This window comes from Ruditapes philippinarum, unplaced genomic scaffold (genome assembly GCF_026571515.1).
Source record: "Ruditapes philippinarum isolate M1 unplaced genomic scaffold, ASM2657151v2 ctg1584_1_1_1_1, whole genome shotgun sequence".
Lineage (NCBI taxonomy): Eukaryota > Metazoa > Mollusca > Bivalvia > Venerida > Veneridae > Ruditapes > Ruditapes philippinarum.
In genome coordinates, this window is record NW_026864517.1 from 104,539 (window position 1) to 176,627 (window position 72,089).

At 33.3% G+C, this 72,089-nt stretch overlaps 6 protein-coding genes across 6 annotated transcripts in view; 1 reads left to right on the top strand and 5 right to left on the bottom strand.

The window, feature by feature from the left end:
• The window catches only part of LOC132725878 (myeloid differentiation primary response protein MyD88-like), an 11,999-nt gene extending 10,976 nt beyond the window's left edge, over positions 1 to 1,023 (bottom strand). Inside the window, exon 1 of the mRNA XM_060711068.1 lies at positions 735 to 1,023. Coding sequence (XP_060567051.1) covers positions 735 to 945 — 211 coding nt within the window. The 5' untranslated portion in view covers positions 946 to 1,023. The remainder of the gene's footprint in view (positions 1 to 734) is intronic.
• Positions 1,024 to 5,696: 4,673 nt separating this feature from the next.
• On the top strand, positions 5,697 to 14,191 carry LOC132725871 (cytochrome P450 2C42-like). The gene is made up of 6 exons (XM_060711058.1): positions 5,697 to 6,306; positions 7,077 to 7,289; positions 8,486 to 8,627; positions 11,889 to 12,154; positions 12,598 to 12,728; positions 13,109 to 14,191. Exons 1-6 carry the CDS (start codon positions 5,752 to 5,754, stop codon positions 13,320 to 13,322), a joined length of 1,521 nt encoding a protein of 506 aa, XP_060567041.1. The 5' UTR covers positions 5,697 to 5,751; the 3' UTR covers positions 13,323 to 14,191.
• Positions 14,192 to 19,268: 5,077 nt separating this feature from the next.
• Positions 19,269 to 27,768, bottom strand: LOC132725881 (GATA zinc finger domain-containing protein 14-like). The gene is made up of 4 exons (XM_060711073.1): positions 27,188 to 27,768; positions 25,273 to 25,403; positions 23,461 to 23,542; positions 19,269 to 22,917 (listed from the first exon to the last, which is right to left on the bottom strand). The coding sequence occupies exons 1-4, from the start codon at positions 27,276 to 27,278 to the stop codon at positions 19,520 to 19,522; spliced, it is 3,702 nt and encodes a 1,233-aa protein (XP_060567056.1). The 5' UTR covers positions 27,279 to 27,768; the 3' UTR covers positions 19,269 to 19,519.
• Positions 27,769 to 32,224: 4,456 nt separating this feature from the next.
• Positions 32,225 to 34,214, bottom strand: LOC132725876 (uncharacterized). The gene is made up of 2 exons (XM_060711066.1): positions 34,067 to 34,214; positions 32,225 to 33,713 (listed from the first exon to the last, which is right to left on the bottom strand). The coding sequence occupies exon 2, from the start codon at positions 33,686 to 33,688 to the stop codon at positions 32,339 to 32,341; it is 1,350 nt and encodes a 449-aa protein (XP_060567049.1). The 5' UTR covers positions 33,689 to 33,713; positions 34,067 to 34,214; the 3' UTR covers positions 32,225 to 32,338.
• Positions 34,215 to 38,036: 3,822 nt separating this feature from the next.
• On the bottom strand, positions 38,037 to 40,173 carry LOC132725870 (uncharacterized). Its single transcript, XM_060711057.1, has 2 exons — positions 40,081 to 40,173; positions 38,037 to 39,525 (listed from the first exon to the last, which is right to left on the bottom strand). The coding sequence occupies exon 2, from the start codon at positions 39,498 to 39,500 to the stop codon at positions 38,151 to 38,153; it is 1,350 nt and encodes a 449-aa protein (XP_060567040.1). The 5' UTR covers positions 39,501 to 39,525; positions 40,081 to 40,173; the 3' UTR covers positions 38,037 to 38,150.
• Positions 40,174 to 52,277: 12,104 nt separating this feature from the next.
• LOC132725867 (uncharacterized) overlaps positions 52,278 to 72,089 on the bottom strand; it is a 36,296-nt gene continuing 16,484 nt past the window's right edge. The window contains exons 14-31 of the mRNA XM_060711052.1: positions 71,509 to 71,721; positions 71,139 to 71,277; positions 70,382 to 70,548; positions 69,395 to 69,723; positions 68,869 to 69,087; positions 68,028 to 68,338; positions 67,570 to 67,690; positions 67,153 to 67,347; positions 66,175 to 66,871; positions 63,859 to 64,076; positions 63,446 to 63,613; positions 62,832 to 63,206; positions 62,125 to 62,231; positions 61,583 to 61,729; positions 61,052 to 61,218; positions 58,276 to 58,466; positions 57,691 to 57,898; positions 52,278 to 55,365 (exon numbers count right to left, since the gene is read on the bottom strand). Coding sequence (XP_060567035.1) covers positions 53,681 to 55,365; positions 57,691 to 57,898; positions 58,276 to 58,466; positions 61,052 to 61,218; positions 61,583 to 61,729; positions 62,125 to 62,231; positions 62,832 to 63,206; positions 63,446 to 63,613; positions 63,859 to 64,076; positions 66,175 to 66,871; positions 67,153 to 67,347; positions 67,570 to 67,690; positions 68,028 to 68,338; positions 68,869 to 69,087; positions 69,395 to 69,723; positions 70,382 to 70,548; positions 71,139 to 71,277; positions 71,509 to 71,721 — 5,657 coding nt within the window. The 3' untranslated portion in view covers positions 52,278 to 53,680. The remainder of the gene's footprint in view (positions 55,366 to 57,690; positions 57,899 to 58,275; positions 58,467 to 61,051; positions 61,219 to 61,582; positions 61,730 to 62,124; positions 62,232 to 62,831; positions 63,207 to 63,445; positions 63,614 to 63,858; positions 64,077 to 66,174; positions 66,872 to 67,152; positions 67,348 to 67,569; positions 67,691 to 68,027; positions 68,339 to 68,868; positions 69,088 to 69,394; positions 69,724 to 70,381; positions 70,549 to 71,138; positions 71,278 to 71,508; positions 71,722 to 72,089) is intronic.

Below are 72,089 nucleotides of genomic sequence, written 5' to 3' on the forward strand. Positions count from 1 at the left end.
GATTGACGTGATAATGGTGGATCCCGTTGACTGACGTGATAATGGTTGATGATCCCGTTGATTGACGTGATAATTGTGGATCGCATTGATAAATTCACGTGATAATGGTGGATCCCGGTGAGAGACGTGATAATGGTGGATCCCGTTGATTGACGTGAAAATTGTGGATCCTGTTGATTGACGTGTTAATGGTGGATCCAGTTGACTGACGCGATAATGGTGCATCGCATTGAAAGACTATGGTGATAATGATGGATCCCGTTTACTGATGTAACAATGATGGATCCCGGTGACAAACGTGATTATGGTGGATCCCGTTGACAGCCGTGATAATGGTGGATCCCTTTGACTGACGTGATAATGGTGGATCGCGTTGACAGACGTGATAATGGTCGATCGCGTTGACTAACGTGAAAAACAACAACAACAACAACAAAAGATACTCTGCAAAACTGGTGATCTTCGTGATAATTTCCTGCCTATCAAAACTCCACACCGTTGTTAAATAGCCGATAAACACCGCTCAAAGCGAAATTATTTCTTAAACACTCACTCAAAATTGTTATTTTATATAACTTCAGAAAAAAACCCACCTCGTGTTGCGTTACAACGAAATACTAATTCTTATCATTTTATGTTGCTTAAAAGCATGAATTTTTCTTTTGATTTTAAAGTTTACTTACAGTACATTAATTACTTTTTCTTTGATTTAAACACACATATGTTTTGTTTACCTGTATAATCATCACACACGTGTCTCCGGGATCCGTCACCCAGCTCTACAAGTTTTCCGTTATTCTTTAATTTGTCTGATAAAATCCTACGTGAGGCGACATTTAATGCATCTACCGGTGTCCGTTCAAATAACATTTCTATATCATCTGTGCTCATTTTAGAACATGCCATTGTTATTAGTCCACATGTATGGCTACCTTTTGCTTTCATTGAATGTCAACCAAAATTTCATAATGAACTAAATTGGTAAACCAAAGATCATTTCTGACCAGGAAGTGAAAAAACACACCCACACATCTCATTCAAATTTTCAAATTTATAAAATAATTAATTGGTTTGATAATGTTGACCCGAATAAAGTTTTTGTGTTCAATGATAACTGTACACGTGGACATATATTCCAGCTATTTAAACCAAGTGTGAATAAAACACTAAAGAAAAATTCATTTCCTATTAGATGCATTGACCAGTGGAATCATTTATATGAAAACATTGTTCTCAGTGAAAGGGTTTTGACATTTAAAACTTTACTCGACCGGAGCTGCCAAGTAAAAGATTTAATACAAGTGACATTTACTGAAGTTATCTTGATAATACTGTATAGGAGGAGCTTACATGCCATCTTGGCTTAAATGCTCAGAAGACGCATATCGTCCACAACTTTCTAACGTACATTTTGCGGCAAAAAGCCATAGTCCTGCCGCATAACGTCCATATTTTTAAGTTTATATAATTTTCGTTAATTTTGACCAGTTATTATCAGGTGTTATTGTGTGTTATTTTAGCTCACCTGAGTATGTGGCTGTCTATCTGTCCGTCCAAATTAAGCTTGTTACCACTCTAGCATCCACATACCCTAAGCAATATGTCCAGAGTTATCTGCCCTTGAATTACAATATCTGTTATATATCAAATTGTTACCACTCTAACGCTTTCATTTCTTCTTCAATCTTGGCAATTTTCATATTATGGGTCATACTTTGTCAAATTTCCTTTTAAAATCCTTATACATGACTTGGCGGCTTAAAGCCACAATCCGACAAAAGCTCTCACGCACGCTCAAGTATGACAATGCGACTAAAAGCCACAATCCGACAAAAGCTCTCACGCACGCTTAAGTATGAAAATGCGACTAAAAGCCACAATCCGACAAAAGCTCTCACGCACGCTTAAGTATGACAATGCGGCTAAAAGCCACAATCCGACAAAAGCTCTCACGCACGCTTAAGTATGACAATGCGACTAAAAGCCACAATCCGACAAAAGCTCTCACGCACGCTTAAGTATGACAATGCGACTAAAAGTCACAATCCGACTAAAGCTCTCACGCACGCTTAAGTATGACAATGCGACTAAAAGCCACAATCCGACTAAAGCTCTCACGCACGCTTAAGGTAGTACACCCCTAATGGGCATAATAAGGAATTGTAATATCATCAATATGAAGAATGTTTTCCTTTTGCTCATTGTTCAGAAATAAATAATGACATTTAGATAACAAATTAAACAAGCAAAATGAGTGTTTTTAAACGAAATGTTTTTAATATGTATTAAAATGTAACCCTACCCCACCCACTTTTAACACTAATTTGACCATTTCCCTATGTAAAAAGCCTTATTTAAAATATCCCTAAAATTTTCCAAAATGAGGGGCTATTTTCAAAGTTTGCCTAAATTTTCTTTAATGTATATTGGTTGGTCTTGCAAAATATAAAATACTTTTACCGTTTAGTTTTTATTTTATTAAACTTTGAAAATATCTGGTACCATATTTGCTATCAAATTTGGCATTATTTAGTAAATAAATACCTACAATAATTATATAATTAAAATAAAACACTTTTTTCTTCCATAGGGGGTCTGAGAGATTAATAAAAAATGTTAAAAAGAAAAAAAAGAAAGAAAAAAAATTGCCCCTTCTGGGGTTTGAACCCACGCCCCCTCAGTTTCAATACACTTTACAGTGATTTTAGCCTATTTGAATACTCTTCAAAGTGGAGACAGTGCATTAGGGGTGTACTACCTTAAGTATGACAATGCGACTAAATGCCACAATCCGACAAAAGCTCTCACGCACGCCTAAGTATGACAATGCGACTAAAAGCAACAAACCGACAAAAGCTCTCTTGCTCAAATACTAAACGACTAAAGCCCAACCCCGACAATAGCTCTGTCGATCAAATATGACTAGGCGACTAAAAGCCCACAATCCAACAAAAGATCTCTCCCTCAAATATGACTAGACGGCTTAAAGCCCGCAACCCAAACAATAGCTTTGTCTGTCTGTCTGTCTGTCTGTCTGTCTCTCTCTCTCTCGCGGCTAAAAGCACCCCATCCTCACTCCCCCCCGCGTTAAAAGCTTTCTTGCTCAATTATGACTAGGCGACTTAAAGGCCCCATCTCCATGACAATATAGCTCTCTCGCTCAAATATGACTACGCTGTCAAAAGCCCCCATCCATCTCCTTAAAAATAAATGGTAGAGCCTCAACCAAACCTCCATTGTCAACAAGAACACATTCCCACTTCTTGATGCATATTATATGAAAAGCTTTTGTCAAAGAAAAGCTTAATTTTAGTAATTTATGTCATTCACTCGGTCCAAGATTGCATTTATTTTACTCTCATTGCAAACAAACAAAAAGTCTTTTTTTATTGTCTTTCATTGTGCACAAGCAAGAAGTTTTCGATTGCTCCAATTTGTCCCTCATCGCGCACAAGCAAATAAATAGTATTCCCTTTATGTTCTACATTTTATATATAAACTGACATTTTTCATAGAGCTACAAAACATAGGTAGACCCATTTTAGATAACAATACTTATCTTATTTCAAACAGTTATGATAAAACAGATATAAAATGATGAGAAAAGTAGGGGTCATGTATCTTCTAAGGAAAATTTCTAGCGTCACACTTGTTACTCTAAAATCACTTATAAATCACACTGCAGTGACTTGCTTGCAATTTTTCTACTAAAATATCAAAGCATATCCATGATGAAATTTAAACAGAAAACAACTTAAATTTAGACGTCTATTGTCATTCAGAGAGAAAAAATGGTGTCCAATTAACCTGTCTGCCATTACGCGACAAGGACAGATGTATTCCGCAATGGTTCCATACCCTAGTCAGGCCTTTGAGAAGCACAGACACGAAGCGATGCGCGATATTTTACCGAGAGACACGGAAGCACGATTTTATACCGTGAAATCTCGAGGGAAGGGATACTTCGACATTGCGATATCTCGTGTTAAAATATAGTGCCCCCCTTCGTGTCTTGTCGGAATGTCGCGTTTGGCCCGATTCTGTGAAGCCCGATATTCCATAAATATGGCATTACCCGGATTCTTTTAAGAACTCATGCAAGGTGTAAATTCTTTTTCAATTGCGGATTTGAAAGCAGCAATTCTCGGAAAGTGGCGATATATTTTTTTTATATATATATTTCTGATGAAAACAAAATACGTGTGGGATGGTCTTCTCATTTTCTTCCTAAGATCATTTAGGGGTCTCCGTGGCCGAGTGATTAAAAAAACCCACTTGCCTCTAACCGCTGTAGGTTCGACACACATTCATGGCGTCGAAATATCCATGCGAGGAATCCCGTCTAGGGTCCAGATGCAGAATACCTATCCGCGTGCGCACGTAAAAATTACCGCGTGCGCACGCTTAGAACGTAACAGCTATCGCGTGCGCACGTAATAGCTATCGCTTGCGCACGTAATAAACCTTATGTCCCTTTTATGCCACCGTAGATACTACATTTTTCTTGCTTAGAATATTTTTAAATCATTTTTAAAACTTTCAGAATCGCATCGGAAAGAAACGTGTCACAATTAATAACGATAAAAATGAACTCGCTGCATATGTTATGATAAAAAATTTCATTGTGACATGCAGAACAGGGATATTCTTTAAGGTAATATATGACTCATATGCAGAGGCAGGAAGTTTTTTGATTGACCGGAAGTGACCTAAAAACGGTATTTTAAATACAGAAAACACAGAAAAATGGTTGGAAGCCGATATACGGACGGACATAATTATTACAATTTTAGAATTTTATGGAAGAATGTGAGACAAATGTGTTTCGAGTTTCCTTTCTAGTTTGTATCAAACACATCTGTCTCTTTTCCAATTTGCCACAAATATTAATGTTTACGAGCACACACCTCGTGAACAAATGTGATCCTACATTGCTCTATCGCTACTTATGCGTGTCGCCGTAATAAAGTGTCAACAAAAGTATCGTGTTGTTTAATTATATATGCTTTGTCAACTCTGCATCAAAACCCGAAAATAGAAGAATGCAATACCATGCACGTTTGATTTTCTTATTTGTTTCCCACGACCCCGGATCATGTGCATTCCCGAGCCCGGGTCCTGACATTGTCCTGTACCATCACTTGATACTGGAAATACTCCGGAGAAAAGAGTTCCGTAATATAATAAAAGAAGGTATATCCTAACGGCAGAAAAGCAAACGGTCTTTTTTTTAAATCAAAAAGGTCGAAATATATGAACGCTTTAAAGCGACATTTTGATTTCTTCCAATAATTGCATGTTTTTGAAGAAAGATTTTGGAATATTAGTACGACAGTAGATTTTTCTGTTATATTTTGGAGGCAAACGGCTTTAAGAACCTTGCTACCTGTCATAAACACAATATAAACAAGGAATCCCCTTCGATATTCTTCTTGTTATTGATAAACCATACATGTACATGTATAGTGTCCTTATTTACAAAAAACATGCCGTACATTAAAAACGTGAGTCCGATAATTACCGACAAAAGGTCATTGAATATTCAAATGTCTCCTGAAGGTCAATCTTGCCAAACAATAGCAATACTTAGTATATCTAAACCTCGGTATCAAATTGCTTTTGATAATCTAACTGACCCTTACGATATTCTAGGTCAAATACATCTTCATGTACACTCAAATGGTTATTCTTATAGCCATTTTATCGCAGTATATTATGCATAGATAACTAGAGTTTTAACCGTGTATCAAAATGGATGCATTAGTATATGTAGGTCTTACATTACTTATTCTTGTTTATTTGTTTAAAACTAAGAAACCGAAAGGAAAACCCATTCCTGGACCATCGGGATGGCCTTTAGTTGGTAGTGCTTTCGAAATAACCGAACAAAATATGCCGCAAAAATGTTTCGAATATGCAAAAGAGTTTGGACCTATTGTTCAGTTAAAACTATTTAATACCAACGTAGTTTTACTTAATTCTGTTGACATGCTTCAAAAGGCGATGAATGGGGACACTTACAAGCAATTCTTCAACGACAGACCTGGTTTCTTTTACGGTGAACATTTCCTCTTTGGAAGCCAAGGAGTGATTGTCTATAAAGAGGGGTTTGGAGGTGTACATAGTGAACTCCGGAAGACACTCACCAGGGGTTTACACGTTTATGGAGATGGAATAAAACATTTTGAGGATATGGTAGCAAAAGAACTTCAAAATCTCATGAAAAAAATTGAAGATATGGACAACGAAGAATTCGATTTCATGGACACAATTAAACCCTCACTTTCAAATTTGTTATCAATTTTGGTGAGTTAACTTCTCAATATAAATACAAAACAAAACAAATAAACATATTAAAATGAATATAGCAAATGCTGAAAGTTATGATATTGATACAAAACATACATGTATTAAGGATATTGTCCTACATTACTTAAAATATTGACATAATGATATTTATCAATTGAACCCTGGGTAAACTGGTAACTATAACATATTAACATGATTATAATAACAAAAAAGTACATGTATAAACTTTTATTCAAGACTTGGCTTGTGAACCTTCTTTCATTGGCAAGTGTATGTAAATTTGTCAATGTGATGAAAGACAAATGTCTGAAGTGTCCTATGGACACATTTCTATTTTCTATTTATTTTTTGTGCGATGTATAACTGTAAATAATATAAGCATCATAGATAGATAAATCACAGTGAATATGTTATTGTCAAACAGTTTGTATACATATATACAGCATAAACTTAATCCATTTTCCATATCATTTGTAGAAAGGTATAAAATGGCTAATACTGTACAGAATCTTATGAAACATGATGATAACGTGCTATATAACCAGCGATATATGAAACATGATGATAACGTGCTATATAACCAGCGATATATCATATAACAATGCACTGACAACTGTTCACCTAATTCGTATTCTTAATAACGTATAGAAATTATATTGCAATTAAAGCACTGAGTAAGCATACGTACAATAATAAATCTTGAAATCTTCTATTTGAATATTTGATAAAGTTTGTTTCACTCCACGATCATTCCTTCATTATTACAGCTTATTGGAGAATCCCTGGAAGAATCCGATGCTGATATTGGCCTGTTTTGGGAATTCGACAAATCTTTGGTATTTATGTACAGTCCAAAGGCGGATGCAGTATATTCAACATTTCCATTTGTGCGGTATCTCCCAGGGATATACAAGGAGCAGTATAATAAAATAGTAGTCACCAGACGTAGAATTATTGAGAGATATTACACCAAAGTCAAGGTAAATATCATGTACATTAAAATATATTACACCAGAGTCAATGTGAATATCATGTACATTAAAGTATATTACACCAGAGTAAATGTAAATATCATGTACATTAAAAACATATTACACCAGAATCAATGAAAATACGATGTACAATAAAATATATTACACCAGTCGATGTAAATATCATGTACATTAAAACATATAACACCAGAGTCAATGTAAATATCATGTACATTAAAGTATATTACACCAGAGTCAATGTGAATATCATGTACATTAAAGTATATTACACCAGAGTCAATGTAAATATCATGTACATTAAAAATATATAACACCAGTCAATGTAAATATCATGTACATTAAAATATATTACACCAGAGTCAATGTAAATATCATGTACATTAAAATATATTACACCAGAGTCAATGTAAATACGATGTACATTAAAATATATTACACCAGAGTCAATGTAAATACGATGTACATTAAAATATATTACACCAGAGTCAATGTAAAAACGATGTACATTAAAATATATTACACCAGAGTCAATGTAAATACCATGTACATTAAAATATATTACACCAGAGTCAATGTAAATTTCATGTACATTAAAATATATAACACCAGAGTCAATGTAAATACGATGTACATTAAAAATATATTACACCAGAGTCAATGAAAATATCATGTACATTGAAAATACATTACACCAGAGTCAATGTAAATACAACGCGCATTGAATATGTATTACACCAGGGTTAATGCAAAAACGATGTACATTAAAATATATTATTTAAGTTGCTTACATAGTATAATACAAAAATAATTCGATAACATGTGCATGTGATAAACATTAGTTAATAAGATATAGAAAACTTTTAATTGAATCATCGTCACACCCGAACCAACCCCTAAGAATGGATTTAAAAATGCAGACGATTTATTATTTATTAACCGTTTAAAATATGTTTCCCATTATCAAAAAGATCTCTAGATAAACATCACTTTTTGGAGCGAGTTCCATACCTTTTAACTTTAGTGTTTTAGCCATACATGAAGAAAAAACTTATTTTTTTAGCAGGGTACTGTAATGGTACTCTTATATTTGAGCTTTTATTTCAATAGAATTACAGAAGTAAATTGAAACACTACACGTAGAACTCATTACCATATGTCACACGCTAACCTAATTCCTATTTTAGGACACACACGAACCAGGAAACACGTGCGGTCTTATTCATTTCCTTCTAGAAGAAAGAAATAAAGAGCTTAACAATGGAAGCGATAAGATTGTTCTTACTGAAGAAAGGATTATATCTATCGTGCTAGAAATGGTTGCTGCAGGTAATGATTACAATTATATCTATCGTGCTAGAAATGGTTGCTGCAGGTAATGATTACAATTATATCTATCGTGCTAGAAATGGTTGCTGCAGGTAATGATTACAATTATATCTATCGTGCTAGAAATGGTTGCTGCAGGTAATGATTACAATTATATCTATCGTGCTAGAAATGGTTGCTGCAGGTAATGATTACAATTATATCTATCGTGCTAGAAATGGTTGCTTGCTGCAGGGTAATGATTACAATTATATCTATCGTGCTAGAAATGGTTGCTGCAGGTTATGATTACAATTATATCTATCGAGCTAGAAATGGTTGTTGCAGGTTATGATTACAATTATATCTATCGTGCTAGAAATGGTTGCTGCAGGTAATGATTACAATTATATCTATCGTGCTAGAAATGGTTGCTGCAGGTAATGATTACAATTTTATCGATCGTGCTAGAAATGGTTGCTGCAGGTAATGATTACAATTATATCTATCGTGCTAGAAATGGTTGCTGCAGGTAATAATTACAATTATATCTATCGTTCTAGAAATGGTTGCTGCAGGTAATGATTACAATTATATCTATCGTGCTAGAAATGGTTGCTGCAGGTAATGATTACAATTATATATATCGTGCTAGAAATAGTTGCTGCAGGTAATGATTACAATTATATCTATCGTGCTAGAAATGGTTGCTGCAGGTAATGATTACAATTATATCTATCGTACTAGAAATGGTTGCTGCAGGTAATGATTACAATTATATCTATCGTACTCGAAATGGTTGCTGCAGGTAATAATTACAATTATATCTATCGTGCTAGAAATGGTTGCTGCAGGTAATGATTACAATTATATCTATCGTACTAGAAATGGTTGCTGCAGGTAATGATTACAGTTATATCTATCGTGCTAGAAATGGTTGCTGCAGGTTATGATTACAATTATATCTATCGTGCTAGAAATGGTTGCTGCAGGTAATGATTACAATTATATCTATCGTGCTAGAAATGGTTGCTGCAGGTAATGATTACAATTATATCTATCGTACTAGAAATGGTTGCTGCAGGTAATGATTACAGTTATATCTATCGTGCTAGAAATGGTTGCGGCAGGTAATGATTACAATTATATCTATCGAGCTAGAAATGGTAGCTTAGAAATGGTTGCTGCAGGTAATGATTACAATTATATCTATCGTGCTAGTAATGGTTGCTGCAGGTAATGATAACAATTATATCTATCGTACTAGAAATGGTTGCTGCAGGTAATGATTACAGTTATATCTATCGTGCTAGAAATGGTTGCTGCAGGTAATGATTACAATTATATCTATCGTGCTAGAAATGGTTGCTGCAGGTAATGATTACAATTATATCTATCGTGCTAGAAATGGTTGTTGCAGGTTATGATTACAATTATATCTATCGTGCTAGAAATGGTTGTTGCAGGTTATGATTACAATTATATCTATCGTGCTAGAAATGGTTGCTGCAGGTAATGATTACAATTATATCTATCGTGCTAGAAATGGTAGCTGCAGGTAATAATTACAATTATATCTATCGTGCTAGAAATGGTTGCTGCAGGTAATGATTACAATTATATCTATCGTGCTAGAAATGGTTGCTGCAGGTAATAATTACAATTATATCTATCGTGCTAGAAATGGTAGCTGCAGGTAATGATTACAATTATATCTATCGTGCTAGAAATGGTAGCTGCAGGTAATAATTACAATTATATCTATCGTGCTAGAAATGGTAGCTGCAGGTAATAATTACAATTATATCTATCGTGCTAGAAATGGTTGCCGCAGGTAATGATTACAATTATATCTATCGTGCTAGAAATGGTTGCCGCAGGTAATGATTACAATTATATCTATCGTGCTAGAAATGGTTGCTGCAGGTAATGATTACAATTATATCTATCGTGCTAGAAATGGTTGCTGCAGGTAATAATTACAATTATATCTATCGTGCTAGAAATGGTAGCTGCAGGTAATAATTACAATTATATCTATCGTGCTAGAAATGGTAGCTGCAGGTAATTATTACAATTATATCTATCGTGCTAGAAATGGTAGCTGCAGGTAATAATTACAATTATATCTATCGTGCTAGAAATGGTAGCTGCAGGTAATAATTACAATTATATCTATCGTGCTAGAAATGGTTGCCGCAGGTAATGATTACAATTATATCTATCGTGCTAGAAATGGTTGCCGCAGGTAATGATTACAATTATATCTATCGTGCTAGAAATGGTTGTTGCAGGTTATGATTACAATTATATCTATCGTGCTAGAAATGGTTGCTGCAGGTAATGATTACAATTATATCTATCGTGCTAGAAATGGTAGCTGCAGGTAATAATTACAATTATATCTATCGTGCTAGAAATGGTAGCTGCAGGTAATAATTACAATTATATCTATCGTGCTAGAAATGGTTGCCGCAGGTAATGATTACAATTATATCTATCGTGCTAGAAATGGTTGCTGCAGGTAATGATTACAATTATATCTATCGTGCTAGAAATGGTTGCTGCAGGTAATAATTACAATTATATCTATCGTGCTAGAAATGGTTGCTGCAGGTAATAATTACAATTATATCTATCGTACTAGAAATGGTTGCTGCAGGTAATAATTACAATTATATCTATCGTACAAGAAATGGTTGCTGCAGGTAATGATTAGAATTAAATCTATCGTACTAGAAATGGTTGCTGCAGGTAATAATTACAATTATATCTATCGTGCTAGAAATGGTTGCTGCACGTTATGATTACAATTATATCTATCGTGCTAGAAATGGTTGCTGCAGGTAATGATTACAATTATAAAAGTAAAGCCGACCTGATCGTGTGCAATTTTCTTTGACCTATTTGAACTCTGAAGGCAATTTGTTAATTTTACATGTATAGTAAAATGGTGTAATTTTATATATTAAAAGATTTTAATTAGTGGTCCTAACAATAAATGAAATTAAAAACAAAAGTGTTATAATAATGAAATGATTTAAAGCATCAAAACATTAATTCTGAATGAAATAGATAAACAGATAAATAGATTCTAGATAAAATGTTTGCATTTATGTGGTGGTGACGGCGGCGGCAGTAAGTCACAATGAGTTTACCAGAGCAAAGTTCAGCCAACGCATCGTTCCTGGACAGGCTGTCAAACATTTTCCAGTACTATTTTCCTATTATTTCCAATAACAAACATTTCTGTAATGACAAATCTCTCTTTTCATCCACAAGCTGTCGTGACAACAATGTGCTCACTGAGTAGCACTATCTTGTGTTTGATGAGTCACCCGGAAGTCCAGCAGAAACTTCAGAAAGAGATTGATGACGTCATAGGAAGAGATCGTCGTCCAACCTTAGATGACAGAGCAAAATGCAAATACATAGATGCGGTGGCCATGGAAGTTCAGCGATTAATAACGATTATACCGTTAAGTGGACCTCATATATGTAAACCTAACATACAGTTTGAGGGGTACGACATTCCAGCAAACTCGATGGTAACTTTATTATATTGTATGAAATGTGTTACATTAATAATAAATATTATACACATCCATATCTTGTAATCCTCATTTTAAGAAGACGCATCCCAAATGACATATCAGTAATTTGCGAATGTGAATTTATAGACTTTTTTCTAATGTAAAAATGCGGAGCGTAGCTACGGACTGCCACTTTTCCTTTCCTGAATGTTTAGCATTACCATTCGGTGCATTCAAGATCTGATGGTTGATTCATTATAATCATAATTGATCTTTACACAACAACAAAAAAAGAAAAGAAAAAAAGAGTAAAAATCAACAGAAAATCACTTGAATATTCAATCACATCTGTATATAAATTAACTAAACCACGATAAAGTATTCTTAAGATAGTCATTAATAATAAAATAATGACGAGTAAGCTAAATGCTGTAATGACACGTTTATTCCTGTAATAGGTTTTACCAAATCTGAACTTTATACATCATGACGAGAAGATTTGGGGACCAGACGCTTGGAAATTTAAACCCGAGCGTTTTCTAGATGTGAATGGAGACATTGTTGACAGAGGTCATCCATACAGACGAAAGTAAGAACAAATCTCTACTTGAACTAAATTTATTTGTTGTAAGACATATGATTTATGTAACAACATAAAGTGTTAATTATTATACCACTAAATGCAAACAATTAGGAAACTGACGCAGCTTCATATATAAATGTTTGCTTGCCAATTGGACCGTTTGTTTATAATATTTATAGGATAGAATTCATTATTATGTACAACTCATAAATCATGTCAAATCAGATTGTGTGTTTATGATTCGAACTATGCCTTCTTTCGAACGGATTTTGAGAAAAATTATCCATTACAAATTCTCCAACGTTCAGATCGGCAAGTACTGCTCGAAAATATGTCTATAGAATTTAAAAGAAGCGATATACATGTATATGTTTTGTTTGTTTCAGTTGGGTCCCGTTTAGTATTGGAAGACGACAGTGTTTAGGGGATACGTTTTCTCGATCAAGAATGTTTTTATTTACCGCAACATTATTCCAGCGTTGGAATTTCGTACCATCTACTGGGAGATTTGGATCATGTGATACAAGATCAGAGGATTTTGAGGTTAATTTGGCAACACGACCGAAAGAATTTTATTGTAAGGTTCAGAGAAGGAACTAATTAAGATATTAATACAATGGGATTTAACAAATTTATTACTTGATAGATTATGTATTTTTGAAACTCTTTAATAGCTAAATTACATAGAAATTATACTGATTATAAATTTTAAATATAAAGAAATTGTCACTTAGATAATATGAACTGGATAATAGGGATCCGCATATTGTAAGCAAAGTCGTTAAATATATCCCTAAATTTAGTCGGAAGTGTCGAGCTAAAATGAGAACATGTACATGTATATCTTACTTTATTTTACAAAATTGTACATGTATTTTCATTTATTCGATTGAAAAATAAATGATTTCGAATACTTCATTTGATTAAAAGAGTTTTGAAAAGTCTGAGAAAACTAAAGAATTATTTCACGTTACGAATATGGAATCGAATTAGGAGTAAGCACACAAACAACATATTTAATAATGTATTTATATTATATCAAAGGAAAATGAAAGCATCTATTTAATTCTATATCAAAAGCTGAATTTGAACTATTGTACATTTTAATTTTAATATGTATAAATGGTTAAATAAATATTAGCAATGTCACTTTATAACATAAAAACACACGAAAAACATGATTTGTTTTGTCTCCTTTTATTCAGTTTAAATATATTGATTCTTGAAAAGTTTGGAGCTTACTTAAACCACTGTTACCTAGAACTAACAAGTACTAGTGATGTCATATGAGGGTACATGGTTGTGGCCCTTGAAGGACTCAAACCTATGATAACTAACTGGAGTGGAGACACCATAACTACTAGTATTCGGCCACCGCTTTCCTTTCATTTAATCTAGTATGCGCAGTATTCTTTTGTATTATAAATATTCTTTTTAATAAGGAAAACTAAAGCAACATTTTCATAAGCACTGTCACCTACCAACTCCTTTTTTTAATTTGTTAAATATACGAGAACTAAACCAACAAAGGATAATAAAGTTAATGGAACGGATGCGCTCCGGATCATCCAGGCAGAGCCCAGGTGAAGTAGTGGGGCGGGAAATTGAGAAAATAGTGCAAATTGTGATACAAGCATGAAACTTTCAGGAAATCATCTTTAGACCATGTAGATTTCAAAAGTGAAGTGGGCCCAAAAATATCTCTGCTCATTAAAGATGGCCGCCATTTTCAAAATGGCCGCCATATAAATTTGACGTACATTCTAGCTCATTCATTCCAATTTTTTGTACAGACCTTTAACTAACACCAAAAACATGCATATACTTTTCCCTTTTCAAAAATTTAAATATCACAAAATTTGTCGTTCATACATCCTCTAAATCCAAGATGGCGTCCAATATGGCCGTCGATTTTGTGCAAAACTGTTATATCATTTTTAAAGTATAATTTGTTGCACAAATAATTTTTATTATAATAAAAAAAAGTGTTTAAACATATCAGAGATAATCATATTAATGTTAATCTCAATAAAAGTAAACATTTTAAAAGTTTTTGTTTAAAAATATCTTTAAAAAAGATAAAAAAAATCCATTTTTTTCATATTTTTCAAATTTTATTTTCTAAATTAATGTACAAAGTTAAAAAAGTTACTTTATATCTTAAACTGTATTTGACATTCCATTAATATCATGTGTTTATTGTAAAAAATGTAAGAAAGCATTAAATCTGTAGGTTTTATATTTTGTGAAAGTGGGTGGAGTAATTTTATATGATAATTGTAAAAGAAAACACAACAGAAAATATACATAGCTAAGTTCATTATATTTCTTTTCCTTTTTACTTTTCTATAAATTCTTATGCAAATGTTCCAACTTAAAAAGTACTTTTAATTGGATGAAAGTATTTTTGTCTTCCTTCGGGCCATTTAGTAGGTGAGCAAGAAATTCAATATACATTCAGTTATTAAATTTGGTTGCATGATAATTCTTCTTTCAATATATTTGACATTATATTTTAATTGTTAATTGTAAAGACATATAAGAAGACAATTAATCAACTAAACATGCTTAAAATAGCAAACATGTACATGAATGTAAGGTATAAAGGTAGTCCATAAACGCATATTTTTGACACCTCCACAATTTAATATTCATAATATAGACATGGCTTAAAAGCCAACAAAATGTATGTGATGTGAAACAGATATATCAATGATATGGCCTGGCCTGCATGCAGCTTTTAGAAAAGTTAAGATACAAACTAAGTGTATTTCCTAAAGTAATCATATCTTTTTTTTTTCTTTCAATAAGAGGGTAATGATGACCCTGGATCACTCACCTAAGATCATTGTTGGAAAAAAGGTAACAAGATCATTTTGGGATGTCAATTATGTCATAACACGCATGATTTGTGTCATAATTGAATCCGGTTGTTTTTAAAAAAACATGCTCAATATCTGGTTTCAATTTTTATTCACACGAGAGGACTTTAATAACGGTTACCATATTTATTATATACGAGTCCATATAAACTTAGTGACCTCTAGTGTTTGGTAAATTTGGACCATGTTGTCCATGATATATCATTATTATAACATAATTATGATGATACATGATTATTGTATATGCGTCGGATACTGTAGGTTAAGAGAAAACAGATTTATTACAGTAGTCTTTGTAAATTAAGTGATACCATTGCAAAACCGATTTAGACTGCAGTATCATCATACAAATTTATGCATGTTATATCAGTCTACATCCCAAATATCTTAGTTCAAGTCATTGCAGTTTAACACTAGATGTTTTAATGTGTTTTCCTATACAAGTCTGTGAACCAAGGTGGCTCTATGAGCATGATTCATTAAATATGTTAATAAAGACACAAGGTGGTGCTACATGCTTAGTACCTGTGCTCTGTGCATTTTGATTTTTGAGAAGATTTTTTATTTTGGATGTACACTTAATGATCCAAAAGTGTTTTATGTAACTTTTAAAGAGGTCTTCTTTTCTTGGCAAGGTTATATTTTGACTATCTAAGCTCTAGGCATAACAGTTTGTTTGTTGATTATTTTTTTAATAACAACAACAATAAAACAACTTCAATGCGATTCCCTACACAAGTCTTTAAAAACTGTGTACCTCGCGAGGGCCTTTAAATCATGCTCCTGCAGTCCAAAATGGCTTTCCCTGTCACTTAGTTTACATTGACTTATATATTAAAATTCTTCTCCGAAACTACAGTGCACAGAGAAGAAAAAATATCGTATATCATCACCTTGTGATGCTATATAAAGATTATGAACTATTGGCATAGGGTCAAAATCACTTAGTTTACATGGACTCTTATTGGAATATATTTATATGAGTCTTCTTGTGTGAAAAAGTTCTGACCCGTACGAAAATTCCAGCCGTAAAGTAGCAGGAAAAGACACGGAAATTGGACGTAAAACCACTTTTCCAGGCGTAAAACACACGTAATTTTTTAAGAGCAGGAAAAACATGAAAAGTATGGCCGTAATTTTTTATTTTTTACGGCTGTACTTTTCTTTACGGACGTAAAATTTGACTTAGAATTTTGAGGTGTTGAAAAAGTGAATCAAAAATGTTTAAGTTCCATTTTACGCCCGTAAAATAAAATTACGACAGTAAAAGTGTACTCTAAGGTTCTTTAGTTGGAATCTCAGAGCCTAGTTATTGGGCATGTTTCTTTTCAAATAATTTATAAATCTTGACTGGTGAAAAAAAGATACTCCTTACATGATTTTAGCATTCTTCAGTATAAAAGAATTATAGCCCTTTTCTAACAGTGGATCTAAGGTGAGTGATCTAGGGTCAACAATTCTCTCTTGTTTAATGGGAAAAATAAAGAAGGAATACATTTAGTTTATATTCTAAATAATAATGTCGGTCAAGCGGTTTTATTGATACCTATTTTAGCACACATAGTAATTAGATAATATGATGTATCAGTCGTCTAAAATTTTGTTTCTTTTGATAATATCATGTCTACATAAGTTATTAGAAATGGACAGTACTAATTCAATTATACTTGGTTACAATGATGTGCAAGTAAATATTACTTTGAATCATTCTGTTACAAGCTTTTAGCAAGACTAAATTGTCCAGGAAATAATTGTATTCATAAAAAGACAACATTTCACTCAGGTCCAGGCATGATTTTATCTAACATATGGTTCATTGATGAATATTCGGTCTTCTTTCTGTACAATTATCAAATTATATCAAGAATATTGAAACAACTTATATCATGCAAACACATTTAATAACTGAATGTATACATATGATTGTATCTGCATTTATTGATATTTTAGTACACCCTCTAGACCTGAAGTAAAACAAAAATACCTTAATACAATAAAATACTTTTACAGTGAATATTTGCATAAGAATTCTTAAAAAACGTTATTTTGTACTACAATTGTCTGATAAATTTACCCCACCCACTTTTAATAAGTATAAAAACTTCACATTTTTGTTTGTTTTTGCTACAATTATACAATAAAACATAGTGTTGATTGAATATCAAATACATTTTAAGAAACTATGTAACTTTTGGAATTTTGTACATTGACCTAGAAAACAATGTTGGAGAAAAATGCAAAAAAATGGAACTTTGTCTTTGATTTTTTTAAAGATTTTTTTTTTTGTACAAAAAACTAAAAACATGACTAAAAATGTGGTTAACTTAAAATTCGATTTTTTTCTAATATATTTAACAATTTTATATGGTAATACGCATACTGTGTGGAAAAAATTATACTACCAAAGGGATATATCAGTTTTCATTAAAATTGGCAGCCATATTGGACGCCATCTTTGATTCTGAACAAATATGCAAGCGAAATTGCTTGAAGATTTAAATTTTTGAAAAGGGGAAACTATATGCATGCTTTGGTGTAAGTTTCAGGTCTGTACAAAAAATTGGAATGAATGAGCTAGAATGTACGTCAAATTTATATGGCGGCCATCTTGAAAATGGCGGCCATCTTGAATGAGCAGAGATATTTTTGGGCCCACTTCACTTTTGAAATCTACATGGTCTAAAGATAATTTCCTGAAAGTTTCATGCTTGTATCACAATTTTCACTATTTTGACAGCAGAGACCTTATTTCCCGCCCTACTAAAGCTACGGTTCATGCCGGTGCTTCCACGGTCGTTCCCCGATGACGCCGGAAGAGCCCCGGTTGACCCAGGCAGAGCCCTGGTCGATCCATGCAGAGCCCCGACAGAGTCCAGGACGATCCAGGCAGTGCCCAGGTAGAACCCCGGTGGATTGAAAACGCGCGAAAATGATAACATTGATACATAATTTTTATTTAATATAATATCTATTGTTCCAGTAAAGTAATTCATGATGATTTTTTCTGAAAAATACTTATGCAAGACTGGATAGAAGGGAATTGGGAACGGTTTTAATACAAACAAGTACAATCATCGCAAATTGTCGTGATTCTTTTGAAATGAACCGTGCTTTGCCGGGGCTCTACCGGGATCAACCGTAGCTCCATCGTCATCCCCCGGGGCTCTGCCGCCATCCTCCGGGGCTCTGTCGTCATTCACCGGGGCTCTGTCAGCATTCACCGGGGCTCTACCGGCTATATCAAACCCCAGATCAACCCCGGTTTGTGCCGGCAGAGCTACGGTGCTTCCCAGGTGTAACCCCGGTCGTTCCCGGCAGAGCTAAGGATGAAGCCGGCAAAACTATCCTTCCCGGATCATCCCGGGCCACCCCGGAGATAGTAAATATTTTATTCCATCCGGGGTCGAATGCCGGATGTTCCAGGATCATCCAGGACGTTGCCGACAGAGATACGGATGTACATGTACTCCGGTTGTTCCCGGTCGTTCCCGGATCACCCGGATGTCTACCGGGCTCTGCTGGGAAGTAAGTGAGACTGTAGTTTAAGGCGTCCTATGCGGCCCAAGTCAAACTTTTTAAACATTGCACATCGAGTATCTTAATGTCATCTCATACAGAAATGGGGATTGGGGATGAAGAATATTAAGTCATATATAAAAAACAAATGTAATTTATTCAAATTATAAAATAGTATGTACAAAATTTACAATATTTTTACAAAATAGAAACTCACAGCCGTAGCTATACACATGCCTCTTTAAAAAAAAGAAGCGGTTCACGCGTCTATCAAAAAGGTATATTTCTTGTTAATGTTGTCTGTTTTAATGACGCTATATTCAATTAGCGAAAAAATAATATTGATTCATTTGACATTTGATATAGAAGTAACGAAATAAATTATGTCTGAATTCAGAGTTATCTAAAGGCGCCAAATTGTCGATTTATCGCATTTGACCTGAACAGATTTGAGTTAAATTGCCTATTACTAGGGAAAGAATTCATGCCAGGGTTACCAAAAGCATTTGATGATGGAAATTGTCCAAAATTATTGACGCCATTTTGGATATTTCCAGTCAGCATGTTATTGGGTAAATTATTTTGAAACTGTGGCATGTTGCCTGGAAACGCACGTTGAACGTTCGTTACGCTACCTGGGAAAGTTCCAATGTTTTGACGAGTTTGTAATAAGTTCCCACTGTTTTGTCGAAAGCCGTTTCCGAAATTTGGAATGTTGTTTTGACGTCCTAGAAAAGTGTTCGGATTCATGAAATTATTTTGATTTTGAAGAGTTTGCGCTAAATTTTGACCTGGTCTTACATTAGAGGCCAAACCATTTGTTGTTCTTAGATTTTGATTGTTTTGAAAATTGTTCGCTGTTTGTACTTGTGTATTATCATTACTCGACATAAAAGGACGATTTTGTATATTGTTGTTCTGGTTAAAATTGCTTTGACCAAAATTTCCATTAATACTATTAAAGTTTGTTCTTATCTGAGAGTTCAAGCCATTCTGACCATTTTGGTTACTCCCTTGATTTCCAAAATTAAAGTTGTCTACATTACCACTTTGTGCTGTTCCTTGACCAAGGAAACGTTGACCCTGTGACGGAAACATATTAGTATTTATGGGTTGTGTTCCAATATTCGCAGGCAGAGACTGACCTGGAACTCTTGAAAAAGGAATCTGATTTACCGCGTTATTTTGTGCATTTCGTACGGTATTTGTATTCAAGTTAGGATTTACCGCGTTATTTTGTGCACTATTTTGGTTTAAGTTGTTTGGTGTATTTCTAGCGTTGTTTGGAATTAAGTTTGGATTTACAATATTGTTTACAGAATTAAATGCATTATTTGGATTTGTGTTTGGATTCAATAAGCTATTTTGTGAAATTCCATTGTTGTTTGGATTCAAATTTCGCTGGATGAATTCATTTTGTGAGTTTATTTGCCCATTCGGACTTATGGTGTTCTGGTTTATCAAATTATTTTGCGGATTTATACCATTATTTGGATTTATTACATTATTCGGATTCATTACATTATTAGGATTAACTACATTATTAGGATTTATTACATTATTCGGATTTACTACATTATTCAGATTAATTACATTATTCGGATTCATTACATTGTTCGGGTTCACTTCATCATTCGGATTTAATACATTATTCGGATTCAGGTTTTGCGTAATTAATCCATCATTTAAGGATGCCATATTTTGAAATGTGTTTATCTGATTTTTAGGTATTAAACCTGTGTTTGCACCATTTTGAATATCATTCATATTTTCTGTATCCGTTGACAGTGGTCTGTTTTGCGCTATGTTGTTTTGCTGGTTTGGTTGAGGAATGTTGCTTCCGATAAAGTTATTTTGTCCCGAATTCAAACCAGGAAACATGGCTTGTTGGTTATTCTGATTAGAAACACTATTCTGGACGGAGTTAAATCGGTTTGAAGGAAAATTGTTCATATTTTGCTGGAACCCACTTTGTTCATTTTGGTTAAATCTATTTTGATTCATCACATTACCATTATTGCTAAAAGAACTAGATCCGAAGTTGTTATTTGTACGAGTACCCGATGTAACCGCCGAACTTTGAATACTTGGATTTGACTGTCTGTTGCTGTTTATCTGATTGTTTTGAACAAGATTGTTTTTATCCAATTGTCCATTCAATTGTCTGTTTTGATCATTTCCTTGATTGTTTACTTGTTGACTATTTTTATTAATTGGTCCAACGTTCGCTGGATTTACAAAATTATTTTGTTCACTACCAATTTCCTCTGACATACTTCCACTTCCAATTATATTTTGGTTGCTTGTTTGATCATTTGGAACAATTTTATTACTTGGGTTAATTACTTGAACATTCGGATCAGTAATAAAACGGTCATGATCATCGTTATAGTGTAAATCAATTGGTTTCCTTGAATTACTTAGTTCTGATACTTGCTGATTTTGAGCATTATCATCTGCATACATATCATAATCTAATTCATCAAACATTGGATTGGTTTGCTTGTCAGTGTTTAAACTCCCTTGACCTTGCTCATTATTCATGACGACATCATCTACATTTGTGTCACCTTGCATTGTTTGAGTGACGTTTGGTATAGAATTTGATTGGTCAATTACCGGGAAAGGAGCCGGTGGGTATAGCATATCAACCTTTAAATTGTTTTGACCTGGTTCTGATTCAGGGTTTACCACATTCAATTTATCTCCCTTGGAATTCAGTCCAATGAGTTGTTTTTCTATGTTGGATAAATCACTTGTTTTAAATTGGTTTGTATTCTCGCTAGACCTTCCTTGTAATATAGGGGTGGTTAAAATAGAATTTGTGCCTGTTGTCGGACTTGACATCGTAGCGAAAGGTGCTTTTGTAGTAGTGAACTTAGCTTTTGTAGTTGTATATATTGTAGTAATTGGCTTTGATGTAGTACCTGCAGTTGTTTGGGCCAGTTTGGAGTTTGATGTGTCAACAAAACTACCAATTGTCTCCATTTTCGGATTTTGTCTTCCGCTCATATCAACAAACTCGGACTGGACTCTGAGAATTGGTTTTCTTGAATTATCAATAAAGTTGCTTTTTATTTCTAATGTCGGTACCCGCTTTCGTTTTGGCGGAGCGTTTCCTTTTATTTGTCCAAATGGGAATGGTTTGACAATATCTTGACTAGAACTTTTTGAAGCAGACGGATTACCAGAATCGATCTGATTAGAAGTGTTTTTGTTAAGCAATGAGTCAGCAGTATTTGATGACGTTAAAGGAATCTTAGAAGGAAAACCACTCATTATCGGCTCAACGTTTCCGGTCTGAAGTTCAAGCTCTAGCATGCGGTTTTCTGACTGAAGTAAATTTGCAGCGGAAGTGACATCAGGTGGAGATAATTCATCATCAAATATGTAGCCATTTTTGTTAAAATCTGATGTAAATCTGTCATCAACAGTTCCTTCAGCACCAAATGCGTTTCCAATTCTGAAAGTATCTGATGGAAAGTTGTTTTCTGTAAGTGAGTTATCAAATATATTGCTATTAGAAAAATCTGCACCAGTACCGGTATTTAGATAACCGAATTCTTTAACGTCGTTTGCGGCAATGATACCATCTACTACATTTTCTTTAACAATTCCAAGTTGTGATAATTCAATCAGCTGACTTTTATCATTATCCATGACGTCATTCCCGGTGAAACTATTTGTCATCCACTGAGGTTTAGTTTGGGGTTGATCGTTTTTGCCAACTACCTCACTTGTAAAAGGAGTATCTAACTTGTCCTTCGGTACATAATTGTAAAGATTGTTGATACTTCCTTAAAAAGAAAAACAATGGAAAATTAATTATTGGCTCTTATCTGCTATATATAATTGACTTATCATTTCCATATATGGATACAATTTTTGACTTATATCACATGCTATATCGGGAAATCTACTCATTCTAGAACCAAGTATAAATGTAGATAATTTGGCAGGTAAAGAAAAATAACTTTTCAAATAGCAATAGATTAGTATTTATGATACATTTATAAGAACGTTTGTATAAGGTAAGCGCGACGTTTATATATCTATAGTTACAAAATGATTTTTATCAATAAAAAAGGGAGTGTTATAATAAATTTCTTATAAAGACTTTTTGGCATGTATAGGGAGGATATTTGTTTGTTTTGAGTGAATATACAATACATTTATATCACACTATAGATATAGTGAAAAATAACAATATATTTTGCTATTTCATTCAAACACGGAAATCACACGCACGTAAAGTAGATGGCGCCAGACGTTAACTATCCTGCGCGAACGCTGATCAATCAAATCATCGTACAAATATAAGAAATAACTGTCGCACTCACCTTGCTTAACCATCTTTACGTTGTCGGCTGCACGTGACAATCCGGCGGCAAGTGACAGCTTACTTTGGTCTGGCATGAAATGCTGTAATATAAATTGATAAATACAGCTACCATACCACGTGTAAAATACAGGCAAAAATCGGTATTTACTCTCGTACTATATATAAAATACTGCCAAAAACTTACATGTACAGTTCTGTACATTTTCCTTTTTTAAAATGAATATTAGTAGTAGGAAATTTGACGAAATTGGGCTAGCTATAAATTCTTTAAAACGCAGGGTTTAACTGTTAAATTGGTGATCGTGCGGGATGTGGATACGTTATAGTTTGATAATGACGGTGTACCGTCATTTAATTTCCGTTATTTCATAAAGTCAAATGCATTGGTGGTAGTGTGTAGTTCACTGTTGTAAGAAAACAGAATTAGACAATGTCAATTTTAAATCATTTTTAACAACCTGAAAGAATAATGAAGCGATGTGAAGAAAAATACCATTTAGAATAAGCCATCAAGAGCTGTATTTATTGTAGCTATAATTGAGAACCCCCTAATCCAATTTATCAAATTTTTGGACATTTTTCATAATTTTTTTAAATAGACATCAAACTTAACCCTTTATTTTAGTGCAAAACAGAATTCTTTTTTTTACGACAGTGTATGTAAATGTTGATAATCACACTGTCGAAAAACAGGACAACAGTTGATATCGGGGACAGCAGACGTTGTGTATATACACATAGCAAAATCCGCTGTGCTTTCACATATTCAAATTGATTTGGGGTTAACGATTTAAAAGCTTATAAAGTAAGGAATTTGCTGACTTCAAATTTTGTCTCGTTTTTTTTTATTTTGCTCAGATCGATAAGTCTTATACATGATTTCTTTTCAACTAACCACTTACAATGGATGATTAAAATTTAATGTACGCTTCATTTAAAATGCACTATTGACAGCATGGAAGTTAATTGTTATTGTAAACATCTACACCGGAGTAACGTCGCATACAAATTTACACAAAGCACATAATTACAAGATATAAGGTAACGGTGGATATCGATCAAACAGAATAAACCAATGTGATTCAAGCCTTAGGTCAAGTTGATATACAGTGTATAATCTATACGAAGTTAATATTTTATTAATCTTGTACACCGAGTCCAGTCGTTTAAATACCAGGAGCAGATTTTTTAATGCAGTTTAAACAGGTTCGTTGGTAAAGAAAATCGTCTGGCATTGCTTTGATAATGCATACATTACATCAGATGAAGATATGGTCCATGCTGATCTCCTTTAAAAACTTAATCCATAGACCATCTCAGATGTACCAAAGTTTTGTTACTTTCCTAGAACATTCTCCACGAATGCGATAGAAAATGCCCATTTAAGGCAAGATTGCTCTTGAAGTGCAAATTGGGACATAAGGAAATTTCTAAACATTTGCCTGGTTCTAAACGTTTATACATTACATGTCCTCATATTTCAAGATCTCCCAACGAACCTGGGAACTATTATTAAGTAATGTTTAAGATATGTGAACGAATAGTTGGAAATTTGAAAGTCGATTGTATATGAGATACCAGTGAAAAAACCCAGATGTTTCAAAAATGGAAATGGAATCTGTCCTTGCATTCAGTTTGCAAATAGATATAAACTAATGAAATGTTCAACTAAAGAATGCGAGACGATTTTGTTACCATAGTAACTGTTTTACACCAGTCATTCTGCAACTGAGATCTATATCGGTGTTCGGAGAAAAACAAAAATATTAACTTGACCTCGCTACCATAAATATATTTTGCTTTTACTCACCGCAAACGCATTTAATGAATTGGGTTTCACATTCGGTACATCTCGTCTTTTACTGTTCTCTCCATTCGAGTCTGTCACGGGTTTCTCGTGGAAGAATATCATCCCTTCCAAGTTAATTTTGTTGGTTGGCTCTGAGATGTAACAAAATGTTTGAAATAAGATTTGATTTAAAAGCTGATTAATACACACATACTTTTAACTTTCATGCAAAAATAAACATTGCCAGCCAATTCTAAATACATGTACTTAGATTATATAATTATATATTGAAGGGACTCCACGGAACATATTTTTTCTAGATTTGAGTACATTTGATGAAAACCTAAACCAAAAGCTTGTGTGCAAACATTTGGAACATAAGCTCCTCTTTTGTTCGGAGAATCATCAATTTAAATATGCAAAAATACTCAAAAAAATTAAAAGTTTCCAAAGGTTTTCAACTCAAATCTTGCAAATGATCGCAAAACAAGCGTTTTTATCATTTTCTCTTGCATAATTTTCCATTTTGATCTAAAAAGTTGAGTAAACAAATGACAAATTTAACACATTATGCGTTTGAACCTCAATGGAGTTCCTTTTAAAATAAAACTATAAAAATAATAAAGATCAAAGTTTGTTAAATAAAAAACGTTATTGTTTCGATAAATAATGTGAACATTTAAATGGAAGAAATCTTCCTTTCCAGGGGATTTAATAACTGATGTCTTCTAACATAACATTAGTCAATCATATATTATTAGTTATAAAGATTTTTGACAGGTTATATGGCCCTATATAAACGGTTGTTTGGAAATATAACCTGATGCGTTAGGCGAGGGTTATATTGCAAACAACTGTTTATATAGGGCCATAACCTGTCAGAAATATTTATAACGAATTTATAATACAGCAAGCATCATTTGTTTTAGCGAGAAAAGTGAGATTTCTTCATAAATTGACAGCAGCCTTGTGTAATTATATAGATCTATATAAACGTTTACCCATTGAAAGCCTCGTTATAAACGTCCAGTATCATAATTTGTTAACTCTTTAAGTATGCAAACTCTTTAATTAAGCAGTTTACATATGATTTGAGTAGCCTTAAAATAAAGGGATTAGAAGAAAAAAACGACATACAAGATTGAATATTTTCGACATGTTTAAATGACATAAGATAAAACTTATACATGTATTTGAAATATGTAAAGTATTTGTTGTTGGTTTAAAATGTGTTAGAATTGAATATACATTATAGTACAGGGTCATGTAGGGCCATGATGAAAGGTCATGAAGGACCATGGAAGGTATGATTGAAGATCATGGAGGGTCATGATGGAGGGTCATGAAGGGTCATGATGGAGGGTCATGATGGAGGGTCATGAAGGGCCATAAAGGTTCATGATTGAGGGTTATGAAGAGTAATGATAGAGGGTCATGGATGATCATGTGATTGAAGGTCATTGAGGGTTATGAGGGTCATGGATAGTCATAATGTGTAGTCACTGAGGGTCCTCCTGATGGGTAATGTAGAGTCATGATTAAGGGCCATGATTGAGGGTCATGGAGGGTCATAACGGAGGGTCATGTAGGGTCATGATTAAGGGCCATGATTGAGGGTCTTGGAGGGTCATCATGGAAGGTCATGATTAAGGGCCATGATTGAGGGTCATGGAGGGTCATCATGGAGGGTCATGATTAAGGGCCATGATTGAGGGTCATGGAGGGTCATGATTAAGGGCCATGATTGAGGGCCATGGAGGGTCATGATTAAGGGCTATGATTAAAGGAGATGGAGGGTCACGGGGGTCAGATTAACACAATAATGTAATGATGAAGACCACAAGCTTAAACGATTTATTACTTCATGTAAAGCTACTTATAAATATTCTATTGACATAAAAAGGTGGATAAATGAATGACGTATTACTCTACTCACCCTTATCAACAGCCCATTGTCCTGTGTTAATTTGTCTAGCAGACGACACACATACTATTCCAGTTAGAACTAAAATCACACGCGCATACATTTGTCCCGTTTAACTATAACACTTTGTCTTAGTTAAAGAAACAATATATAACTATAATCCGCGATTAATTGTCAAACGAACAATGTCTGGAATTTACTTCAGATTAATATTTATTCATATGTTATATATTATAAATTAATCATTTACAAAACAATCTGTTTTTTGTTGTTTTTTTTTCAGTTACCTAGACAATGTCTCACTTCAGTCATTGTTTTAATTTTAGTAAATATTTTTTTATCTTTCTTAACGCTAAAATGTTTCCTCTTCTATCAGTTTATATATGATTTTCAATCTCTATTTATATTTAATTAGATAATATATTTTCATCAAGAACTGTCATATTTATAACTCATATCCATGTTTCATTAAATGTTTCTAGTTAGTAACGTATGTCAAACCTGTGTATCTAATATCATTATGAAATTCGTTAAAACACTAAATACGTCAATTTATTTTGACAGATTTTAAAATTATTGACAAATTTAAACTTATAAATGCCCGTGAGCGTTAACGTCAGTTGTGAGGAAGTGCTTTGGGTAAATTTACTTTTATTTTTCACTGGCGAAAATTTGTATACTGTAGACTACAAATACAAGTTTCACGAAAATTTTGAAAATATATTTAAAAGTAAAATATTGTGAAAACAAAAAAGTAATTTAAACATAGCAAACGGCACTTACAATACACGTACATTTCTAAAAAAAAAAGCGGTCAAAATATGAAAAATGGTCGTTACTTCAGTAAAAATATGGTAAATTACTGAAAAAACTCATTAATATCACATATCATGTAAATGTTAACTTAAATCTTGAAGCTTTTACTACTCTTAAAATCTTGGTACATCTTCTTTTTTTGGCTCATCTGGAGACACGCAGTTTTAACATCATAATATAAATGGAGATTCAATTTGTTAAAAACTTTGGCTAACTTAACCAATGCTTAAACGGTCACATGATATGTTATAATACTCGGACACAAACAAGCGATCTATTAATTTACTGATGAAATTAAATGAAAGTCATCACAAGTGATTCGACTAAAGCTTTCTTCATCTCCAAAAACAATTTAATAATACCATTTATAACAACCGGAAATTATATTATTAGTAATAAAGATTTATAAACGTTTGTTTGCATTTACCACCTGAGCCGCTAGACTAAGCCAGTTTATATTATATAGAAAAATGTAGTCCATCTAGATAAGTAAAAACCTTGAATGACCGTTGACCTTTGCCGGGCCTCGTTTTAGCTCGAATGAACACGCCTTGATATGTACGTATGTAACTTTTATTTACGGAAGTGTTTGCATTTTTCCTAAATGACAAATCTAACGTAACCAGCGGAAATAACGTATTTACCTCATGGACTACTGTTGTACAGTTTGTACCGGCGCAGCATTGTCAATTAAGGCATTAATGCGACAAGAAATTGTAATAGAAACAGATATTTTTCTACAGTAGATGTATGTAAAATGTAGAAAGTTGATGATACATGTACATCTTAAAAACTTAATACACCCAGCTATAATATTATATTACTTGGATCTTTGTGAAGCACATATTTCATCATAAGCCATCTTAAACTATGTTCGATCTGTATTAGAAATTATAGCATCGAAATGAGTTTTCAGAATAATTATAACTTGCTATCATGGTAGCATATTGAAACCTTTCTTTCTGTGAGGTTGATGAAGGCACCCCTATAAAAAAAATGTTGAGCGTTCTTTGCGTTAGTTATTCTTTGCGGTAATTTGGCGCAGCCTCCGCCATGTTTTAAGTAGAAAGAATAAAGGCAATGAATTAAGAACATATTCTTTTCTTTTTAGGTAAGTATTTACAAGTTAAAGAAAGAAAAAGACTTTCCTCGATAGGTTTATTCATTGTATTTTTTTATCGTAACTGTTATCAATGACATTGTATTGTTTAGCTTGCAAACATGTTTAAAGTTGAGAGTCATATGTTTTCGCGGATAAACGTTTTACATACCTATTTTGATATTCATCTATATATCATCATATTTTTACTGTTAATTGTTAATACGCATTTTATATGATAACTATGAATTTTTTGTAAGTAAAAGACAGTTTAATAATTGTTTAGACAATTATTTAGAATAGCATGTTTTATGCACAGGCACGAGTATCGTGAGTGGTGAGTGGTCCAACTTAACGTATTTAGTAATATTATTTAGTAAATTCAAGTGATTTTGACCCATACTCAGCTGACAAACATGTCTTAGTCTATGTTTACGTACCGAATCGTTGTGCCGCAATTCTGTCTACCAAGGATTTTTAGCACGAATTCGCTCGTTTCCTGATAGATATTTCATGAACGGGAAGGGCTAGAGACTTGGGGTCGGTCTCATTTGGAAGCTTAATACAAACGTGAAATAGTGATAAAAGTCGTTTTTAATTGTCCGGCCAATTGTTTTCACAACGGCTCGGGAAATGAATCCCTTGCTCGTAGGCTCGAATCTGGAGTTTCCGGCCTTCTCTTAACTTATAGTATATTTTAAAGGGGGTCATTTTTTTTTTTTTTTTTTTTTGGTTTTTGACACTTTTAAGATGAACAAAGGTTTTATTATCAATCTGGTCATATTTTTTCATCCCAGGTCCGATACTCGTGCCTGTGGTTTTATGCCATATTTGGAAAAAGCTCGGTAAATGAACCCAAAGGCAATTAAACGACATAAAGTCGAACATGTAAATTATTGTTTGAACATTACTAAATAAACGACATAAAGTCGAACATATAAAATATTGTTTTGAACATTGTATATATGCTATTTGTCTAACTGAGCATATGAAAATTCATTATTATCTTTCATCTTTTGTTAAGTATATACAGTTATAAGTGCCAAATTAATTGATTGTCAGTATTATCATTTGTGTCAATGATTTAGATTGTTATTGTTTTATGCATAATAGTAAATTCTCAAGTTAAGTATCTATAGTAGCAGTTTAGTAATCATCAGTTTAATATGTTTTTATTTCAATCAGATATATAAATAATTAAGGTTGTGTTGTTAATCAGGTTATTATTATTCATTCCAAACATTTTACATTGCAGTATTATAATGATAATGATTTATATTTTAATACTCTTTGCATGTACCCCTAGACATGAGTAAACTTGAAACGTTGTTATATTTTTAGTTGAACAATTAGTTAAATGTTTTTATGCCACATGTTGTTATGCAACGGCAGTCTCCGCCATGTTTTAAGTGGAAAGAATAAAGGCAATGAATTAAGAACATATTCTTTTCTTTTTAGACTCCGTATCATATCTACAATTTGACCCGGCCAACATTTCTTTCTCTCTACCATATTACTTATAAAATCTACTTCGTTTGTAAAATGTGGTGATATTATACAGTCTTTCGTGCACTTATTATATACCTTTTTTCGGGCTAAAGGCCGGTCGTTTTTCAGTTTGACTTCCTGTAAAATTTACAAGGAAGAACTGAATATTAGAAGAATTTTCATTGGTCACTTTAAAATTACAAAATGAAACCTTGGAATATCATAGTTCTTGACCATTATATTATAAAATGTAAAGGATAATTCTAAAATAAAATGTACAGGGTAGCTCTTTACTTTTGTAGTTAAATTGCTCTGATATTTAAGTTCTGTTTAACAATACTTCTTGCATTCAGATCTCATTATATTTTCTAGTGAACAGTCTATTTTACACAAAATCTGAGTTTTAAATTTTTTCCAGTAGATATCTAAGGTAGAAGCAAAGGCAATAACTGATCTATCTTACCATTAGAGTGTAAGTAAAGAAAACACTAGTTTATTTAACCATTAGAGTGTAAGTAAAGAAAACACTAGTCTATTTAACCATTAGAGTGTAAGTAAAGATAACACTAGTCTATTTAACCATTAGAGTGCAAGTAAAGATAACACTAGTCTATTTAACCAGTAGAGTGTCAGTAAAGATAACACTAGTCGATCTTTCCATTAGTGTGTAAGTAAAGAAAACACTAGTCTATTTAACCATTAGAGTGAAAGTAAAGGTAACACTATGCTATCTAACCATTAGAGGGTAAGTAAAAATAACACTTGTCTATTTGACAATTAGAGTGAAAGTAAAGATAACACTAGTTTAATTAACTATTAGAGTGTAAGGTAAGATAACACTAATCTATCTTACCATTAGAATGTTGGTAAAGATAACACTAGTCTATCTTACCATTATAGTGTAAGTAAAGATAACAGTAGTCTATATAACCATTAGAGTGTATGTAAAGAAAACTTTCGTTTATTTAACCATTTAAGTTTAAGTAAAGATAACACTAGTCTATCTTACCATTAGAGTGTAAGTAAAGATAACGGTAGTCTATATAACCATTAGAGTGTATGTAAAGAGAACACTAGTCTATCTTACCATTAGAGTGTAAGTAAAGATAACGGTAGTCTATATAACCATTAGAGTGTATGTAAAGAGAACACTAGTCTATCTAACCATTAGAGTGTAAGCAAAGAGAACACTAGTCTATATAACCATTAGAGTGTATGTAAAGATAACGGTAGTCTATATAACCATTAGAGTGTATGTAACGAGAACATAAGTCTATCTAACCATCAGAGTGTAAGCAAAGAGAACATTTGTCTATCTAACCATTAAGGTAATAACCGTTACAGTGCAAGCAAAGACAGAGGCAAGACAATCTACCCCGAATTGTGCAAGCCAAGATAACTATCTTACTTTAGGCCAGCTTGTACATAATTTTATCTTCACACTCAACCATTGCTTATTCAGTTTTTGCTACCATTTATGTGAAATATTTTATGTTACTAATTCGGTGTTCAAATTCTTAGCAGAACAAGTATTTAGACTGGTGTTATATATGAATTAATGCCAGTATATTTATCTTTAAGGTACAATAAGGCACATTGTCCCTATATATGTTCCTGAAACTTGGAGGAGTTAGAATAATTCATACAACTGTAAAATGACCTTTTATTTCATAGATTAAAAGACTACATTCTTTGTACATAATATGATATAAAACACAATGTATTATCTACATGTGGTGAGTAGCTGTGTATACCGGGAATCAGCCACGTATTTTACCTACAGAAAAATACCACTTTAACTCATCCGTCCCAAAATAGTCTGGCGGCTTATCTTGAAAGAACTCAAACCTGTTGTCAAGCATGTATTGCGAATAACACTTATCAATGTTGTAGAACCTGTACATTAGTGACGTCACAGGCCCAGGATTTAAAGAATTACCCAGAACACTGAGGTAATTACTACCGAAATTTCTAAATGCATTGGATTCTGGTGTTTCGGTCCATTTATTATACCAGACGTTTACATCGGAAAGCCACTTGTTTTTGCCACACTTGGACCTCACAACACATCTCTTTCTGCATGCTTCAACTTGAAAGGCAAGGTCCAGAATAATTTCTTTGGCACATGCTTGTATATGCCTGCTCTCGTCAGAATGGGTCTTATCTTTGCAAGTTAAATGATGAGCCATTAATTCAGTTTTGATTCTTCGAGATGAAATGTTAACATTGTGGATGCAACCACTACAAAACTTTTTTAAACGCTCATCTTTGTCATTTCCATTGATCAAATGTTTAACAAACTTGTACACGACTCTATGGTGCGGTGAAATTACATCGTTTATTACCTGCAGTTCAGTTTCTGCGAATGATATTTTGGAAAAGTTCATTATAACAAAACTTGATGTTTCACCTATAAAACGGTTGAAATCAGGTAGGGAAGAACAAATATCATTTTGTTGAAGAGTTTCTACAGTGAGAAACGAATCATTAACTTTAAAGGCTGGATAAAGGTTTACTATGATTTCATGTTTATGTCCAATTTCGTTCTTGTACTCAAATTGCAGCTTTATTGATGTTGCTGAATCGGTACCTTCTTCATATATACTATCAAATTTTAGGTGAACCGTTGAATTTTCAATCACATATTTATCTGGTTCTGAGAAAATTTGGCGACATAAAAGTGCCCTGAAGATAGACACAAAGTCCTTCCCTTTGCTTTGAAGAAATAGACTTATCGCCGACATACCAATGGTTTCAAATATTCCAGCAATATAGATGAAATCAAAACTATCTGAGTAATAATTCTTTGTCCCCTCATAAAAACTTCCAACTTTGATCAGCTTTTCAGTCGTGTGTTGTTCTTTTAGTTTAAGTTTATCCTTATAGTAATGGGAACAACTTGCACGTATATTCTCTATCCAATCTGCCTTCATTTTGTCCACATCGTCCTCTTGATGTTCGGCTATATCGTTAACGATATCAGCGAGCAATGTTTCCACTCCAGTCTGGATAAATTCTACTTCGCTAACCCTAATATTAAACTCTATATCTTTGAGATGTTTTGCTATATATGCATCATTATCAGCTACTGCGCTATTACTCGCACCCATATTTGATCAAAGGTTAGCTTATTTTCTGCAAACAAAAAAGAAAATCTACTTAATGCAAAACAAAGCGCCAGCAGTGAAACTCAATCATGCAAAAATACACACGTGCACAGGCATGACAACAATCAAAACTGACTAAACATATTTACCTACGCGATATTAATGTAAATCCGTACTTTTTTAATTATCCGCACATTCTACCCGCTTATTTTATCAATGATTTTAAAGCATAAAATACAATCTCTAGTCCAATACAATCATACGAAAATGACAAGACAAAAGCCGACCAGAACAAACAAATGTAAATTATTTTGTTAGTAAGTTTTTGTTCTTTTTTTATGCTAATTTCACACAAAATGTTAAAATCATAAAATCACTTACATCGTGTCTCTGCTCCGATGATTTAGATATATTATACATTAAAGATATATGAATATCTTGAATAACGTACAATGCACATTCAAGTTATGATGAATGTACTGAAATATAGTATGTTAGAACAGTGGAATGAATGAAATACCCGAGCCGAAGTAAATGATTTAATACACGGAGTTAAAGATTCAAAACGTAAACCTCGTACATGTATCATGTTACAAGAGTGACAAAAAGTATGGAGGCTATTCGTTGCCAAAAATCCAGCCTTTTTGATCTGAGTTGAACAGTTCGTTAACGGACAAAATACAATTGTATTTCTTTGTATGTAAACTCCAATATTGCATTATTGGATTGAGTTTACCGATATAACATTGTAAACATGCATTTCAACAAAATACATTTTGTAAAACGACAAAACGTTAACGGATAGTAGCAATACCAAGTGTTCGAATACTTATTGTTCGTGTATACGCCGACAAAACAGAAGTTACACTCTTAGCTTTACATTGTCGAACCATCATGATTTTGGATCAGCATAATCCAGCTTTACACGTTTTTCAATAGGAGATAAAATAAGCTCCGCCCATTTTCCCGCCCACTACATCATCGTAAATAAACGTATTAATCCGCTCATTTTCGGTATTTACCGTCGGCGACAAGAAGCGGCGTAGTTTCCGTTTACCATACCTTTTAGGTGTTAAGTTATTCACAAAACATAATGCACATGCATGATTGCCATTCTATGCCTTTATACAATCAACATCAGCGGATTTTATCCGTTTGAAACTTACCGCCTTGCCAATCCACTTTCAAAGGAATACCGATTGTGTAAGATTATGTTGTATCATAGTTTGGGGACCTTTCTGTTGAAAATGTGTCACAGTTGAATCGTATACATACATTGCACAGTGCGTTAACTGGAGTGCAGGTACAGTAAACTTCACTTATAGCGAACACGGATATAGCGAACTTCCGGTTATAAGAAGAACAAGGCCCGAATTTTGCCCTTCTTTATTTAATATAAAAATATACCGTTATTGCGAACATGGTTAAAAGGAATTATCGCTTATAAGGAACCCATTTCTTAGTATTTCTAAAGTAAATGTGTTGTGAAGAACGATGTACAGCACCCAAGTCAGTCCTATATACTAATATATTTTTATCTTTACAAGTTAAATGGTGATACTGCACATCAAAGACGCCGCCAAATGATGTGAACAGTCATATGCTATCTTGAAAATCGTTCTCTATTATCCGATTAGCACTAATCAATTTTGTCTCCATGTTCTTGGTATGTGCTCGTTGTTAAATAATTAAGTTGCATATTTTGTGAAAAAGTAGAACCTAATGCTTAAATTCATAAAGTAATGTTATGTCTGAAATTCTGAAATGTTTGGCTGTTGCGACAGAAATGGAAAGGTCTGGTAGAAGCAAAATAAATTGGATAACAAGTAAAATTTAAATGATTGGTATACTTAAGATAAATTCAAGACAAAGAGAGAGGTAAAGAAAAATATCTTCGTTTCGCCGAGAATATGTCCATTTAAATATTGATGCGAATTGCATAATGTTCGAATGACGAACTTTTCTGTTATTTTACAAATAACAAAACTATATCTGTAATATCAAAATAATAGGTATGAATAAATTGTTAAATATAATGTAAGTAAGGACAACACTGGACTATTTTACCATTACAGTGCAAGTAAAGAGAATAAAATATTTGTCTGACTCTTACAGTGTTAGCAGAGAGAACACTAGTCTATATAACCAATAGAGTGTACGTAAAGAAAACATAAGTTTATACATACTATTACAGTGAAAGTAAAGATAACACTAGTCCATGTAACCATTAGAGTGTAAGTAAAGATAACACTAGTCTATATAACCAATAGAGTGTAAGTAAAGAAAACATAAGTTATTACATACTATTAGAGTAAAAGTAAAGATAACACTTGTCTATATTTCCATTAGAGTGAAATTAAAGATAACACTAGTCTATATTTCCATTAGAGTGTAAGTAAAGATAACACTAGACTATATTTCCATTAAAGTGAAAGTAAAGATAACGCTAGTCTATATTTCCATTAGAGTGTAAGTAAAAAAACACTAGTCTATATAACCATTAGAGTGTAAGTAAAGATGACACTAGTCTATATAACCAATAGAGGGTAAGTAAAGGTAACACTAGTCTATATAACCAATAGAGGGTAAGTAAAGATAACACTAGTCTATATTTCCATTAGAGTGTAAGTAAAGAAAACATAAATTTATCCATACTATTAGAGTGAAAGTAAAGATAACAGTAGTCTATATTTCCATTAGAGTGTAAGTAAATAAAACATAAGTTTATCAATACTATTAGAGTGAAAGTAAAGATAACACTTGTCTATATTTCCATTAGAGTGAAATTAAAGATAACACTAGTCTATATTTCCATTAGAGTGTAAGTAAAGATAACACTAGACTATATTTCCATTAAAGTGAAAGTAAAGATAATGCTAGTCTATATTTCCATTAGAGTGTAAGTAAATAACACTAGTCTATATAACCATTAGAGTGTAAGTAAAGATGACACTTGTCTATATAACCAATAGAGGGTAAGTAAAGGTAACACTAGTCTATATAACCAATAGAGGGTAAGTAAAGATAACATAAGTCTATATAACCATTAGAGTGTAAGTAAAGATGACACTAGTCTATATAACCAATAGAGGGTAAGTAAAGATAACACTAGTCTATATTTCCATAAGAGTGTGAGATAAGAAAACATAAGTTTATACATACTATTAGAGTGAAAGTAAAGATAACACTAGTCCATGTAACCATTAGAGTGTAAGTAATGATAACACTAGTCTATATAACCAATAGAGTGTAAGTAAAGAAAACATAAGTTTATACATACTATTAGAGTGAAAGTAAAGATAACACTAGTCTATATAACCATTAGAGTGTAAGTAAAGAAAACACGAGTTTATTTAACAATTAGAGTGTAAGAAAAGATAACGCAAGTCTATTTATCCATTAGAGTGTAAGTAAAGATAACACTAGTTTATATTTCCATAGGAGTGTAAGTAAAGAAAACATAAGTTTATCTTTACTATTAGAGTGAAAGTAAAGATAACACTAGTCTATTTAACCATTAGAGTGTAAGTTAAGATGACACTAGTCCTTTTAACCATTAGAGTGTAAGTAAAGATGACATTAGTCTATATAACCATTAGATTTTAAGTAAAGATAACACTAGTCCATCTAACCATTAGAGTGTAAGTTAACATAACACTAGTCTATACAACCATTAGAGTGTAAGTAAAGATAACACTAGTCCATCTAACCATTAAGTGTAAGTAAATATAACACTGGTCTATATAACCATTAGAATGTAAATAAATATAACACTAGTCTATCTAACCATTAGAGTGTAAGTAAATATAACACTAGTCTATCTGACCATTAGAGTGTAAGTAAAGATGACACTAGTCCATCTAACCACTAGAGTGTAAGTAAAAATAACACTAGTCTATCTAACCATTAGAGTGAAAGTAAAGATAACACTAGTCAATCTTACCATTAAAGTGAAAGTAAAGAAAACACTAGTCTATCTAACCATTAAGGTAATAACCGTTACAGTGCAAGCAAAGACAGAGGCTAGTCTATCTACCCCGAAGTGTGCAAGCCAAGATAACTATCTTACTTTAGGCCAGCTTGTACATAATTTCATCTTCACACTCAACCATTGCTTATTCAGTTTTTGCTACCATTTATGTGAAATATTTTATGTTACTAATTCGGTGTTCAAATTCTTAGCAGAAAAAGTCTTTAGGCTGGTATTATATATGAATTAATGCCAGTATATTTATCTTTTAAGATATACAATAAGGCACATTGTCCTTATATATGTTCCTGAAACTTGGAGGAGTTACCTTTAAAAAAATTCACTCCTTGATAGAGACTTTATATATAGAATAATTTATACAACTGTAAAATGACATTTTATTTCATAGATTAAAAGACTACATTCTTTGTACATAATATGATATAAAACACAATGTATTATCTACATGTGGTGAGTAGCTGTGTACACCGGGAATCAGCCACGTATTTTACCAACAGAAAAATACCACTTTAACTCATCCGTCCCAAAATAGTCTGGCGGTTTATCTTGAAAGAACTCAAACCTGTTGTCAAGCATGTATTGCGAATAACACTTATCAATGTTGTAGAACCTATACATTAGTGACGTCACAGGCCCAGGATTTAAAGAATTACCCAGAATACCCAGGTAATTACTACCGAAATTTCTAAAGTCGTTGGATTCTGGTGTTTCGGTCCATTGATTATACCAGACGTTTACATCGGAAAGCCACTTGTCTCTGCCACACTTGGATCTCACAACACATCTCTTTCTGCATGCTTCAACTTGAAAGGCAAGGTCCAAAATAATTTCTTTGGCACATGCTTGTACATGCCTGCTCTCGTTAGAATGGGTCATATCTCTGCAAGTAAAGTGATGAGCTATTAATTCAGTTTTGATTCTTCGAGACGAAATGTTAACATTGTGGATGCAACCACTGCAAAACTTTTTTAAACGGTCATCTTTGTCATTTCCATTGATCAAATGTTTAACAAACTTGTACACGACTCTATGGTGAGGTGAAATAACATCGTTTATAAACCGCAGTTCAGTTTCTGCGAATGATATTTTGGAAAAGTTCATTATAACAAAACTTGATGTTTCAACTATAAAACGGTTGAAATCAGGTAGGGAAGAACAAATATCATTTTGTTGTAGAGTTTCTACAGTGAGAAACGAATCATTAACTTTAAAGGCTGGATAAAGGTTTACTCGGATTTCATGTTTATGTCCAATTTCGTTCTTGTATTCAAATTGCAGCTTTATTGATGTTGCTGAATCGGTACCTTCTTCATATATACTATCAAATTTAAGTTGACACTTTGAACTTTTAATCACATATTTATCTGGTTCAGAGAAAATTTGGCGACATAAAAGTGCCCTGAAGACAGACACGAAGTCCTTCCCTTTGCTTTGAAGAAATAGACTTATCGCCGACATACCAATGGTTTCAAATATTCCAACAATATAGATGAAATCAAAACTATCTGGGTAATAATTCTTTGTTCCCTCATAAAAACTTCCAATTTTGATCAGCTTTTCAGTCGTGTGTTGTTCTTTTAGTTTAAGTTTATCCTTAAGGTAATGGGAACAACTTGCACGTATATTCTCTATCCAATCTGTCTTCATTTTGTCCACATCGTCCTCTTGATGTTCAGCTATATCGTTAACGATATCAGCGAGCAATGTTTCCACTCCAGTCTGGATAAATTCTACTTCGCTAACCCCAATATTAAACTCTATATCTTTGAGATGTTTTGCTATATATGCATCATTATCAGCTACTGCGCTATTACTCGCACCCATATTTGATCGAAGTTTAGCTTGTTTTCTGCAAACAAAAATGAAAATCTACTTTATGCTTTCAAACTCCACTTTTCACTATTCACAAGCAAAACAAAGTGTCTATCACCAGTAGTTACATAACGTATTAGATAGGCAGCGCAATCCGGATCAAACCAGTTTTTAAAAAGAAATGTAAAATGTTTTCATAATTGGTAATTCTATAACCTTATATCAACTGAAAAAAAAACAGCAACGAAACTCAAACAAGCAAAAATACACACGCGCACAGGCATGACAACAATCAAAACTGACTCAACATATTACCTACGCGAATGTTAAATCCGTACTTTTTTTAATTATCCGCACATTCTCACCGCTTATTTTATCAATGATTTTAAAGCATAAAATACAATCTCTAGTTAGAACAGTCTAATATTTTGACACATTCCAATACAATCATACAAAACAGCTCAGTCCGACGAAAATGACAAGACAAAGGCTGACCAGAACAAACAAATGTCAATTATTTTTTTAGTAAGTTTTTGTTCTTTTTTATGCTTATTTTACTCAAAATGTTTGTTAAAATCATAAAATCACTTACATCGTGTCTCCGATGATTTAGATATAATATACATGTATAAAGAATATGATATAATGCACATTAAGTTAGTATGCATGTAGTAAAATAATGGCAGAACGGTGGAATGAATGAAATACCCGAGCCGTAGTAAATGATTCAATACAAGCGTTAATCAATACTTCCAATATCGTAAAGCTGGTATCATTCAAAACGTAAACCTCGTATCAAGTTACAATAGTGACAAAAAGATCGTAAAACATGAATATCGAATATCATATGATTCTGAATGAGATTCTCAAATAGTTATAACTAAAAAAATAACAAAAAAAGGTATTAGTTTAAACTTTGGATGAAAGAATGTCATCGCACACAACTTGACCACCCGGTGTTTATACATGCGAATCAACCATTTAGGTACCAATCTAATTTAGGAATTAGACCGAACCCGTTGTAGTCTAGAAAGTAGTTTGTTTTTTAATTTTGAATTTCGGACGTACATTTTGCGGCCGCATAACGTCCATATTTTAAAGGTTATATAATTTTCGTTAATATTGACCAGTTATTATCATGTGTTATTGTGTGTTAATTTTAGCTCACCTGAGTATGCGCCTGTCTGTTTGTCCGTCCAAATTTAGCTTGTTACCACTCTAGCATCCACATACCCTAAGCAATATGTCCAGAGTTATCTGCCCTTGAATTACAATATCTGTTATATGCTTTCATTTCTCTTTCATTCTTGATAATTTTCAACAGAATATCTATGACCATAACATCTCAACAAAGTTAGATTATAAGCTAAATCAAACCAAAGACAACAACAACAAAAAAACAACAAAAACAACAACAACAACAACAACAAAAACGCACTATATTTCACCTTGTTAGTGCTTTCGTTTCTTCTCTATTCTTAAAAAAAAATTATACAGAATATGTATAACGATAAGGTCTCGATCGATCAAGTTCATTTATAAGCTAAAACGACTGAATATGTCAAGAGTTATTTGCCTATGAATGATAAAAATAAAGACATATTTTAAAGTCAAATTATTAAATTGTAATAAAACTGCCATTTCTTTGTTCAATGATCAGATGTCATTCATACATTTATGACAGGACGGGCATCTTGAATAGTTCAACTATAATATTGACCTTGAAAAAACCTTGACCTCAAGGTTACTATTGAATTTAGCTTAAATTACCATATCTTTCAGTTTAATTTACAGATATTTGGATATTGATGACCATTTCAGACGTAGAATTGAGAACTGATATCAGTTACCCAGATTCTGACCAAGTACATGAAATGTACTTGCTTTTTATTTGTAATATTCAGTGCTATCTACCCTTGTCATATGGAGCCTTTAAAGGCAGGTGGGCGATATAAGGCCACCATGACCTTGTTGCTTTGTTCAATTATAAAATTACATTGTTCAATTATAAAATTACATTCAAACAAACCGCTTACATTACGATATTTTAAAATATGCTTTAGTTTTTATCAATATTGAACTTCTTTTTTCATCATTTCCTATGCGGAAGAATGTTTGTTATAATATACTCTATTACACATCATCTATTAACGTATAGGCGAAATGTTTCGTTCTTCAGGCGAAAAAATAACACGGTTTTAGTAAAGGGACGGACTTTCCGACTAACCTATAGATTAAATCATTTTTCAAAGTTATATTTTATGACAATTTCAAACTTTATTTTACTAGATTTGTAGTTCAAGCAGAAATGCGCACTATCGTCATTTTTTCCCACATATTGATGATGTTCAAAAGTTACAATCTCATCTTTAAGAAAATATATTAAAAGTTACAGGGTTAGTTACTGACCCGATACAGGGATACGCGGTTCTATAGGAAACCATAACGGGACTCAACCCACAGAACCGTATATTACGGCACTAACCCTTTAACGATTCTATCACACCGAAAACCTTCCTCATCATAATTTAGCATAACCAGGATGACGATACCACGTGACAATATGTTAATACAGCAAGTAACAAGAAATATCGTTAAAAAAGATAAACGGCGTTGATGGAAAAGATTTTCATGTATAAGAAAGAAAGAAATATAGAGCGGCAAAGCGGACGCAATTTAGTAATTATATTTTACTTGCTATATCTGTTGCCAAACCATCACTGCCTTCTTAGCATGGCCTAAGGATTAAGCGACCGAGTCATGGAAACCCCATAACTTCATTGAAAGTGTCTGTCCAAAAACTTGAAACAATATGAAAGTGACAGAACCAATAAAAGTAACGTTTATAATGAATATATTTTAATACAGAAAATATGAACGATATGCGACGCAAAGACACCCTCTCGCCGCAAAACGTAACAAGTACGTTATGCACCGCAAAACGTCCACATGTGTACGATATGCGGCGCAAAACGTCCACACGCGTACGTTTTGCGGTACGGACGTTTTGCGGTCTTACAAAGCCACATTAAGCTGCCGGCCCAGATAATGTCACTACCAGGCTCCTCAAACTCTGCACCAAGGAACTGGCCCCAGGCATGACCAGAATCTACTAGCTTTCTCTAGACAATGGTACACTCCCAGCTGACTGGAAAACAGCTGATGTCTCCCCAATCTTTAAGAAAGGAAACATATCTACACCTATCTCTCTCACATCTCTTGTCAGATCCTCGAACATATCATTTTTTAGTAACATCATGGCTCATCCGACAACAACAACATACTGTCTGACTCCAAGCATGGCTTCCGACGCCGTCGCTCCTGTGAATCACAACTACATACCAATTTGAACAACCTTGTCAAAGGACTTGACAAGAATGAGCAAATCGACGCTATCCTGCTCGATTTCAGCAAAGCATTCGACAAGGTCTCACACACACACGACTGCTGATGAAGCTAGACAATTATAGTGGTCAGAGGCAACACACTGAAATGGGTCCAAAGATTCCTCTTTGGCAGAACACAGCTCGTGGTCCTTGAAGGCTCACACTCCCACACATCCCCTGTCACATCCGGATTGCCACAGGGCAGCGTCTTTGGTCCACTGCTCTTCCTGGCCTTCATCAACGACCTACCGTCTAGGCTGAAGTCGAGGACTGGCATGTTTGCTAATGACTGTCTCCTCGATTGGACGATCAAGAGGATGATGCCCGTGCCCTGCAAGATGACCTTGACAGCCTCCAAGTCTTGGAGAAGGAATGGCAAATGGAGTTCAATGCTGTCAAATGTGAGGTCATCCGGATTACCACCAAGAGGAACCCTATCGTCTTCCCTTATCAAATACACCAGACAAACCTCAATGTAACCAACCAAGCCAAGTATCTTGGAGTTACCATCACACCAGACATATTTTGGAAATGCCATATCGACAACATTACCAAAAAAGACAACTCAACCCTAGCATTTCTGCGCGGAAACATCCGGTCAAGAAAACCAGATGCCAAAGGCAAAGCCAAAAACACCTACGTGCGGATGCCTCCTCTGTATGGTTACCTGCTGCTGACAGTCACATCAACCAACTAGGGATGGTCCAAAGAAGAGCGGCACGGTTTGTTAAGAACGAGTACTCACGCCAAAGCAGCGTCACAGAGATGGTAAGCTCACTACTCTGGACCACTCTACATGGCAAGAGTCATCATGCTCTACAAGATCAATCATGACCTTGTAGATGTCCCCGCTACGTAATGCAAGAACATCAAGAGGCAAACCACAACAACTCAGCCAGCTCACATGTAGGAAATCTGTGTACCAGAACAGCTTTTTCCCGGCCACCATCATCCTCTGGTATCGCCTTCCCATACAAGTTGTTGAGCAACCAAGCTTGCAGGGGTTCAAGTCGGTGCTGATGAAACACACTACCACCAACTGGACACATTGCCAGTTTCATAAGTTTTTAAGAAGATGTAAATAGACTACTTTTAATTGTAAAGAGGAACCCAATTGCTGCGCATGTACATAGTTTTAATTTCATCGCAATTATGCTCCGATTACTGAAAATGATGAATAAACAATTTATCATAAACACAATATATGTTGTCCACATGTGGTGGCTGTAAAATATAGATTTTTCATAAATATATGTTCCAAAATTTTCATAAAAAATTAGCGTGTTGTTTTAATCTTTCAATCAGAAATATCAAAATTTGTGACCATTTAAATGATGTTCGTGATATAATATATAAACAAGAGCCATGTCAACATGGCCATCCCCCGCCGAATGTGTTTGCTCATTGGAAGAATGTATATGTAGTAGAGCGGAATAATTCCATTTTAAGAGGTCTTTTGGTAATGAAAACTGATGGCTATAGTGATTACAGATTTGAAACCTATGTGAATACTGATGGCTGAAAATAACAAAGGGCAATTACTGAAAAATAATGCAGGGTAGGTTATCATTCTTGTGTGCTGCATCCCTCCTCAGTAAAATCTATCCACCTATGAAGTTTCAAGTTGATACCTCAAATACTTTTTGAGAAAAAAATTGAATTGAAAAATTAAGTATGAAAAAGAACAAAGGGCAATAACTCAAATTTATAAAAGGTAGATTTATCATTCCTGTCCAGTGCACACCTCCTGAGTGAGATCTATGCACCTATGAAGTTTCATTTTGATATCTCAAAGGCTTTTTGAGTTATGCTCTGGACAAATATTAATTTTGAAAAATAACAAAGGGCAATAACTCAAAAATAATGCAGGGTAGAGTTATCATTCTTAAGCACTGCACTCCTCTTCAATGAGATCCATCCACCTTTGAAGTTTCAAGTTGATACCTCAAATACTTTTTGAGATAAGCTCTGGACAAAATAGCATGAAAAAAAAGGGCAATAACTCAAAAATTGTATAGGGAAGAGTTCTCATTCTTGCGCACAACATTCCTCCTCAATAAGATCTATCCACCTATGACATTTCATGTTGATATCTCAAACACTTTTTGAGTTATGCTCCACTCAGGTGAAAAATTAGGTATGAAAAATAACAAAGGGCAATAACTCAAAAATTATGAAAGGTAAAGTTATCATTCTTGTGCACTGCACACCTCCTGAGTGAGATCTATGCACCTATGAAGTTTCATGTTAATATCTCATAGGCTTTTGGAGTTATGCTCTGGACAAAAATCAATTTTGAAAAATAACAAAGGGCAATAACTCAAAAATCATGCAAGGTACAGTTATCATTCTTGTGCACTGCACTCCTCCTCAATGAGGTCTATGCACCTATGAAGTTTCAAGTTGATAACTCAAATACTTTTAGAGATATGCTCCGGACAAAAATGTCGGACGGAAGGACGGACGGACGGAAGGACGGACGAAAGGTCGGACGGACGGAGACTATTTCTATATCCTCCGCCGAAATTTTTCGGCGGGGGATAATAATAATAATAATAATTGTTTTGTCAAAATAAATAAACTAACCGACATTTGGTAATAATAGAAATATCAGTAAGTAGCTTCATGGCATTTGATTAGCACGAATCTCGTACCGTGGATGTAAAATAACTTATTTTGTTGGCTTCGACACAATTTAACACTAACACGCTTTCTTTATTAATTCGCTCTCATGTTTATTGTTACCATCAATAAAGGAAATCAATATTTAATTTGGATATTTTTGAAGATGATATATTACAATGTCCTGTAAAATATATAATTTGTACTTACAATGTTGTAGAATCAATCGAAAGTTAATCAATATTTTCAATAGAAATAGGAATACATTTATTCACAATAAAGGCAGTATCTCGAGTATCTGGCCGACCAATTTTAAAAATGACAATATTGAGGAAAAGAAATGTTGGATAAATCATTTGCAGTATTCAGGTAAACAAGTTTAGAACAAAAACAAAAACATTAACCAGTATCCTGCTAAATGTATAATGTTATTTGCCCTGCTTTGAATTTGGAACAGTTCATTCAAAGTTTCAGGTATTCTGAGACTACAAAGATATGCAAACTGTTCTAGGAGAATAGACAGCACAGATGTACAGACTGGTCTAGGAGATTATTCTACACAGATGTGCAGACTACACAGAGGTGCAGACTGATCTAGGCGATTATTCTACACAGATGAGCAGTCTACACAGATGTGCAGACTACACAGATGTGCCGACTGGTCTTTGAGATTGGACAACACAGATGTGCAAACGGGTCTATGAGATTAGACAACACAGACGTGCAAACTGGTCTAGGAGAATAGACAGTCCAGTTGTGCATACTGGTCTACGAGAATAGACAGCACAGATGTGCAGACTGGTCTAGGAGAATAGACAACACAGATGTGCAGATTGGTCTAGGAGAATAGACAGTGCAGATGTGCACACTTGTCTAGGAGATTAGATAACATAAATGTGCAGACTTGTCTAGGAGACTGGACAACACATATGTGCAGACTGGTCTAGGAGAATAGACAACACAGATGTGCAGACTGGTCTAGGAGACTGGACAACACAGATGTGCAGACTGGTCTAGGAGAATAAACAGCACAGATGTGCAGACTGGGCTAGGAGATTAGATCACACTGATGTGCAGACTGGTCTAGGAGAAGAGACAACACAGATGTGCAGACTGAGCTTGGAGATCAGACAACACTGATGTGCTGACTGGTCTAGGAGAACAGACAACACAGATGTACAGACTGGTCTAGTAGATTAGACAACACAGATGTGCAGCCTGGTCTAGGAGACTGGACAACACATATGTGCAGACTGGTCTAGGAGAATAGACAGCACAGATGTGCAGAATGGTCTAGGAGGTTAGACAACACAGATGTGCAGCCTGGTCTAGGAGATTAGGCAACACAGATGTGCAGACTGGTCTAGTAAATTAGACGACACAGATGTGCAGACTGGTCTTTGAGATTAGACAACACAGATGTGCATAGTTCCTCCTCCACAAAAATAATGATTACAATACATAATCAAAACGCAAAGTAAGCAGACCTTACTTGTACAATAATGTAGATAGAATATATATATAAAAGTAATAGTATATATATATAAAATATATATATATATATTAAATTTTAGACTTCAACTAGATCACTTTGTAATATAACATTTTACTTTGTGATACATTTATATATATATATGAAAATTAACGAACTTTGTACTCTGCATTTCCCAAAACATACTTTATATATATATATAAGCTTTACTAATTTGTTACAGATTAAGTCTAATCTGTTTTATCACAATTGATAACATTTATACATGTACAAATGAGAATAATATTTACCTTTATTTTGGCATAAAAATGGTAATGATTAATATAGAACCACATTATACAAACATTTAACGTTAAAATACATAAAATGAGGGATTGAACGAGTGCATTATTAAATTTATTTGACGAGCTGAAAAAAATCATACTGTGCGAGCCTCTGGCAACCAAAATATTATTTTATTCAACGAGTTCAATAAGTTCAGTAATGAACCTATAATATTCTATTTATCACGAGAAAAAGGATCATTTTTCCATTGACGCGCCTATAGTGTAAAGCTAATAGTGCGTTTGAATAACGCAAATAACACCTCTTCAAAAATATATGCACGACCTAACAATACTTTTTACGTAGTCGCAAAGAGCAGGGATATGCGAATGATATTGAAAGTGCGCGACATTGATCTGTATTCTTTTTGAATGCGTCAATTTTCTCAAATAAACGTATTCTTTACCACATAAACTTCAAGCCTCAATAATATTAAACACAAATTATTGTCACAAAGATTTCTATCAGGAGCCGTTTTTTATAAACTAAAACAAATATCTTTAACCTTCAGAGATAAAATCTGAGAAGGTCATGGCTCGAATAGGTTTTTTTTGTCTTTATGAAACATTTTCCATTTTCTTACAATCTGTAGAGTGAAAATTGCCAGACAATGAAACATTATTCAATCAAAATGATTCTGTAACACTTTCCTGTTTTTAATGTAACAATTATGTTGTCTCTTTTTCTTACATCGTCAATTTTATAGTGAGCCATTTTCTTTGAAATATTTGCTGCTATAACGATATTTACTTCATTGTTATAGGCATGATCATTCCAGGTGTAGGCTGTGACTGAAATTGTCGGATTGTTCTATTCACTTTCCAGACATGTCCTGTCTTGTAGTCGTTCGCATTCCCTATTTGAACAAGGGACTTTATCATATTTTTGATAGCTTTCTTGAAATATTTTGGCGGCCTTAGCCCTTTCTTGTGAACGATATTGAGTTCCGTTATAAACATATGTGATATATGTAACGTATTTCTGCGAATTTCGCTCATTGCATTTATACTGTCATTCGATAAGTCCATCACACATGCTGCAATATCGTCCTTTCTTGTACATTCACACATATGTTTTAATAGGAAGGTCTTCAATGTGTATGATTTAAACACCTCTATCTTGTATTGACTGTCACTTCCAAATATACATGTATATTTCATGACTTTGTAACAACGAATGTGATGCGAAAGTACTGAATTAGAAAACAACCATGAGTAGTCTTGAAACCGCGGACAGCAACTCATACTCATATAATCGTTTTTATTTGTACTCAATAACTGAACCTCTGTTTCAGTAAAGGTCAACCGGAAGCACAATCCATCCCGGCACGAGGCCGCCCTATTACATGGGACAATCATGTATCTATTTGTGTTTTTCAATGCTTGATAAAATCGTTGGTCATAGACCTGAGATTCCTCTAATATTTCCTCCGATAGTTCGAGCTGTATAGCAGGGGTAAGATCAACACTGATGTTTAAGTCTTTACCTTGTAAACCAATCGGTTTCCAATGGAATGCCACCGTAAAAGCTGGTCCGTGTCGTACCAAGGACGCCTTTCTAAGACTTAACACTCCAGACTCCATGACGCACGTTCTCTCAATTTTCATAACAGTGGCAAGTACGTTTTTTAATTGTTTATAAAATTCCTGCCTTAAGCCAACATCATAGCCGAACATCCAATGAAAAAAGTACGAGATTCCTGAACACCTTGTGACTTTAATTAGATTCTTATGTAAGCAACGACTCCATTGTGATCTTAATGTTTCATCATTGACGATCACGTGCTTATAGCCACTCCCCTGTTCTTTCTCGTCAATGACGTCTACAGCTCCGGGTCTAGAAAGATGTTCAAGAACAAGAATAAAATCAAATTCGTCTGGCTCCCGTATTTTCGTACCTTCTCTCATACTGCCTACACTTACCACTCTTAATATCTTCAAATGTCCATGTTGTTTGCCGAGTGTACATGCTATTCTTTCTACCATAACATTTACAGCAGTTTGGATATCATGAACTTCTTGGTCTGATCTATGAAATCGTAGCTTTGTTTCTAAAACGTGCGAAAAATATAAATTTAAGTCATTCCTTTGCTTTTCAGTAGATTTTATTTGTTTGTTACCCATTTTCTCATCTGTTACTGTGCATTTAGCATACAACACAATGACAAACTCTTAAAAACAATGCAATGTAGAAGCACTACTGTAATGTAGCATTTTTGCAATAAACCAACATACATCTGTAAACTGAGCACATAGTTTCTTGCATTGTATTATACCAGTAAATCATATGACCGATCTGTACATGTATTTAAGTCCGACAAGAGGCGTCCAGGGAGACAACAATTGTAAACAGCTAGTTTATGCGATCCATTGAATAGATAACTTTCGCATTTTCACTCTAAAAACAAAAAAACAAAATTAATAATAATGATATTAACAATAATCATAGTAATTATAAAAAACAAAATAAACCAAATAAATAGTAAAAAAAATAACTTTGAGCGCAAACTCCGCGCACTGGTTTACGCGGTTTACGGTGATCTAAATTTAATAGAAAGTTGGTTTTCCAAAATTAAAAATATAGCTATTTATCACACACCCGTGCCGATTTTGCGACTCCGTAAATATGGTATTGCACGGCCGTGCATATATTTTGACGTGACGTCATTAGCGTTATACAAACATAGTGTAAAGACACTCTAAATGTTAGCATAATACTATAGGCGCGTCAGTGAAAAATGACTCTTTTTTCACTTTAAACGGTTTTTATTTTGGATGTGTGATAAATAGAATATTAAATTCGTGAAAGTTCATTACTGAATTTATTGCACTCGTTGAATAAAATAATATTATGCTCGCCAGAGGCTCGCATAATATTAAAAGAATAATAATGTATATTAAACAACAGGAAGCAATTTACACAATATCACACATAATAAAAAATAAACCATTAATTGCTTTTTACATGTAAAATTTTACTCGAATTTTGAATCTTTCTACTTTTCCTAAACTCTCTGTTTATTTTACGCAAGTGTGTATTTATTGAAATATTTTTGCTCAACTGGAAGCATGCTGCTTTAAGCTATTTTAGGGAAAATAAATTTATACGCATTGTTTACACGGCATAAAGCTCTCAATGAATATACCTCGCCGAAATTTTTTTTTACGATCAAGCTCCCAAATTTATGCAATTTTTTTCTTTTTACGTATATACATACATGTCTTATTTTTTTCAACATCATCATCATCACTATCCTGCTCCTCCTCATCATCATCTCAATCGTTATCATCAACACAATACGACATAATCATCTGTAGATCATCATTATAACAACCATCATCATAACCATCACCAGTAAATCACCATAATCAGTAAATTATCATCATAATCATCATCTATAGTACATTATCATCATAATCTATTCGAATAATATAAAGCAAGTGGACTCAACATATTCATATTTCTCGATGTAATACTGTTAAAGTTATAAGCGATGATACTTGTTATTTTGATGATAATAACTTTTTTTGATGATGAATGTTATGACAATTATTATTTTGATGATGAATAAACTGATGATGATTATGATGATAGAGGTGATAATTATTGTCAATAAACCATAAAAATGTACCTTTTTTCTCAATTATTGTACATATTTATTGTTTTTATCTCATATAGATAAAATGAACCATGTTATTGTTAATTGTTGTTGTTGTTTTTTTTTTAATTGTATGTTTATGTATAATAATAATCAATAAATTTGAGAGTTGATTTGTGTTTATTAATTATTGTAACCAAACTAAGTGACAAACATTCATTTTGGAAAAAAAACTTATTTATCTGTAAAATATTGTTCTGTTCTGTAACAATATCAAACATCTACTCCAAACCCGGTAGAGACCGGACAATAAACGTGTGATATCACGAGTAAATCCTGGTCAAAATAGACCGGGAGAGACCGAGGATTACCGGTAGGAGTACATCCCTCTATAAATAGATTTTCGGAATGTTTAGGTCATCCACTCATCATTCTATATACATGTAAAACAATAACCAACTGTGTACTACAAAATGATAAATAAAAAAACGCCGAAGAGCGCTAATTATTGACGGAAAATGTTATTTCATTTGAAAATGTTTGCATTGCGAAATTCTCCAGTTCGCTATTCATTGTACATATCGGGACATTTCATTTTTAATTAATAATCAAGCACCCTCATACCACTCGGAATGATCGGCTTTTATCATGACTGACTAAAAGGCTTGCCCTTTCACTAAATCTGATTTCATTCCATAAAGGGCGCCGCGCTTCGGCGCGGACGCCAAAAATCGATGATCATTGCAAGGAGGGGGGGGGGCTATAATTATATACTTGATATTTTAATAGACCCCTTAGTTTCTGCGGAATAACAAAAGCATTGTTGTTGTTATAATACAATGTCAATATTGGCAATATTCAAATGACTTCCCTCCACAAAGTCGCCACAACTGCAGGTTTAATGTATTTTGAGTGTAAAATTTGATTGCACATTAAGGGAATGTATAGGTCTGATCTGTTGTATCCAATCTAACTAATACATGTTTATAGTAAGAAATTTATATCGACTTATATTGAAGTGTTCTAATGGGCAATCAACACACATAACAATGGATTTGTAACTTTCGGTTTGGAATAAACAGTTTGTTTAAAATAGCAGTGCTATAATCTGATTTTCACACAATTAAATGCTCAAATGCTCTATCATGTGCATACTAATATAAAGTGATACAACCGCTATAGTATTCCTATCCCAAAGATTTATCCGTGGAAATCATAAAAAGAGATGTTTGTGGTATTTTGATACCACAAGTAAATAATATAATGTGTGCATGGCCACTGTGCTATACAATATTCCTTTTTACATGCGTACTTATTACATTACATGTATTTTAGTATAAATGAGAAGGTAAGTCTAACAACGGATACTTTGTGTTCATCTCTTTAATATTCACATTGGTGCATCATAATCATAAAACAGAACACGTGTATATATAAATGTAAAATAATCATTATCATATTTGAAAGTAAGTAATACATATTAAAAGTTTCAGAAAATTAATATATGGTCTGACTCTTTTATTGAAGGATGTATATAAATAGATATATTTACGATACATATGGTCCGAGTCTCGCAATGTAACATGGCCAGCGATTGGCTGAAAAAAGTGCAGAGGGAAAAACCGTAAGATTCAATTGGATATTCGGTGATTGGATGAAAATGGGGGTATTATTAAGTATGAAAACTAATTTAGAAAATAGCACTATATTGTTTTATGAAGAAAATGAAATATTTCATAAGTCTCCGCGATAATTTGTGACTTGGATATTTGCATTCATAAAAAGTGTATGTCAGTCTTGTGATCAGCAGAAAAAAATCAAAGAAAAGGGGGGTGATCCTCTTTGAAGTCATTTTGCCAAAAATTGGGTTGTCTACCCCTATATAACTGGATCATTTTTATGTGTCAGGCATTTTGTGCCCTACGTAAGAAAAATCACCTCTTAAGCATGAAAACTCAATCTTAAGATAGGATTAGGGACCATTTCTTTTAATGTTAGTCTATGGGACAATCAATGTTAGTGTCTGACCATATGTCGTACATACTTTTATACTGTTCTATCATATTTCAGTCTTTACATATAAACATTTGAACACACGTGCATTATACAAACAGAATCCAATAATTACATTATGTTACAGTTTTTTCACATGCTTTTTATACATCTTTTATGATGAAAGCAGAAGACATGTTGAGATAACTCAATAAAACAATAGGTAATAATAGCATATTCTTCCAAAACAAAATATGCAATTTTTACAATGTATCAATATTGAGCACGTATGTCTCAATCTATTTATAAACAATAATCAAATCATTCTTTTGAAAATAAAATACGAGTATATATAAAAGCAATGAGTGAAATATTGATATAAATGATATGGTCTACTTCGTCGCTATGTTTAAATTAAATCTAAAATGTTTGTAAACATTTTAATATTTCTTCGGTTACTGCGGTCGTTAATTCAGATGAAATAATGTTGTGAATTATATGCCTCGTCCGATTTTGAGTGGAGCACCACACAACCAACGGAATGAACTTCAAAAGGTTTAATTAATCTTTTCACACCAATTTATGTATGAAAATGAATGAAACATGTAGGAGTCGGCGAAAAAAGCTATATTTGTCTATTTTGTGATCATGATTTCTGCAAGCGTCTGCTCCAGTCCTGTAATGAGTTAAAAAAACAACTAAAAAAAGTCTTGTACTTGAATAATAATCTAGATTATATTTTGAAATATTATACTCCTCGAAACATTGAAAATGAAACTTAATCAAGTTCAATAGTGTTACTTCTAGAGTCGGTCCTATCTCTCCTGAGACAATACACAATTCCTGCAGTTACCATGACAACGAAAATGATGATTCCCCCAATAGTCAAGGGTATGAACAACGGAAATGTATCATCAGTATCATCGTAAGCTTCCAATGATGTAGTTGTGTTTGGCTTTTGCACGTCTGTTGAATTGCTCGGGTCAGAGGGCTTTGTTGACATCGGGTTTTCTGTCGTGAGAGGGCTTGTTCTTCTCGTAGAATGTCCATGAATGCCCTCCTCTGTAATACTTATATGGATACTTATAGATGAAGATCTGGTTGGTATACCATCATCTTTTACGACCAACTCCACAACAAAAGTTCCAGTTGATATTATTCTGGCATTTAGTACTACTGCTACAGAGTCCTGGGTGATCTGTTGAATTGCGAACAGGTTGTCACTATTGTTCTTCAACTCAAACATAACATTATCATTATCATTATCATAGGCGGTAACATTTACTATGTTAGACCCCACCTTCACTGCATTTGTCATATTCACATTGTATGATGATGCACTGATATGCGGAGCGTTATTATTTTTCGGACCATATGTTAATATATAGATAATTTCTTTTTCATTCAGATCTTTGTCTTCATTTTCTGATTGCACAAAATCAAACAAATGAAGAAAAAACTTGTCAAAAATATGTGTTGTCTGCCATACATTTTTTTCTAGTAATATAATTCTCCCAGACTGGGTAACGACATTGAGCAAATCTTCACTGGTACTAAGTTGTCTAGTAAATGTATTTTCTATTCGTGCATAGAACCACATAACCTCTTTTACACTGACGGTTAGATTAACTTGTTTGTAAACTTTCATTGATGGATTTGTATATGTTTTCCATTTAATATCGGTCACATTCGCTTTTGAAACTTGTGATACTGAAGAACCATTTGCACTGTCGTATAGCATATCAGGAAAACTATCTTGATCCGGGAAATTATTTACAAGAAAATCATCTAAACCATCGTCCGCATCAGGAAACTGTATCCTAACTAAATGAACAAGATCATGGTATTCTAATCTATCAATCAATGACAATTGCGGATCTCCAAGAGGATTTATATTTTCAAAAGTAGCACTGTAGTTAAAGAATTTTCCCATAAGTGATGACGTCATGAGCCATCTTGCAGTTTTAGTCTCATGAGAGTGAATGTCACCAAAGTCGACAGTAAGAGATGGCGTTATGGCCTGATTTTCGAGCTGAGCTGCAATTATTTTAAATGACACCAGAAGACCTTTCTCGTTCTCAATAATTTCTGGTTGCCCAGAAGTTAATTTTAAGGCTTTTGCTACACCGTATCCCGCATTCATAACCATAACAGCGAGTGTAAATGGGACAATCGGCTCAATTTCTGGTGTGAGAGCGTCATCTCCACGTACATACTTTTCATGGAAGTAATGAACGACAAGACTTGGATTCGGTGAAACAGTTATTGTGTCAGGAAGAAGAGACACAGAAAGTTCAGTCCCATCTACAGAATACGATAACTGACCACCAATGTCGTACTCCGTGTCATCCTCGGGGGCAGCGGTACTGTACGGAATGATTAACCATTCGACAGAGCCAGACAAACCAAGTCCTAGCCTTCCTTCTCCATCAATGCCGCTTATTCCAACCAAGGTTAATTTACCTATAATAAAAATATATTTCGTACATGTACGATAAAATAGCAGAACATATTTCGAATATAATTTATTCAACTTATTCAGTAGTAAATAGCCAGCTGAATTAAAGTACAAATCTTGCCATGATCTACATTTTGTGTCTTAAAACTTTTAATTAGAACCTTTTTTCAAATTATTATTTCCTGTATTCGTCACATTACGTCATCTTCTTTATTAATCTCAAACAGGGCATTCAATTACATTAGGTTATCGCATGTAATTTGCTGTTGATATTTTGTCACTATTACTATTTTTTGATAAAGAAGAATAAAGTACTATGGGCCTTTATAATATAGGCAATGATTTGGTCGGAAACGACGGCTGCTAAACAAATAAGTATATAGGAATAGAGTGAATTGTAGGCGATAAAGTTTCATAAAAAGACCATGATCCATACGTAGAATGTATATTATTAAGATAGGCAAACTATTTTTGAAATTTCAATTATTAATTTGTTATCATGAATAATTGAATGCATTGTTTAATTGGAATATTTGGGATAAACATAAAATAATCAGTAACATAAAATGTTTGGTGCAATTTTGCGTGTTGCTTTGCAAAGTCTTCATTGGTGTAAAGGATATGCATGTTCATTTAAAAGAAAATAATTTCGTGAAATAATGAATGAACCGAAACATCCTTCTGGTATAAATTTTATCTTTGTAGTGAAGCCTTAAAAGAAAATTTAATTCACAGGCCAGTAGATAATGAGAAACTGTCCGGACAATATTTTGTTTCTACATGTGGCTACGCATGTGGCTACTGTAGTGTTCTCTCCACTGCAATGTTCCTTTTAGCCCACTCAAATATTTTAATTACTGAATGAACAGCATTCAATTTGTTTCACAGATATTAATCGACCTATTTGATTATTTTTGAGTTATTGATTATTTCTTTGAGTTACTTTGATCTTTTTAACCCTTTAAGTAATCTCTTTTTACCCCATAATCAATGTCCCCCCACAAATACAGTCTTTACGTATATAACACGGACATTTATAAAATAATGTAACCGGAGTGCATGCGAACAGACAAAAGGACAATGAATCGATGATAGAGCATGAAATATTGTATATAAGTTAAATAAGTTATAATGATTTTATAAAGCATTCAAGTTCACAAAATATGAATGAATATCGTAGACCATGAAAAACTTGTGACGTATTTTGAATGTTAATAATTAATTTTGATTTAATTCTTAGTACTGCATTATAAAAATCTGGAAAAGGGCCATCGCTATGAAGAAGAAAAATTGCAGACTCGGTTTGAGTTTGTACTTGGGGATAATGAAAAAAATGCATTTTCCCTCACGCCCCCTAGCACCAGCTCAATTTTCATCACTTAATGCACTTGAATCAATGATCCCGAAGGACCAAAAATATATCAACACTGAACTAAAGTACTGCCACACGGCGCTTGATACCACTTGCTGTTGTGAAATATCTGGAAAAAGAGTGACCTTTCAGAAGCATTAAAATTAACAGAATTACATGAAAATTGTGGACTCAGTTAGACTGAGGCTGTACATTGGAAGGATAAAAAAGCTTCATTTAAAGTACTGATAATACTGTCGCTTTTTTGAACATTTGAAATATAAACGGCAAAATGTCCTATTCCTTAGTGCCCGATAGTTAATTTTTGCAAAGCAGAACAGGAAAAAAAATTGTAAAAGTGCTTGGTACATTTTTATCTGACTTTAATGGTTTACAAATATTTACAATGTTTGAAGTGTATACCTTTGATATGATATAGAAAAGTTCAGTATTCTAGATAAAAAGGGAAATTATTTAGCTAAATGATTGTCAGGAATATCTGTTCCTTATAAATGCATTTACAATTACATTTAGTAAATTAAAAATTACTCCAAGTTGAAAGTGAATATCTGTGATACTGATAGTCAATGAGAAATTGACAAAACAATTTAATTAAAAAGTAAATAACCTTACTAACATGAATATCAGTTTATATGTTGCCATAATTCGATAAGGACCATGTATACTAAATAAATAATGAAAAATGTAAAACGCCAAAGTAAAAATTGAGTCTAACTTTTCAAAAAATAATTTTAGGATTATCTGCCCTTTTGAGATGACGTCTTTAATACTTATTGACATGTATACCGAACATTGAAGTGCACGGCTTGTTAATGCCAATTCCCGACAACATTGACCTGAACAAAAAGGTAAATCAACGCCGACGCCAGTGAGAGTTTCGTGAATATTGCTTCACTTCTTTGTCCATTTTTATCTTCGAAAAGTGGAGCTAATGGAAATCAATGAAAATGAAAATTACCAATAGAAAACTTTTCGTTCTGGAGTTCTTCTGACCCAAACGTTTGTATTATTTTAATTTCAACTTTAATATTCTCAAGGTCAAATTTCTCTCCATTTTCTATTTCTAATTTTGCCTTGAATGCGTCTCTTATAAGAACGAGTTCTTGCTCAATCCTTATCCGAACTCTTGCACAAACACCTTCTTTCTTTCTAGCTTCACTGCTGCTCTGTTAAATTAAAGTTCACATTTTTTAAATAAATCAATTTTCCCTTTGCCTTCACACAAAATAAAATCAAATAAATTAAGTTACATTATGATTTAACAATTCTAGCCATTTTTCAAAAGCCATTGTATGCATACAAATGTGTGCATATTTTCTATTCTATCACAGTAATACAACCCCCAAGTTCATGCTATCTTTATGAAGTGTTTCACGCTACGACAATAAATGTGTTTTATGCTGAGAAATCTTTTAAACTATTTAAATGTAGCACTTAAAAAGACTTTTCAAAAGTTACGTTTTTATACATAACTCATACAAGTAATAATGAAATATTTATAAGTAAAAAGATATCACACTCAAACTACAGGAGAAAATGTTACCTCTTGTTTCTTTGCTTCATGATAGCTCTTCACCAACTGTCCATATTCATCAAAAATGGAGTCATATCCAAGAGCTTTAGATTTATCATTATCGTTATGAAATTGATCAATACCGGCTTGTAAACGTTTAAAGCTGATCACTTGACCACTGTCCTCGAGTTGTGACAAAGTCCCGTTTTCCCAAGCAGCCACTGTATTAATGCATTACAAATAGAATTTTCAAAAAAGGTGTGTAATGCAATTGTGGTTCAAATTATTTTTAGCAATGATTGATGCAAGCTTTGATAAGGAAAAGCTTTGTTCTCAAAATAATTGAAATTCCTGAAATAACTAGAACTATCACTAAATGTGATTAATACCCCCGACAAGACTGCTTCAGAGGATGAGGATGTTACTAGTAACAGAATACCTTGTAAAAGAATTGAGGTTGTGGGCAATTAAAGATAGTTGTGGTTCTTGTATGTTGCATTTCCTTTCAATGTGGTTGGTCATTGATGAAGTTTAATTAAATTACTCTGAAATAAGTCCAGAAAGACAAAGAAAAGGGCAATAACTCTATGAATACTGAAGATGGAGTTATAGTTTTTGTGCACTGCACTTCCACTTATTGTGCTTGACCGTTGTATGAAGTTGTTTTGAATTCCAACCAGTACGCTTTAAGTTATGCTCCGGACAGGGAAAAGTATCAAAGGGCAGTAACTCTGTATTTTGTCAAAATTGAGTTATGGCTGTTGTGCACTGCACTTCCTTTTTAATGTCATTGACAACTGTATGAAGTTGTATTGAATTCCAAACAGTAGTTTTCAAGTTATGCTCTGGACAAGGAAAAGTAACAAAGGGCAATAACTCTGTAATTAGTTAAGATGGAGTTATGGTTCTTGCGCACTGCACTTCCTCTCAATGTGCTTGACCATTGTATGAAGTTATATTGAATTCCAACCATTAGTTTTCAAGTTATGCTCCGGACAAAAAAAAGCAATGGAATAGTAGCAAAGGGCAATAACTCTGTAATGAGTCAATATGGAGTTATGGTTCTTGTGCACTGCACTTCCCCTTATTGTGCTTGGCCATTGTATGAAGTTGTTTTGAATTCCAACAAGTAGATTTCAAGTAATTCTCTGGACAAGGAAAAGTAACAAAGGGCAGTAACTCTGTAATAAGTCAAAATGGAGTTATGGTTCTTATGCCCTGCACTTTATCTCAATGTGCTTGACCATTGTATGAAGTTATAATGAATTCGAACAATTAGTCTTCAAGTTATCGTTCGGACAAAAGAAAGAAATGGAAAAGTAACAAAGGGCAATAACTCTGTAATTACTTTAGATAGAGTTATGGTTCTTGTGCACTGCACTTTCCCTTATTGTGTTTGACAATTGTATGAAGTTGTTTTGAATTCCAACCAGTAGTTTTCAAGTTATGCCCCGGAATAGGAAAAGTAACAAAGGGCAATAACTCTGTAACTATTTCAGATAGAGTTATGGTTCTTGTGCACTGCACTTTCCCTTATTGTGTTTGACAATTGTATGAAGTTGTTTTGAATTCCAACCAGTAGTTTTCAAGTTATGCCCCGGAATAGGAAAAGTAACAAAGGGCAATAACTCTGTAATTAGTCAAGATGGAGTTATGGTTCTTATGCACTGCACTTCCTCTTAATATGCTTGACCTTTGTATATAGTTATATTGAATTCCAACCATTAGTCTTCAAGTTATGGTCCGGACAAAATAAAGCAATGGAAAAGTAACAAAGGGCTTATTGCCTGTAACTACTTTAGATAGAGTTATGGTTCTTGTGCACTGCACTTTCCCTTATTGTGTTTGACAATTGTATGAAGTTGTTTTCAATTCCAACAAGTAGATTTCAAGTTATGCACAGACAAGGAAAAGTAACAAAGGGCAATAACTCAGTAATTAGTCAAGATAGAGTTATGGTTATTGTGCACTGCACTTCCTCTGAATGTGTATGTAGTTATATTGAATCCCAACCATTAGTCTTCAAGTTATGCTCCGGACAAGAAAAATGCAACGGACGTCTGGACCGACCGACCACCGGGTGACTCCTATATACCCCCAAACTTTGTTTTTGGGGGTATAATTACACATATCAATTGTGAAACATATAAGAATAACAAGTGACAAGTGTTTTAACAAAACTTTTAGCACACATAAGTATTCCTATATGACTTGTATATGAGAAAATGCCAAACCGGTAATTCCCCAATCCTAAATCACAATAAGCTGATTCAATACAGTACTTGCTATACATAATGTACATTTTGAGAAATGCATATTATACAAATAATAAGTATACAATACAAAGGACGGTAACTCCTAAATAGTCGATAGAGAGCTATTGTTATTCAGGAGATATATTTAAATCTATACATATTTATATTATGCCCTGCAAAAAATACTTACAAGAATATATTTGAAAGGGCAAAACCTTTTGGATACACCCTTTAAGAAAAATCATCTTCCCCTTGAGTAGTTTTTCATTTTTTCACAATGAGATGAAACCACACATGAAGTTTAAGATTGTAAATTAAATAAATTTTATCCTCCAGTTAATTAGTGATTGGCAGAGAGAGAATGCCGGACATAATAAGATAATCAGTGCAAATTTTATATCGGATTGATTGGAATGCTTTATCTCACTGTATGCGATTTCGTGAATTTCATGCAATTACTGTCTACTAGTATTATATACGAATCGAAGTGTTAGAAGCAGTTTCCTTTAATTAAATAAATAGACTTTATTTAAGGGAAATAATTATCATACCTGTGTTGTTAAAGCGTTGAATGAATCTGCTCACATTGCTTTTCTTTTCCACTTCGGAGAGGTTATCTATGATAGCAGAATACTCTGTTTCTGATATCATTGCTCCAAGCTGTGTATCATCAGCAGCACCTCTTTTAAATTCGGTATACCATGTATCTTCTAATGTTCTTCAAAATAAATAAAACGTTTTATTTCGTATATTAATTTTTTTATTTTTTTATTTCTTAGATCAGTTAATTATAATTTGTAAAATTATCAGCACTTGGAAACAAAACATTTGATAATCATCATTAACAAACAAGAAATATAAATTTAGTTATCTCACTTCTCAAATAACTGTTGTATGAAGTATAACTTAAACGTTTTTGATTTTAAATATAAAATAATATTGTTGGTAAATTATCGAAAATGAATTCAGTTCTTATTCAGTTCTATTTTAAACCTTTACGTATTGGATCTATTTAGTTAAAAAAAATCTAAAACAACCAATTATTACTTTGATGTTATAAAGCTGGAAGTAAGTCTACATACATGTATCTCGTTCCAAAAATTTCTTGGCCCATATTAAGGAAATTTATTATCGGAGCAGACGACTTTATTAAAGCAGTTAATATATCGGAATTGATCTCCCGTCGTTTACGTCCACTGAAGCATTTCTCATTTACGTCCATTACGCATCTAAATATATCATTCATAACAAATAAATGTTAAAAACATAAAATGTAATTACAATCTATCTCAGTGCAAAACAAATACAATTCAAATAATGTAATTTCAAAGGTTTAACTACTGTAACATTACATTGTATTCTTTTGGTAGCATAAGTAGTAAGGCCTAGAGCTAATTTTTATATTTTCTCTATCCTTTATTCACTCGTTTAAGGAAGGATAGGAATATAAAGGAAATATTCTGCTATATAAATTATAAAATTAAAAAAATATATATATACAGACAATAATTACAGGAATATGAAAACGTACATTAATAATATGTCGACACTCAAATGCCAACACTCAAATACCAAAAAGTGTACGATTGAAACAGAAAGCGAAATTATCTTTTTAACTTTATACCTGGCTGCAGTATATAAGTTGCCAATCAATGGGTTGATTCCTGAAACAATACATCCCATAACTATGTCCAACACACCTATTACAGTATCCTTGGTATCTGACCTAGACTAAGGGAAAATAACTACATGAAAGTTCTCCTTTATACCAGTCTGGTTTAGTGACTTGTGCAACACAATGAATTATGGTACTAATATAAAGTATTAACATTTTACTGTTGTTTTCCACATATAACCACATATAACCGGAATGTCCTTTCTTCAATAATTTGCAAAATAATAATGTATTGATTGTTTCAATGAAATTAAAATCTACTGTCAATACATTTTATAAGCTATTACTTTATTTCAAAAGAATGAAATTTCGAGCATACGGAAAAAATGGCTAACCTTAAGACAATCTAAGGAGTATCATATTAAGAATGCTTGATTATCTTTAATGTATGAAAACTGAAGACAATAACTGCACATGGTCTTCTACCGCCACATGTATACAAACTGATCGGCTTCAATTAATAAACTGTCTTCCCAACTGTATATGAAGACTAATAGAATATATTCTGGGATAATATAAAATTTTAGGAAAATTCCGAACGTGGCCAACCCGAAGGCGATCGGTTCCGATCGGACCCTTGACGAGTTCCCGATTGAACAAGATTCCCGATGGAACAGATTGCCAGAGGGAGAAAAAAAATATATCAAACTACTTACATGACTTCGAGAAAACCAATTCTTGCTAGCTATAGCGCACCCAGCTCCAGGAAGAAATGATAACGCGCAACTTTCAACCAATGTTGATAAACAATCACATGTAAGCGTAGAAGTTCCGGCATACCCAACAAATATCAAAGAACCATATACAAGCCCACCAGTAAAAAATATACGCCCACATGAAGGTTCTGAGTTACCACGTGTTAGCCGGACGAGAGCAGATCGTGTCTGTCTGCCTGAGCATTGATAATCGTAAATCAATAATATATCAATACAAAAAGATCTTGAAGATCGCTCTTCTCTTTGATTACGCATAGTTTTGACAGGAACAACAACAGATGTATTCGCAGCTAGAATTCCGATCATTTTAACCATCTGTAATAAATGATAAAAGAACAATATCAAGAATACTTCATTTCAAATCAATCTTTTATCTGCGCTTTTTCTTCACACAATTTCGAAAGGTCAATTCATATTCAGTTATCATTCATTTCATGACAAGTGCACATGACTTTGTACATGAACAAGAGGAAAATATATATAATAGAACATGAATGATTAAAAGCAGATTTAATGTATATATATCTACTATGCTAATATTTGAATAAACTTACCGAAGTGAAAGTTAGATACGGATGAGACGTTGGAAACGCGAATCTAACATTGTTTGCTTGAATCAGACCATGATTTGTAATAGTAAATTCGATTTCACTCGTTTCCATATGCTCCAGAGGTAACGTGTCAATATGAGATGGCTGTACTGTAACAACGGGTATTGGAACCTTGATATTTAAATAAGAAAAAAAAAACAAATATCATTTACATTTACAAAACCGTCAAATTTTGCTTATGTTTAATTGTTTCCATGCTGAGTTCGGGATATAAATAATCATATTTTATGCTACTTATTATCCTTAATTTACAACATAACTATCAGAATCGTAACACAGAATTCAATACACTGAATAAAAACAACAGTGGACATTTCTTTATTATTTCAGATCTATTAAATTCATAAGATATTTACGTATGTTTCGAATGTCGATTCCAAAGCAATGGTGTAAACATCTTTAAAAGTTGTTGCTTCAACTGTCCAAGTGTATTTAACAGCAATGCGTGGCAGAAATATTTCATGGTGTGATTCACTGAGAGAGATAAGAATAACAGCTCCGTATGACGAATGATTTTCTGCCTCAACAAATATCGTGTACTGGTCTTCGTAAACATTCTCAAATATTACAACACCTGAAAAATTATTTTGACAACCATTTAGATGCGCTGCTAAGCCTTATTTACCTAAACTGTATTACCTCAAAAAAGTGAAGATCTATGAGGAAAAAAGCTTTCAAAACTCAGTAACGCTGACCTTTATCCATTTAACGATCTAATAAAAAACACTGTTAGACAGGTATATTCATGTATTTGTAAAAAATGAAGATGTCGTAAGGAAATCGTAAATAGCGGAATGTAAAAAACGGAGGGCCTAACTTGCAGTTAAGTGTTGCCATAGAAAATTTGCTCTAGACATGACAATTAATATTTCTATAAGTTTTCTTGATTAAAAATATTGCAAGTATTAAAAAGATCTCTCTTTGTCAGTTTTTTTGTTGCCCTGAAACACATGTATGCTGATAGCTTATATAATACAAATCGATGGTACAGAAAAATAGATAAATGTGATAACAACGATAAAACAAGCAATTATCATAGTGTTGCAAGCAATCCATAAGTCCCCTACCGGTTAGAACCCCAGCAACATTCTGAAGGGCCATTGGCTATTCACTTATGTTTCTATTTTAAGTAAATTTGTTGAAAAAGTTCTTTAAAAGTGATCACTAGAAACAGTTTTATGTACAGACAGACAGACGGACTGAAGGACACTCTAAAGTTATTTTTTTAAGCATCCCTGTTATCAAAATATAACATTTTTAAAAGCAAAATTCTTAAAAAGAAGATAACTCTTAAAATAAAGATGAGAGACGTCATACTTGATTTGAGTGTAACAAGGAACAATTAGTAATGAAGGTATTGATAATGAATGTTTATTTTGAATTTGAAGTAAAAGAGAACGAATAAGAAAAATTCAAAATTAAAGGAGGAGATAATTCTGGAAATATGGATGCTAGATTTATAAACCTTGTCATATTATTATGATGTGGGAGTTTAAAGAAAATTTTATAATGACTGAAGCAGTTGGAGTAAAAATTACCAATTTCTCGAAAAAAAAAGTCCAAGTTCATTTAACTTTCTCACAAATGTTAAGTGATAATAAGAAACATATATATGAAGTTTGAAGTAGATACATGAAAAAAAAGTATAAAAACAAACAATATTTTTTTCATGAAAATTTTAAGTTCAAGGAAGGAAATTCTGATAAATTTTGTGCTAGAGTTGTAAACCTTGTCACATATGATGTGGTTGATGACTAGAAACTTATATTTAAAGTTTGAAGAAAATACCTTAAGAAATAAAGAACTTATAGTGAAAAAACGTGAAAACTAGAATCAGAAATCATGAAATTCAGTCTATTTGTTGCCATAGAAACCATAATTTTCAACATAGAAAGAAAAGAAAAGAATGTGCATTATCTCCAGACTGCTATCTACCCATATTTCAAGTTTCATAAAAATATTTTCAGTACTTTTTGCGTTATCACTGGATCCAGGTTATGTGTATAATTTGCCATATTTTCAATCTATTTGTTGCCATAGCAACCAGAATTTTTAACATAGGAAGAAAAGAAAAAGACGTGCATAATCTCCATACTGCCATCTATCCATATATCAAGTTTCATAAAAATATTCTCAGTACTTTTTGCGTTATCGCGGGATCCAGTTTTGTGGACGGACGGACGGACGTTCTCACAGGACAGTAATTATGTGGCTACTCTATTGTTCTCTCTATTGTTCTTTTTAGCCACACAAAAGAAAATAGCCATATAAAAGCATTACGGAATGAATGACATCAAAGAGACAGAACAGTTACCTATTGTCCCTCTAGCCACATAAAAACTGTTCTGTGAGTGCGGACAGACGGACGGAGGGTAAACCTACTGTCCCCTCTGGTAAACCGGTAGGGGACTAATAATAGCTGTTTTTACAGTATTAACGAATGCTTACAACTGTCTGCTTACTTTTTGTTTTGAATGCGAAAATATAATCAGGCATTCAATAACTTGTTTTATCCACACATTCAATGCATTTTATACTGTAAATGTTGCATTAAAGTGATACGAAAAATGGTAATCCTTTAATTATTGTTTTAACAAATTAGCATTGTCACAATAAAATGTAAATGCTTAATCAGCTCGGATTATCATACAATTCAAAACGAAAATATTTACCAGTTTCATTTTCAGTTGTTTTTATTTCCAAAAATTCTCGTCTAGGATTTGAAAGTGTTATTGTTGCGTTTGTTACAAGAGGAGATCCGATCGCAAAATAAGTGTATTCATCTTTCACAGTAAATGTAACATTCGTTGTCTCCGTAGATGATATATAAATTGTGAAGGGCAGTCGACTTGAAGTTGATAAAGAATTAATATAAATATTTCCTGAAAGCTCTCCTAATGAGTCATTTCCTCCAATAACAATGGCAATAGATAACAGCGCCGTGTCTTTTGATAAAATATCTGTATAATTTGAATCTGTTAACTTGTGTTTCTCCAACGTGAAAGACACAAGAGAAAATCTGGAATCCGTTGGAAGACTTACAGATACATTTCTTGCAGAAACTTCTCCTATATTTGTAATATTAATATCTACTATCTTTATTGAACCTGGCATGACATCTACACGAATCAGATTTGGTTCTAATACGAGGATAGGTTTTTTGATATTAAGTTTGATGTTTACTCTCATGCTAGTGTAAGAACCTTGACTTGATGTGAATAAAATATACATATATCCATGGAAAGGTTTTGCATCCGCAATTACCAAATCAAAGGAGATACTGTCATTCATATTGAACTTCTGTATAGAAAATGATGTATTAATGGAATCTCCAGATTTCCTGACGAATGTTCCAGGAGGCCCATCAACCTAATATTACAGATATATTATTTAATGAGCATAATTAAATGATTTCTACAAATATGTTCCAACAAAAACGACATGAAATAAGGAAGAAACACAGATGAATGATACTTTTACCTGAACAGTTGTGTTTTAAACATACACTGGAAAGGTTTGAAACTTTTCAACTCTATTCTAAATAAAAATGTCAGTTTATAAATGTCTTTAAACTGTTGGTTATAAAACCTCATCATTATGATGAGATAATAATTTACATGTTTGTTAATCTATCAATTTAAATGTCTTACCTCCCCTTCAATGCCAGTTATAGAAGTGGTACCAACATTTACCAATGTTGATATCTTATTTATTGATACAAAAGTTTCATCAGGGAATATTATTTCATCAACAACGACTTCAAATGGATTACATATCATACCGAGTACGGACCAAGTGATATTGAATGTCAATGCCTCAAACGGGTTCCCGGGATGTCTAGCACTCTGTCAATAAAAAGGCATATATGTTGATGAAACGCGAACATATATGATCACAATCAAAACTTACATCTCAAAATTTCTTATATACCAAAAGATTCACATATGAGCTGTAATTAAAGTATAGATCCTTTAATGGTAGTTTTATGTAATATTTCTTATAATGCGATTCAAACATTGTGCGAGTTGAAACTATATGTATGATTCGTTATATTTAAAAAGTTTTACCACTGAAAATATTCCGGCATCGTCTGGTCTTGGGTTATAAATAGCAGTAAATGTACTCGGAAATAACTCATCTGATTCCACATTTATAGATGTTTCATGTTTTGTTCTTTGACTAAATACGCTAAAAATCGAAGGAAAGTTAATGGTCAGATGTAAATACATATCTCTTCATAATAAACTCGATACTTGAAAAAGAAAGAAATATAAAAAACCAGCCGAACGAATAAAATTATGTAGGATCAATGAAAAACTGTAATACATGTATTTTAAGAATAGATAGATGTTTGATCGGATTTACAACAATTTATTTCTAGTAAATATATCGTTTCTTTTCTCAAATTGTCACAAAAATTAACCAAAAAGACGTCAATACTATATCCAACATATTACATATCCATATACATGTATTACATTTTTCTATTTAATCATATTAATAATGCGACAAATAGCAGACTTACATAACTTCAACTGGAACCTTTCGGGGTGTATTCTGCTGTCCAAACTGAACCATACCAAAAATCTTAACTGATCGAGGAAACGGCAAAATTCTTTCACTTGGTTCTATACGTTCTACAGACACTGTGTACGAAAACACTACCATAATAGACCATCTTGCAGACACTTCACTTATCATATTGGATGCTCTAACTTCTACAATATATGGTTGGGATTTTGCAACGGTGATTGCCCATTGCACTAGGCCTGTCTCCTCATCTACTGTCATTCCATTGGGACCACGGTAAAGATACCAACGTACTGGAAGGTCCCCCTTAACAAAAAAAGTTAGTATACATTTTAGATGATCACAACAAAGCAAGCAATGAAATATTCTTTAATGCAGTAATATTCAAAAATATATTAATGATGTAGGCCTACATGTCGCATAGTTCCAGTATGATTTTATTATTGTATTTGTTTACATTTGCTATCAGACTCTGACATTAGATAGAAAGTTTTGTAATGTTTAGAATGAAACAAAATAATGTGTACGAAGGTTTAAAAAAGACACGTGAGGTTAATGAAAATTTGGTTTATACAGAATTTACTTTAGATCGATTGTGTAGGAAGCTTATAGACTAACTTTAAAATCTGTTCCTGGTACTAAGCAGTACTGAGCAATAAATGTAAAACTTTTTGCTCACAGAAACAATGACTTGCCCCTGAAGGGGTTTGAACCTACGCTGCTGCAATCCTTAAATTGCTAGTCCAATGCGTTAACCGCTCGGCTATGACGCCACTCCTAATGACATTTTATAATGAAATAGTATTTATATTATAACAATGTCTTATTGTACCCACCTGTTTTAATTTAAGTTGCTGTGTGTAACTGTCTGATTCGTTCACAGTTTGTACATCCACAACGTCTACTAGAATCAGTGGTAGTATCTTCAAAGTACAGTTATCTCCCTTCCATGGCAAATAGCACGAACATGAATCGAACAAACAATAGCCACGTGAAGGAGTCATGTTACGACCACAGGACTCAGAGGGACAAGTTGAATAGTAATAAAATGTTAGCTGAAATTTCAAAAAAAAAAATCTGTTACAAACAAAGGCTCATACTTATTTGTATAGTTTGATAATCGTTTTATTTTGAGTCCTTAAACCGTATCTTGCATTAATGTAATCAGTATTAAATCTGTTGCCATGTTCTACATGTAGAATAAACAGTTATACTTTTCTTAATAAGAAACGAACTATTTTTAATGTTTTTTTAAAGGTTTATTTTCGTTTAATGGTGCACATTATATGTGTTTGTGTATTTTTGATGATTAACTAAAAAGATAAACACATAATTAAAGATAGGACACATATTAAAACTCACTTTATCATTTGTAAATTCAGTCTCATCTGTAGATATTTCAACAATCACCTGCCCTCTCGATTGCTGTGGCGCAGTACATACCACGTGATTCTTTGTTAACCATTTCCCGTCCGTTTCTATACTTCCGAAACGACATTTGTAAGTACCGTTAACAGTTTCTTGGAAGTTATGTCCCCATATATGCACTGCATATCCACCCTTTTCTGGTCCACTGCTGGGGATAATTTCCAAAACTTTGACTAAAGGTAAACAGTCTGGTCCATAGAAGGTATCATTACACCGATCGCATAAGTAGCCGGCCCAATTATTTCCCACGCATTCACATAACCCTAAATTATAAAAATGAATTGAAGATAAAATATGTAGTACATATTGCATTCCCGTATTACGAAACAAAGATGCACAACGTCTTTGACTTCAAAGCACTTGCCCTAAACCACTGTGGGTAATTTTCTTTCATGTGAGCTATCCAGCAATTAGTTGTTGCTTTGCTTAAAAAAATTATGTCAGGATGTTTTCATAAGTGTTTTATTCTTTTCTTGTGTTGTAAGTACAGTAATAATTCAGCAGTCTTATAAACACCTACATTGTGTCTCTCACGGACACTAACAATAACTTAAGCCAGAAAACAAGCACGGTACATATGCAATATACAAATTTCTTTAATAAACTGGTACTTGATTATAGGTCAACTTTTGAAGGCAAGTATCAAATTAGTCACCGTGTTCTAAGAAAAACCCGAAAAAAATAATATCGATAAAACCCGTATCCTGCCATTTGTCATTTTGGGTTTTCAATTTAAGATGGTACGTCGATTTCCTTAAATTGCCGAGCCAACATTATTCCCCGGGACGTTTTAAAAGTTTAATCAGAAATTAATCCTGCGTTAACACCGGATTGATAAAATAAAAATCATAGTAATGAAACAATTTTTGCACAGTTGACTATTCCTACCATAAAGTATTCTATTACTGTTATGACATATACCTGTCTGAGAACTGCACGATCCATGTTGGCATTCAGGACACGGTTCACATGAAGGTCCACCGTGATGAGGCTCACAAGTGTTACAGTCACTTCCAGTAAACCTTAGTGCACAAACGCATATATTCGGCTCGACACAAAATCCATGACCGCTACAGTTATTCACCTGACTGAAATTGTTAAATGCGTCATTTCCATTAAATTGCAGAATAGTGTCTAATTAAAACTGCAAGGGATCATCGTGTCTATCAACATCGGGAAAACAGGAAAATATGAACTGGTTAAATGACCTTTTCAAATGATGCATGACATACAACCGTTTACAAAAAGACCAGTATCTTACAATGTTGCTGGTAAAGGAAACATCGGAAATATTTTGAAACCTTGTTTAAACTACTACCTTTATTTGCATAAAAATGTAAACCGTAAATTGAAAATTGTGTATACAAACCCTTTGTAAAGATATCAAAAAAAAGTAATCATGGTTAAATATAGGATACAATGATCAAAAAAGGTCAATGAAAAGTACCTTAAAATTTAGACAGCCAAGTAAATGGTGCAAATGAAGTTATTTTTAACAAAGTTGCTATAGAATTAACTGGTTAAACAAAAATGTTTCACAAAGAAAAAATAGCATATGTAATTATCAGTTTAAGGTATCAAGAGTATGTTAACATATACAAACATTCAACACTGTTTCTAGTTTTATGATGTGTTGAAAATATAAAAAGGTGACTTTAAAACTTCATTCAAAATTTACCTGCATGCCGCGGAAATGCATCGATTTCCATACCATCCATCATAACATGAACATGTGTTTGGTCCTGCACAGTCGCCGTTTCCATAACAATTGTTTACGTCACCACAATCAAAACTTTGGCAAGAGTTTCCTTTCCAGCCTTAAAACAGGACAAATTGTATTTAATATTAGAAAGTCAATGGTTTTCAGGATCATTGATTGTAAAATGATTAGTGGTGAAAATTGAACACCACATAAGCTCATGTTAGATGCGTGAGGCAATTTGCGTGTTTTACTATCTATTTAAAACAGACCCAATCAACTCGAGGCAGCAATTTCAAGTAAATACATCAGAAAATATCGATATGGAATATGTTACACAAATGCCTACCAGAAATGCATCGACAATTATCTGGACCTATACATTCTCCATGTGAACTACAATTGTTAACGTTTCTGCAGTTGAAAGAACCTGTCAGTAAAATAGGTTCGATTTCAAATCTTATCAACTCGGGTATGCGCCTTTGGTCTAATATCCTACTCAGCACGTGACTAATATCTGAAGTACCCCACCAATTTTTCGTTACATTTACAGTACTTTTTCCTGTAATGAATAACATAAACGCAACATTAACCTGTTACAAACGGTTTTAAAACTCGATAAATATATAATTTATAAGCCTTTTTAACTTGAGAAACTATTTGAAATGCATTTTCTATTTGAGTATCACAGGACTGAATTAATGTAAAGCACGTTAGAAACAAGTTACCGAATATGACTCAAATGGTTGTGTTGTTAAATTTATATCTTATCAAAGCGAACATGAACCTAGAACCATTCGGAACATAACTTACTTAATTTTCTTGGTGGACATCGTTTTATCGTTTTAACATATCGATTTTAAGCAACTGCATATTTCATTTTGAGATAAAGAGCTTTTCTGGCATTATATTATTGCATCAATAAATGAA

What these genes read in the sequence shown, in the direction of transcription:
- LOC132725870 (XM_060711057.1), bottom strand. Translation starts at nt 39,500, where the DNA reads ATGGGTGCGAGTAATAGCGCAGTAGCTGATAATGATGCATATATAGCA.
- LOC132725871 (XM_060711058.1), top strand. Translation starts at nt 5,752, where the DNA reads ATGGATGCATTAGTATATGTAGGTCTTACATTACTTATTCTTGTTTAT. An exon ending in GATATTACACCAAAGTCAAG is followed by an intron (nt 7,290 to 8,485) that starts GTAAATATCATG and finishes TTCCTATTTTAG; the next exon opens with GACACACACGAACCAGGAAA. An exon ending in ACATTCCAGCAAACTCGATG is followed by an intron (nt 12,155 to 12,597) that starts GTAACTTTATTA and finishes TTCCTGTAATAG; the next exon opens with GTTTTACCAAATCTGAACTT.
- LOC132725876 (XM_060711066.1), bottom strand. Translation starts at nt 33,688, where the DNA reads ATGGGTGCGAGTAATAGCGCAGTAGCTGATAATGATGCATATATAGCA.
- LOC132725881 (XM_060711073.1), bottom strand. Translation starts at nt 27,278, where the DNA reads ATGTATGCGCGTGTGATTTTAGTTCTAACTGGAATAGTATGTGTGTCG. An exon ending in ATTCATTAAATGCGTTTGCG is followed by an intron (nt 23,543 to 25,272) that starts GTGAGTAAAAGC and finishes TTTATATTACAG; the next exon opens with CATTTCATGCCAGACCAAAG. An exon ending in CGTAAAGATGGTTAAGCAAG is followed by an intron (nt 22,918 to 23,460) that starts GTGAGTGCGACA and finishes TTTCTTTTTAAG; the next exon opens with GAAGTATCAACAATCTTTAC.